The sequence below is a fragment of the Dunckerocampus dactyliophorus genome, chromosome 1 (assembly GCF_027744805.1).
Source record: "Dunckerocampus dactyliophorus isolate RoL2022-P2 chromosome 1, RoL_Ddac_1.1, whole genome shotgun sequence".
NCBI classification, from domain to species: domain Eukaryota; kingdom Metazoa; phylum Chordata; class Actinopteri; order Syngnathiformes; family Syngnathidae; genus Dunckerocampus; species Dunckerocampus dactyliophorus.
The window spans coordinates 3,840,690-3,912,778 of record NC_072819.1 but is presented as its reverse complement, the minus strand read 5'-3'; the positions used below and the strand labels follow the sequence as shown (position 1 = coordinate 3,912,778).

The 72,089-nt window shown below is 38.4% G+C and overlaps 4 protein-coding genes across 6 annotated transcripts in view; all 4 read left to right on the top strand.

Annotated features, from left to right (window-relative positions):
- The window catches only part of LOC129176632 (gastrula zinc finger protein XlCGF57.1-like), a 3,288-nt gene extending 1,095 nt beyond the window's left edge, over nt 1-2,193 (top strand). For both annotated transcript variants that reach the window (XM_054766873.1, XM_054766882.1), the window contains one exon: nt 637-2,193. In XM_054766873.1, the coding sequence (XP_054622848.1) occupies nt 675-2,123 (1,449 nt within the window). In that variant the 5' untranslated portion in view covers nt 637-674 and the 3' untranslated portion in view covers nt 2,124-2,193. The remainder of the gene's footprint in view (nt 1-636) is intronic.
- Nucleotides 2,194-3,329: 1,136 nt separating this feature from the next.
- Nucleotides 3,330-8,522, top strand: LOC129175204 (gastrula zinc finger protein XlCGF26.1-like). The gene is made up of 2 exons (XM_054766545.1): nt 3,330-3,785; nt 6,104-8,522. Exon 2 carries the CDS (start codon nt 6,155-6,157, stop codon nt 7,952-7,954), a length of 1,800 nt encoding a protein of 599 aa, XP_054622520.1. The 5' UTR covers nt 3,330-3,785; nt 6,104-6,154; the 3' UTR covers nt 7,955-8,522.
- Nucleotides 8,523-8,786: 264 nt separating this feature from the next.
- LOC129194194 (zinc finger protein 665-like) lies at nt 8,787-18,004 on the top strand. The gene is made up of 5 exons (XM_054799229.1): nt 8,787-9,263; nt 9,708-9,776; nt 10,949-12,033; nt 14,378-14,552; nt 16,075-18,004. Exons 1-5 carry the CDS (start codon nt 9,068-9,070, stop codon nt 17,685-17,687), a joined length of 3,138 nt encoding a protein of 1,045 aa, XP_054655204.1. The 5' UTR covers nt 8,787-9,067; the 3' UTR covers nt 17,688-18,004.
- Nucleotides 18,005-23,776: 5,772 nt separating this feature from the next.
- LOC129174165 (fidgetin-like) lies at nt 23,777-53,454 on the top strand. 2 transcript variants are annotated; one of them, XM_054765956.1, is made up of 3 exons: nt 23,777-24,004; nt 24,313-24,340; nt 50,361-53,454. In XM_054765956.1, the coding sequence occupies exon 3, from the start codon at nt 50,369-50,371 to the stop codon at nt 52,610-52,612; it is 2,244 nt and encodes a 747-aa protein (XP_054621931.1). In that variant the 5' UTR covers nt 23,777-24,004; nt 24,313-24,340; nt 50,361-50,368; the 3' UTR covers nt 52,613-53,454. The 2 variants fall into 2 exon arrangements, with proteins under 2 accessions (XP_054621931.1, XP_054621851.1); XM_054765876.1 differs by having other exon boundaries at nt 23,777-24,091.
- Nucleotides 53,455-72,089: the final 18,635 nt, after the last annotated feature.

The window sequence follows — 72,089 nt, the reverse complement described above, 5'->3', positions numbered from 1 at the left end:
GCAGCCCTGCTGCGTGATACGTGGAAGTCCTGCTAGAGCTCCATCAGATAGTTTCCATCAGAACTTTCCTTAAAGACGACATCTCATCCTCTGTACGTTTCGCCAGTGATATATGTTCTCTTGAAAAAGTAAGTACACCTGTTTTTGACTAAATTCAGGTGATTTTATGGTTCTGCCAGGATGTTTGGGCCTTCTGGCAGTCAGGGAACCTTGGAATTGTTCTCCTTGTATCGACAGATTTCACTCATCAATGATCAAATTACTTTTTTTGTTTGTTGAATTAATTTCGTTTAAAACCTCTTGATATTTCAATTACAATGTTAAGTACTCTTGAAAAATTAAATTGTATTGCTTTTGATGCCATATACTCGCATTGTTATCACACATAATTACATTAATGAAAAAAATGGTCTCGATAATGTTGACAATAATATCGTTTATCTACAATAATTTGTAGGGCACTTATTGTCCTGCAAAACAGACCTAATTATGCACAAGCGCAAATATGTTGCATTACTTATCCAAAACAGAGTGGAATATATTCCATTCCTAACAGTCTACATTAAAAAGAATTGGCCTCACTGTTCCCAAGCCGGACTTTACTAAAGCATGTATTTGTCTTCTTGTGTCCTGCAGTCATCTTCCCCCTCGAGGAGCAGGATTGGAACTCTAGGATGGAGCAGGTGGGCCCACAACCTCCCCACATTAAAGAGGAAGAAGAGGAGTCACAGCCCTCCCGCATTAAAGAGGAAAAGGAGGAGCCACAGCATCTCCACTTTAAAGAGGAAGAGGAGGATCACAGCATCAGTCAGGAGGGAGATCATCTTGAAGGACTGGAGGAGTTCAAAGTGATTGGTGTCACTGTGAAGAGTGAAGATGATGAAGGTCAAAGTGAGGAGGATAGCGAGGTGGAGCCTCCAAGCAGCAGCTCAACTCAACACATGACAACAGAAGCTGATGGAGACCACTGTGGAGGATCACAAGCACACAACCTCTTAGCTCCACTATCAGATAGTGACGACACAACGTCACACTCTCCTGACACTAATGATGAAGACTCTGAAGCTGATATGACATGTCACACTGACAACACACACTTTAAATGCTCTCACTGTGACAAAACTTTTGTTAACAAGGGAAATCGGAAACTGCACATGAGACATCACGCAGGCGAGAAACCTTTCACCTGCTCGGTTTGTGGTAAAAGATTCTCCCAGCAGTCGTATTTGAAAGTGCACAGAAGAAGACACACCGAAGAGAAAGCTTTTCCTTGCACGGTGTGTGGTAAAAGATTCAACCAAAAAGCTGATTTAAATAGGCACACAAAAGTACACAGTGGAGAGAAGCCTTTTTCCTGCTCAGTTTGTGGGAAAGGCTTCATTGATAAGTCACATTTGAAAATACACACAAGGATACACACTGGAGAGAAGCCTTTTCCTTGCACGGTGTGCGGTAAAAGATTCTCTCAAAAAGGTAAATTAAAAACACACACAGTACTGCACACTGAAGAGAAACCTTTTCTTTGCTCAGTTTGTGGTCAAGGGTTTCTTTACAAGTCACATTTGGAACTACACACAAGAATACACACTGGAGAGAAACCTTTTCCATGTACAGTGTGTGGTACAACATTCTCCAGAAAGAGTTATTTAGTCAGACACACAAGAATACACCTTGGAGAGAAAACTTTTCTTTGCTCAGTTTGTGGTAAAGGGTTTCTTTATAAGTCACATTTGGAAGTACACACAAGAATACACACTGGCGAGAAACCTTTTACGTGTACAGTGTGTGGCACAACATTCTCGAGAAAGAGTTATTTAGTCAGACACACAAGAATACACCTTGGGGAGAAACCTTTTTCCTGCTCAGTTTGTGGTAAAGTATTCCTAAAGAAGTCACATTTGGTTGTACACACAAGAATACACACAGGAGAGAAACCTTGTCCTTGCTTGGTGTGTGGTAAAAGATTCTCCAAAAAAAGTGACTTAGACAGACACACAAGAATACACACTGGAGAGAAACCGTTTCCTTGTACAGTGTGTGGTACAACATTCTCGATAAAAAGTCATTTAGACAGACATGCAAGAGTACACAGTGGGGAGAAGCCCATTCCTTGCTCAGTTTGAGGTGTGGGGTTAATTGATAAGTGGAGAGAAACCTTTTCCTTGCACGATATGCGGCAAACAATTCTGTAAATAAATCATTTTAAAAGTCTACATTCTGTATGAATGAGTGATTATGACTTTATAAAGTATTGGGTGTTATGCTGATAAGTGAGGTTGTGATGCTCAACGAGCATTATTTTTTTGTATAATTTAACAAGAAAAATTTATAAAACAAAAATGGAAAAATCTGTAATTTTACAAGAATAAAGTCAAAACATTAAGAGGAAAAAGTTGTAATCTAATGAGAAGAAGTCGTAACTAAGAAAAAAATAACATTTTAGTAGCATAACATTGAAATATATATTTTAAAATACATTATTTTTTAAAAGCTGTAATATGAGAAACAAGTAAAACAACAAATGAAGTTGTAATTTTTGGAAAATTAGGTTGGGGAAAACAATATGTTTGAACAGGTATATCCAAAGTGTGCCAGGGGGCCCCATTGGTGGCCTGTGGCTGTTTTGTATTGGCCCGTAGCACATTCTAAAAATATAATCAACAACAAAAATAAAAAAAAGTCATAATTTTACAAGAATAAACTCATAACATTATGAGGAAAAATAATGTCAGTTTAGTATCATAAAGTTGAAACATTAAATAAAAAAGATGGGTTTTTTTCCAAGTTGTAAAATTATAGAAAGCAACTAAATGAATAAAGTTGTATTTTTTGTAAAATTAGATTGTGTAAAAAGTTATAATGTTACAAGAACAAAGTCAAAACATGATGGGAATAATTATGAGAAGAAAATCGAAATAGTTGGAAAATGTAAAAACCCTCACACTACGTTTGGGCCTGCCGGGTCTGACCGCCATCCTCCCCCACCATCGGAGCCCACTCACCATCAGGTGGTGAGCGGTTGACAAGCTTTGCCCCTCGCTTCACTCGAGTGTCCAAATCATGTGGCCGCTGACGACACGACCACAAAGTCGATCATCGAACTGCGGCTCAGGATCCTGGTGCCAAGTGCTCATGTCGACACCCTTATTGACAAAGCCTTTTGCTCAGGGCCCCCACAAGGTAGAAACGAGGCCCTGCAAGGAACCTTCATGGACAAAAAGCAACTGTCTCATACAATCTGAATCTTTAAAAAACAACTTATTTCAACCTGGATTTTTTTTTTTAATTTGATACTTACGTCACTGATGGCATAGCACAGCGCATGCGCACAATGGTTGCCACATGGGAAAAAATGTCGGGTAGCCTTCGGAGGAAAACACAATGGATACTTGTTAAAGTATTCAATGTGAACGACGCAGAGATTATGTGACACCGAGATACAGTTTTATTGATTCATTTTGTTTATTAATTCTTCAGTCAGGATAAACTTAACTTAGTTAACTACCGAGGCTTCTTTGGCTAGCTTAGCTTAGTAGTTGCTAACAATGAGACCAGGAAGTTAGCAACACATCGCTAAGCAGAGCTCAAGTGTGAGTGTAAAGTGTTGTGATTGTGTGAAAGTACAAATGCTGAGAGCGTTGGTGAATCGGCCACTAACTGCGGCTGTTGAAGAAATGGTTGTAGTGTGAGAAAGAACGATAGCAGAGTACGAGGAGGAACTTTCTCGAACAAAAGAGGAGAACGAGCGACAACGTCAAGAATCCTAGAGTTGTGTTACACAGCAGGTTAGTTTCATTCCTACTCTCACGTGTTTGTAAGCGGTCTATTTGTTCATTAACACTATTCATAAAAAGCTTTTCTCAGTGAAGGTCCATTTGCTTCATGTGTTCCACATATATACTGAGTGTAAAAACAGCGTAGTGATGCGTAGTGTCGTCATCATTCGTGATTGGTCACATGTTGAAACATGGTAATGAATCCGGAAGCGGCTGGGCGCTCTAAGGTTGGCTAAATGTTGGCTATGTTGGCGAAAGATGAATAGAAGCCGAGCTTGGGTGAGAAAGTTGAAATAAGGGACGCTGATTGGTCCATAGCACCCGAATATTAAACATTTTGACGGACTATGAGCACTCAGGTGACGCCGCTAGTACTACTGATCAGCCTATTGACAGTACCTCAACATTGCCTGTATATTGCAGTTTATCTGCAAACTTTTCACATTTGGAATTTGATTTGTTTAGATAAATTAAGAACATAAATGAATATATCCGTTAATTATGACAGTATCATACCATACCACCATCAACTGGGTTTAATACTACAATTTAAGAAAAAGAAGATATAAAATGGAAAGGAATACATTAATTTATCTTTAATTGCGGACACACTGAATTTTCCAGGGACCCACTCAATTCAACACCTGTGGGTGCCGGGGACTCACTACATTGAAAACCTGTCAACATCACAGTTTATTCTCCTAAAATTACAGCTGTTTTTTTTTCATTCCTGCTGTTGTTGTTTTTTTTAATTTTCCAACTGTCTCAACTGTCTTCTTGTAGTTTCTCTTTTAACTCTTTTAATGATGACTTTAATCCCATAATATTTAGACTTTATTCTTGTACCTTTCTCCAACCTAATTTTCCCAAACTTTATTTGTTGTTTCTCATAATATTACGACTTTTACATATTTTTCAAACATATTTCTTTCTTTATGCTACTAAAACGATGTTACGTTTCCTTGTAATAATACAAAGTAATTCTCATTAAAGTTATGACTTTTTCTTATTAGATTACAACTTTTTTCTCTTTCTTTAATATTTTGGCTGTATTATTGTCTTTTTTAAGTTTTCTTGTCAAATTATATTTTTAAAATGTGCCGCGGGCGGATTAAAAAAAATCTGTCGTGGCTCGCAAATGGCACCAGCGCCGCACTTTGGACACGCCTGGCCTAGGGCCTAAACCGGTGGTATCAAACTCATTCGCACAGGGGGCCAAAACTCAAAGCTGACTTTGGGTCGCGGGCCGAACAGGACAGTCTCTCCTCCTCATTCCTGTACAGACAGCCCAATGTCATAGCGACAGTTTTAAAGTGGTGTCGTTTCTAATCGTGTACAGTTAAACTATTCTTACTTTTAGTCTGAATCTGGCACCCTTAGCAACAGTGGTTGTGCAGTTAGTGCTACATGTAGCACTGTGGCCCCGTCTAGGTCTTCATTGCCGTAGGAATAGTTGAAACAGGAAGAATGACTTAATTGTGCGGATCGTCGTAAGCACTTTGTTTGCTGAGGTGGGCGATGTGCTGTTATCATGCTACTTTCCAAACACTTCTGCGTGCCAGATGAAACGGGCTTGAGTTTGACACATACGGCCTAACCGATGACTCGAAACAACAACTACTTCAGTTACTTCAGTTTCCGTCTTGTTTGGTTCGGCCCTTTTAGCAGGGCAGGAACCACCCACCCGGGTTGTTTAATTCTTCCAACTGTGAAATAACTGAGTCAAAAAGTCAGTTGAGCCGTTTATTCTATTCGGAGTGAACACAAGCAATTGCCAGTCAAGACCCAGTCATGGTGCGGTGTCCAAGCGGTCTCTTAAGTCAAACTAAGCTCTCTAGAGTCAAACTGAGCTCCTCTTCCTCATAAGACTTCTGTGGAGGTGGCTCCATTGATCAGTAAGCTTCCCGTTAACTCTTTGTTGGTGTATGGGTCTGATCTGGTTCCGACCAGTCTGGGCCAGGTGGCTGAGCGTCCAAGCCAAGAGACAGGAAGGTGACTCATATTGAAACTGTGTGTGTGTGTGTGTGTGTGTGTGTGTGAGAGAGAGAGAGAGAGAGAGATAATTGAAAAGAAGAAGGTGTAGTTGTTCCAAGTGAAAGGTCTTGTGATTGAGTGTTATCGCTCTGTTATGCACAAGCACAAATATGTTGCATTACTTATCTAAAACAGAGTGGAAAATATTCCATGCCTAACAGTTTACAGTAAAAGTAAAGAAGTTGACCTCACTGTTCCAGCACTTCTGGGAGACATCGTATGCTGGTGCTCTCACATAACAAAACAAAGCTGGACTTTTCTAAAGCATGTCTTTGTCGATTTGTGTCCTGCAGACGTCAGTGTCGAACATCTTCCCCCTCGAGCAGCAGGATTGGAACTCCAGGATGGAGCAGGAGGAGCCACAGCCCCCGCACATGAAAGAAGAGGAGGAGGCACAGCCCCTCGACATGGAAGACAAAGAGGAGGAGCCACAATGCCTCAGCGTGAAAGAGGAAGAAGAAGAGCCCCCTCACATTAAAGAGGAAACGGAGGAGCCACAGCTCCTCCACATTAAAGAAGAAAAGGAGGAGCCACAGCCTCTCAGCATTAAGGAAGAATGGGAGGATCACAGCATCAGTCCGGAGACAGGGCATCTTGAAGGACTGGAGGAGTTCAAAGTGATTTGTGTCCCTGTGAAGAGTGAAGATGATGAAGGTCAAAGTGAGGAGGATAGCGAGGTGGAGCCTCCAAGCAGCAGCTCAACTCAACACATGACAACAGAAGCTGATGGAGACCACTGTGGAGGATCACAAGCACACAACCTCTTAGCTCCACTATCAGATAGTGACGACACAACGTCACACTCTCCTGACACTGATGATGAAGACTCTGAAGCTGATATGACATGTCACACTGACAACACACGCTGGAAATGCTCTCAATGTGACAAAACTTTTGTTAAAAAGGGAAATCTAAAAATGCACATGAGACAGCACCAAGACGAGAAACCTTTCACCTGCTCGGTCTGTGGTAAAAGATTCTCCCAGCAGTCGTATTTGAAAGTGCACACAAGAAGACACACCGGAGAGAAAGCATTTCCTTGCACGGTGTGTGGTAAAAGATTCAACCAAAAAGCTGATTTAAATAGGCACACAAAAGTACACACTGGAGAGAAGCCTTTTTCCTGCTCAGTTTGTGGGAAAGACTTCATTGATAAGTCACGTTTGAAAATACACACAAGGATACACACCGGAGAGAAACCTTTTTCCTGCTCAGTTTGTGGTAAAGACTTCATAGATAAGTCGCATTTGAAAATACACGCAACGATACACACTGGAGAGAAACCTTTTCCTTGCACGGTGTGCGGTAGAACATTCTCCCAGCAGTCATATTTGAAAGTGCACACAAGAAGACACACTCAAGAAAAAGCTTTTCCTTGCACGGTGTGTGGTAAAAGATTCAATCAAAACGTTGATTTAAATAGGCACACAAAAATACACACTGGAGAGAAGCCTTTCACTTGCACGGTGTGTGGGAAAAGATTCTATCATAAAGCTGATTTAAAAAGACACGCACGAATACACACTGAAGAAAACCCTTTTTCCTGCTCACTTTGCGGTAAAGGCTTCATTGATAAGTCACATTTGAAAATACACACAAAAATACACACTGGAGAGAACCTTTTTCCCTGTGCGGTGTGTGGTACAACTTTCTCAACAAAAAGTTATTTAGTCAGACATACGAGAATGCACCTTGGAGAGAAACCTTTTTCCTGCTCAGTGTGCGGTAAAGGATTTGTGAAGAAGTCACATTTTGTTGTACACACGAGAATACACACTGGAGAGAAACCTTGTCCTTGCTTGGTCTGCGGTAAAAGATTCTCCAAAAAAAGTGATTTAGACAGACATGCAAAAATACACACTGGGGAGAAACCTTTTCCTTGTACAGTGTGTGGTAAAAGATTCTCCAGAAAAAGTTATTTCGTCAGACACACAAGAATACACCTTGGAGAGAAACCTTTTTCATGCTCAGTTTGTGGTAAAGTATTTGTGAACAAGTCACATTTAGATGTACACACAAGAATACACACTGGAGAGAAACCCTTTCCCTGCTTGGTGTGTGGTAAAAGATTCTCCAAAAAAAGTCATTTAGACCGACACACAAAAGTACACGCTGGGGAGAAACCCTTTCCATGCCCAGTTTGAGGTGTGGAGTTAATTGATAAGTCACAGTTGAAAGAGCAAACAAGCGTAGACACTGGAGAGAAACCTTATTCTTGCTCAGTTTGCGGTAAAGGATTCAGTTGAGAAGTCACATTTGAAAGTACCACAAAGGAATCCGCCTTGTGTTCCAATTGCTGTGTTGTTGCCCTGGTTTTTGTCCACACTAATCCTTTGTGAGTGAGTGGTGGAGCCACACAGTGCACCGCCCCTGTCTGACACTGTTCAGATGCCCTATGAAGACAGAGCTCTCACTCCTCACGTGCTTGTGGGATCAGAAGGACTTTGAAAATCTTTATTTTCCCTTTTAGTACAACTGGTTTAGCTTTGGTTTTGTGTGTCTCCGTGTATTTGTTCTGTCTTACTGTGCATGAATTGTTTTGAATGTTAATTTGTTTTGTGTCATGCCAGAAAACACACGTCCAACATGCGGTGACGGTTTATGCGGCTTTTGTCTGATTTTGTTGAATGACTTAATCAACCATTATGTCCTGATGTTTTCATGTTTCATGTTCAACATTTTAGCAGTTGTGATCAAATAAAGTTGATATAGTTATACTGGCAGTCTCTCTGGCTTTGGTGTCTAGACCAGATCCCTTTTTTGTCTTTGCAGGTAGATTTTTGCTTGTTTTTTGCTCATAACTTTGGTTGTTTTACTCCATATAGCATTATTTTTCCTCAGATGTTTTTTTTCATGGAAAATTGGAAAAGATCCGTTGTTTTTGTCTACTTTTGTTTAAACGAAATGTACAAAAGCCGTTCAAGAAGGTAAGCAACTGAAGACGCGGCATTACGCATGCGCACACCAGCAGCCATCTTGGAAATGTATTCCGTGTAACCTGGGAGAAAAACACAATTGATAATTTAGACGAACATTTAATGTGAACGACGCAGATATTAAGTGACAATGCGAGGTAGTTTTATTCTTTGATTCATTTTATTCATTCGTTCTTTAGTCAGGATAAACTAATATCGGTGAACTTTGAAGCTTATCAGGCTAGCTTCGCTTGCTAGCTGCTAACAAAGAAACGCGGAAGTTATCAACACATCGCTAAGCAGAGATCAAGTGTGAGTGTAAAGTGTTGTGATTGAGTGAAAATGTGTAAAGTACAAACGCTGAGAGCGTTGGTGAATCGGCGACTCTCTGTGGCTGTTGAAGAAATATTTGTAGTGTTGGAAAGAACGATAGCAGAGTACGAGGAGGAACTTTCTCGAACAAAAGAGGAGAACGAGCGACAACGTCAACTCCTGGACACTGTTTTTAAGAAGCCTCAAGTTGTGTTACACAAAGCAGGTTAGTTTCATTCTTACTCTCACGTGTTTGTAATCGTTCTATTTGTTCAATAACACTACTCATAAAAAGCTTTTCTCCGTGAAGGTCAATTTTCTTGGTGTACTCCATATAGCCATAATGTGCAGAAGACGTGTTGGTTCCAATATAAGCCATTGTATAATTTGCACAGTGGTGTACAGGCAGGGCCAGCAAGGTGTCTCTTGGCTGCACAGCTTCCAGTATCTTAGGCATATATCAGATGTGTTTTGTCCAATCAGAAGTGTTGCCATGCCAATCTAATTTGCCGAGGGCCTTCAGAGTCAGGTGTGCTGGTGGAAGTCACTTTAACCTCTATGAACAATGGGGCTGTTTCTTGAACCAGTCAGGTTTCAGATTCACCTAAGGAGGCCAGCTAACTAGCCACAATAACGTCAGCCTTTTCCTGTCCTTTGATTGGTTGATCAGAGCAAAACTATTCAGCAATCCAAGCTGGGCCCACCACGGCTGACGGAGGAGGAGAAATTGACATCTCTGGTGAGTAGGTGTATTTTACTTAAAAGTTGTATGTTTTTGTTATGTTATTAGATAAATATTGATTCGGAGGTTTGGAGTTGTCTGAACACGTTATCACAGGGCTGTCGGTGACGTCATCCTTCTCGTATTGCCTGTCTACCTGTCAACGACAAGCTGGCGTTGCTGTTTTGACTCGTGGATAGCCCCTTAGTGTCCGCCGTGGATTTGGTTAATTTCTTTTGCCAAGAAAGTGAGACGACAAAGAAGAGGAAGTTTTTGTACGTCTTCGCAAATGAGGATTACGCACGCCTCAACCTGGGATTTTGGACAAGCTGACCCGAGTCAGGAATTATTAAATTAAATAAATTATTCAATTTTGCGGCTTCACTCGATCATGTAAAAAAAAAAAAAAAGATTTATTAATAAATCATGCTTTTAGTAAAAAAAAAAAAAAAAAGCATATTTAAGCAAATGTTATGTATATATTTTGCCTCATTTAATAATTTCCAAGCATAAAAATGGCTAAATGAAATAAAATACAAATATAGAAGGCATTCAGAAGACTCATTTGAAGATGTGATGATGTGTAGTGTTGTACACTGGTTACTAGGTGTCTTTAATGTCCAAATAATAATAACATAACAATAGTAACAAAAATAATCATAATAATAACACAGGCTACTGTTGCGGCTGTAACCCATGTCAAGCTAAAATAATGTTAAAAAGTGTATTTGTAGAAGGTTGTGAACAGGTTTTCTATGCTCTAACTACCAAAATATTTCATTTATAAATAAGGAATCTTACTTTGCAGAAATTCATTTATTTGGATCAGGTCTCAAACCAATGAACCGTGATAAACGAGGGATTACTGTGTGTATAGATTTTTTTTTCTGTCTGTATTTTAACTACAGTATTTGATCTTGACAGCGACTGCTGAGAAAAATCCTGGCCCTTGGACAAATGTAATTGGACCCCTTCTATAAAGTGTGTTTTATCCGATTATGCCATTAATCAAATACAATAATTTGACTACTCAAGACTACTCAATTACTAAAGCAATCTATAGCTGGTAGTCCTCGTTTGCAGTCTCCAGCAAAAATAAATTGGCCTCACTGTTTCAATACTTGTGGAGAGCACTGTATGGTGGCACCCTCACATGATGAAGCATGTTTTTGTCTTCTTGTGTCCTGCAGACATCAGTGAAGAACATCTTCCCCCTGAGCAGCAGGAGTGGAGCTCCAGGTTCGAACATGAGGAGTCACAGCCCTCCCATATTAAAGAGGAAGAGGAGGAGCACAGCATCAGTCAGGGGGGAGAGCATCTTGAAGGACTGGAGGAGTTCCCAGTGATTGGTGTCACTGTGAAGAGTGAAGATGATGAAGGTGAAAGTGAGGAGAAGAGAGAGGTGGAGCCTCCAAGCAGCAGCTCAACTCAACACATGACAACAGAAGCTGATGGAGACCACTGTGGAGGATCACAAGCACACAACCTCTTAGCTCCACTATCAGATAGTGACGACACAAGGTCACACTCTCCTGACACTGATGATGAAGACTCTGAAGCTGATATGACATGTCACACTGACAACACACGCTGGAAATGCTCTCAATGTGACAAAACGTTTGCTCACAAGAGAAATTTGAGAAAACACATAAAACAGCACACAGGAGAGAGACCTTTTTCCTGCTCGGTGTGTGGTAGAGGGTTCATTCAAAAGTCAGATTTGGAAGTACACGCAAGAATACACACTGGAGAGAAACCTTTTCCTTGCACAGAGTGTTGTAGAAGATTCTTTAGTAACAGTCATTTAATCAGACACAGAAGAATACACACTGGAATGAAACCATATTCCTACTCAGTTTGTGGGAAAAGATTCCTTGAGAAGTCACATTTGAAACAACACACAAAAATACATAATGGAGAGAAACATTTTCCTTGCTCTGTGTGTGGCAAACAATTCTCTAAAAACAGGGATTTAAAAAGACACACAAAAGTACACACTGGAGAGAAAACCTTTTCCTGCTCAGTTTGTGGTAGAGAATTCATTTGGAAGTCAAATTTGAAACAACACATAAAAATACACAATGGAGAGAAAGCTTTTTCTTGCTCGGTGTGTGGTAAAGGTTTCTTTCACAGAGGTGATTTCAATAGGCACATGACAATACACACTGGAGAAAAACCTTTTCTTTGCGCCGTGTGTGGCAAAACGTTCTCCAACAAGAGTTATTTGAACAGACACACAAGAGTACACATTGGAGAGAAACCCTTTCCATGCCCAGTTTGAGGCCTGGGGTTAATTGATGGCACAGTTGAAAGAGCAAAAAAAAAAACACACTGGAGAGAAACCTTTTCCTTGCACGGTATTGCGGCATAGGATTCTCTAAATGAAGTGATTGGCTGGGTTGGTGCCCTGGTTTGTGTCCCCAATAATCCTTTCTGAGTCGGTGGTGGAGCCACGCAGTGTCTGTCTGACTTGGGCGGTGCGTTCAGGTGCCCTATGAAGACAGAGCACTAACTCCAGACATTTGTTGTGTCTTGCTTTGCATGACTTGTCAAGTGTGTCACGCCAGAAAACAGAAGTCCAACATGTCATGACGGTGCTTGATGATTTATTTTGCTTTTGTGTGATTTTGTTGAATGACTTAATAAACCATTATGTCCTAATATTAAATGTATTTTTTTTGTATTTTCGATAGCATTTTAACAGCTGTGAGCAAGTAAAATTGATATAGTTATACTGCCAATCTCACTGTCTTTGTTTGGTGTCCAGAACTGATGCAGCTTTACTGTAAGTTTGTTATCCCCCCCCCATTGGCGTTGTCTGTGTTTTTCCTAACGGAGTTTAATTGCTAAATGAAGCTGCTGTTGCCACATTTATTACTTTGTTATTAGGACTTTGATAACAATCAGGTGTTACGCTGATAAGTGTGAGGCTATGATGCCAAATGAGCATTACAGTATATGCAATATAATGTAACAAGAAAACTAGAAACACATCAGCAAAAATGTAAAAATCTGCAGTAATTTTACTAGAATAATGTCAAAATATTAAGAAAAAGTCGTAACTACGAGAATAATGTAACATGAGGAAAAAATAATGTAATTTTAGTAGCATAAAATGTCAATATATATATTATTTTTGCTATTTTTAGGTATTTTTAATTTTGTAAAAAGGATTAAACAAATATTTATATTATATTTAAAGACAAAGCTTTGTTTTATTGTCAGTTATTAGTATCAACATTTTAGCTTCTCCTTACATTTTGCCTTTTTACTCTATTTTACCCATTTTTGCTGGGTTTTTTGGTTTAATTTTATTCCTACAATATGCTTTGGACCAATAAAAAAAAACTGCGCTTTGTAATTTTTGGAAAATTAGTTTGGGGAAAAGTTACATTACAACGGAGGTGTCCAAAGTGCGGCCCGAGGGCCATTGGCCGTTTTTTACCAGCGCACAGCACATTCTAAAATATAATCAACAACACAAATGAAAAAAAATCAGCAATAATTTTACATGAAGTCAAAATATCAAGAGAAAAAACTTTTAATCTACCAAGAAGAAATGTTGCACAATTTTAAAATTTTACAAAAATAATATAGATAGATAGATAGATAGATAGATAGATAGATAGATAGATAGATAGATAGATAGATAGATAGATAGATAGATAGATAGATAGAATGTTTGTATTGTAATTTCATATTTTCAGGAAAAATAATGTAATTTTAGTAGCATAGAGTTGAAATATTAATGAAAAATATGTTATTATTTGAAAACTCATAACATTATGCGAAACCAACACAAAATAAACTTGTAATTTTTGCAAAATTAGGTTGGGGAAAGGTTTTCTACGGTAGTAAAGTTATAATATTACGCAAACAAAGTTTACAAAGATTATTTAAGAAGAAAGTTGAGATGTTTGGAAAATTTAAAAAAAAAAGTTTGGACACCTGATTTCAAGTTAACATATTCCTAACACTCAAAATATGTTTTATTTTTTGACGTATAGATTATTTTCCTTGTATTATTATTATTATTTTTAATCAGTGGAAGTGGCTTAACTTCAGATGTTTATTGGAAATGCAGCCTGTTTTGCTCATGAAGGGTAACAGATTGTGTCATCTCCGTGGACCATCTCAGGGTTATAAGAGTGTCATCGTAGCCTCTTGCTTGGGGTCCCCACAAAGTTTTGTAGCTTTGTGCAAATAACTTTCATGGACAAAACGCAACTGTCTCATACAATCTGAATTTTCTTAAAAAAAAAAAAAAACTGGTTAGTTTTACTTGTCAATCGATATACAAAAGCCGTTCCAAATGTCATGTCACTGATGACGTCTCAAGCGCATGCGCACACCAGCCGCCACCTTCGGAAATATATTCCGGGTAGCCTTGGAGAAAAACACAAAGGATGATTATTCTAACTATTTAATGTGAACTATGTTTAGATTAAGTAACAGTGAGAGACGGTTTTATTCATTCATTCATTTTATTCATTTATTAGAAACTTATCTTAGTGAACTTCTAAGCTTCCTAGTCTAGCTTAGCTTGCTAGCTGCTAACAAAGACACCCGGAAGTCATCAACACGTCTCTAAGCAGCTCGAGTGTGTAGTGTTGTGATTTTGTGACAATGTGTCGAGTACAAATGCTGAGAGCGCTGAAGAAATATTTGTTGTGGTGGAAAGAACGATAGCGGAGCACGAGGAGGAACTTTCTCGAGCGAAAGAGGAGAACGAGCGACAACGTCAACTACTGGACTCTGTTTTCAAGAAGCCTCAAGTTGTGTTACACAGAACAGGTTAGTTTCATTCTTACTCTCACGTGTTTAGAAGCCTTATATTTGTTCATTAATAATACTCATAAAAAGCGTTTCTCCGTCAAGGTCTATTTTCTTTATGAACTCCGCATATCCATCCTATCGATATCAAGGGGTCGTGTCAGTGTACCGAACACGCGTTGGTTACAATATAAGCCGGTACTGAGGAACTGTGTTCACGTCACACTCCTCAGCCTTCCTGGCAAGGTCTATTCAGGGGCTCTGGAGAGGAGGATCCGTCGGATAGTTGAATCTCGGATTCGGGAGGAGCAGTGTGGTTTTCATCCTGGTCGTGGAACTGTGGACCAACTCTATGCTCTCGACGGGGTCCTCGAGGGTCCATGGGAATTTGCCCAACCGGTCTACACGTGTTTTGTGGACTTCTAGAAGGCATTCGACCGTGTTCTTCAAAGAATCCTGTGGGGAGTACTCTGGGTGTATGGGGTACCGGACCTCCTAATTCAGGCTGTTCGCTCTGTGGGCTCTCCCTTTGAGATAAGGTGAGAAGCACCGTCAGTACCTTTTTTTCTTGTAATATGTCTTTATTCTCATAGGATTTGGACGTTGTCGTTGCAGTATCATAACTTGTACCCAACCAAAATTTTCCAAAATTGTAACGATATTCATTGTTTTGTTTTGTTTCTCATGATATTACAACTTTAAAAAATATGATGTATTTTAGTCTTTAATATTTTAACTGCTATTTTTTAATCGTAATACTATGACTTTATTTTCCGAATGTTTTGTCCCCATTCTTCTAAATCTGCTGCTGATTTTTCCCATTTTTGCTGTTGTTGTTTTTTCTTTTCTTTTCTTTCCAAATATTTCATTTTTCTTTTTGTAAATTTTCTTCTCGTAATATTACAACTTCATTCCCATATTATCACTTTTCCCCCAACCAAGTTTCCCAAAAATGACAACTTTGAGGCGGGGTACACCCTGGACTGGTCGTCAGCCAATCACAGGGCACATACTGTATGGACGCTGTCATAATATCACGACTTAAAAAGAGAACGTTTATTCTCGTAAAATTGCGACTTTTTTCTCGTTAGAATATGACATTTTTCTCTATTTAGACTTCCTTCTTGTAAATTTTAAAATATATTAATATAAAAATATTCTATTTATAAATAAGCAATCCTACTAGGCGGACATGTACATATCAGGGTCGGCTCTGGAACCAATTAACTACGATAAACGAGTTGTTTCTGTATATTTATGATTTGTTTCTGTTTTTTAAACGATACTATTTGGTTCTTACAGTCTGATGAGAATAATTCTGGCCCTTGGACAAATGTTGAAGACCCCTGCTATTAAGTGCATTTTATCTTAGGAGTCAAATAAAATAATGGATAGACTACTCGATTACTAAAATAATATATTTCTTTAGCCGTAGTTTTCAGGCTACGGCAAAAACTATTCAATTGGTGCCCTCACATGACGAAACAAATCTAGACTTCATCACATGATGAAGCATGTCTTTTTTTCTTCTTGTGTCCTGCAGACATCAGTGAAGAGCATCTTTTCTCTCAGATGCAGGAGTGCAACTCCAGGATGGAACACGAGGAGCCACCGCCCTCCCACATTAAAGAGGAGGCGGAGGAGCCGCAGCCCCCCTACATTAAAGAGGAAAAAGAGGAGCCACAGCCCCCCCACGTGAAAAAGGAGGAGGAGGATCACAGCATCAATCAGGAGGGAGAGCATCTTGGAGGACTGGAGGAGTTCCCAGTGATTGGTGTCGCTGTGAAGAGTGAAGATGATGAAGGTGAAAGTGAGGAGAAGAGAGAGGTGGAGCCTCCAAGCAGCAGCTCAACTCAACACATGACAACAGAAGCTGATGGAGACCACTGTGGAGGATCACAAGCACACAACCTCTTAGCTCCACTATCAGATAGTGACGACACAACGTCACACTCTCCTGACACTGATGATGAAGACTCTGAAGCTGATATGACATGTCACACTGACAACACACGCTGGAAATGCTCTCAATGTGACAAAACTTTTTGTACCAAGGGAAATCTGAAAAGACACATCACAAGTCACACAGGAGAGAAACCTTTCGCCTGCTCAGTGTGTGGTAAAAGATTCTCCCAGCAGTCCAGTTGGACAGTACATGCAAGAATACACACAGGAGAAAAACCTTTTCCTTGCACCGTTTGTGGTAAAAGATTCTTCCAAAACGGTGACTTAAAAAAACACACAAGAATACACATTGGAGAGAAACCCTTTCCCTGCACGGTGTGCGGTAAAAGATTCAATCAAAAAAGTGATTTGAACAAACACACAAGGATACACACTGGAGAAAAACCTTTCGCCTGTGCAGTTTGTGGCAAAAGGTTCTCTCAGCGCTCAATTTTGAAAACACACGCAAGAATGCACACTGGAGAGAAACCTTTTTCTTGCATGGTGTGTGATAAAAGATTCTCTCAAAATGCAGATTTGAATAGACACTCAAGAATACACACTGGAGAGAAACCTTTCCCTTGCGTGGTGTGCGGTCAAAGATTCTCTCAAAAAGGTGGTTTAAAAACCCACATAAGAAAGCACACTGGAGAGAAACCGTTTTCCTGCTCAATTTGTGGTAAAGGGTGCATTAGTAAATCTTGTCTGAAAGAACACACAAAAATACACACTGGAGAGAAACCTTTTCCTTGCCCGGTGTGTGGTAAAAGATTCTCTAAAAAAAGTGGTTTAACCACACACAAGAGAATACACACTGGGGAGAAACCTTTTCCTTGCTCGGGGTGTGGCAAAAGATTCTACAGCCAAAATGATTTAGGAAGACACACAAAACTACACACTGGAGAGAAACCCTTTTCCTGCTCAGTTTGCGGCAAAGGCTTCATTGAGAAGTCACATTTGAAGAAACACACAAGAACGCACACTGGGGAGAAACCTTTTCCCTGCACGGTTTGCGGCAAAAGATTCTATCAAAAAGGTGATTTAAATCGACACACAAGAGTTCACACTGGAGAGAAACCTTTTTGCTGTGCAGTTTGTGGGAAAAGTTTCTCTCAGAAGAGGACAGGCCACACAAGAAAACACGCTAGCAGAAACAACTTTTCATGTTCAGCGTGCGGCCAGCGAGTTACAAACAGCACAAACTTGACATAAGAAACCACAACACGGTTTGCAGTATGCAAGACAATTGCAGCAATTCTTCACCCGCCTGATCTGTCTTTAAACAGAGAGCAGTATTGTTGGACTTTGTAATGACTTCACCCGCCCACCAGGGGGCATTGATATTCTATTCATAGACAGCTGTTGAAAGAATAGTGTGATTTAAAAGACATTAATCTAAGTACACAAGTAAATACGTATGAATGCATCAAATTAAGTTGGTTGGCTTCACAAAGTGCCATGGTTGACGATGGTTACACTATGTTATTCATATCTTAATGGACAATGTGGGTGCTCTCTATGTGCAAATTACATTCATAGTGGCGGTAACTTCCATTTCTTATTTTTAAAAATAAATAATTGAAAAACATTTGTGGTCTTTTCTAAATGTGGTGTAATAATCGTATTAGTTAGCAAAGAACTACATAGTCACCCAGCAATGACGTCATACAGGGGCAACACTGGCGGGAAAAGACTTCTGGGTAAAGCAGGGGGTGTCCAAAGTTCGGCCCGGGGGTCATTTGCGGCGTGAGGCTGTTTTTTCATTGGCATGCAGCACATTCTGAATATATAATTTAAGAAGAAAATATAACAGCAAAAATTGGGGAAAAAACAGTCGTAGTTTTACAAGAATACATTTAAAAAACAATGAGTAAAATTGTCATTTTTGGAAAATTAGGTTGGGGAAAATTTGTCATATAGGAATAAAGTCAAAATATGATGAGAAGAAAGTTGAAATAGTTAGAAAATTAAAAAACAAATAAACATCACCAGAGATGGAAAAACAGCTGTCATTTTATGACAATAAAGTCAAAATATGAAGAGAAAAGAGTTGTAATTTAAAGAAAAAAAGTCACAATTTTACGAGAATAAACTTGTAATATTATGAGGAAAAATAATGTAATTTTTTAAAAGTCATAATATAAGAAACAAACAACACTAAATAAAGTTGTGATTTTTGGAAAATTAGGTTGGGGAAAAGTTAAAATATTATATATTTACAAAGCTTATTAATGGGGAAACTACAGTTTTAATTCCCATTTCTCCAGGAAAAACCTCCATTTCTAAGTGTTAAGATGGTCTGGCTCTCTTCCATTGTTAATTCCCTTTTTATTTTTATTATTATTATTATTATTAAAATTACTTTTGGCAGTGCAATGCCGTTTAACTGATGTTCACGAGGGTATACTACCACAACGTGTTCCAAACACTGTTTTTATTCAGACAGAGGAGGTGGTAAGTACTCCAGAGCTTAGAGCACCTGTAGGAATGAGTTGCACCAACTTCCAAGGCTTGATCAACCTCCGTTTCTGCAGAACAGCTTTAAATTCTTGTCCCATTTTGTGGTCCCTTTTGTATCATTCTGAAATACACATTATTTTTTAGTTTTGGGTAACCTTACCTTTTTTTTTAACCTCTGGCACTTCACCACTTACCTTTTGTACCATTCCAAGCTATTCATTGGACTTGAACCACTTGAATTTCAATAAATAACTGGAAAAAGTTGTTCTAAAAAAAAAAAAAACGTTTTTTAAATTTTAGACTGGTAGTGTAGTTGGAAAAAAAACCCCAAAAAACAGCAAAAGTGGGAAAAATCAGAAGGAATTTTTCAAGAGTAAATATTAATATAAAATATTTTTTAAAAGTAAAAAACAAGCAAAACAACAAATAATTTTTGAAAAATTTGTTTGCGGAAAAAGTTATAATGTTGCAAGAATAAAGTCAAAATATTATGAGAGAAAAGTCCGAATTACGAGAAGAACATTTACGAGAAGAAAGCTGAAATAGTAGAAATAATAGGTAAATAGTTGAAACATTGAAGCAGAAATGGAAAAAAAACGCTGTCATTTTATGAAAATAAATTCAAAATACTAAGTAAAAAACGTTGTATTTTCACGAGAATAAACTTGTAAATAATAAAATGAATAATAAAAATAATAAAAGTAAAATAATAAAAATAATAAAAATTACAATTTTAGGAGCATAGACTTGAAATATTAAAGAAAAATGTGTTATTTTTTTAAAAGGCAGAATATGAGAAACAATTTTGGGAAATTAGGGTTGGACGAAAAGTGCTACTATTACGGGAATAAAGTCATAATATTACAAGAAGAAAATTTACAAGAAGAAAGCTGAATTATTTGGAAAATATAAAAAACACCAGCAAAAAGGTGTAAAAAAGAGCAAAGGGTGAAGCTGATATGAATAATATTGTTATATTATATATGACCTATATGACAAAGCTGAGACGCACTTCTTTCTTGAAATATGTAACACTTATCGCGCATATTTTACTAAATATGAAAGTGGCAAGGTTACAAGGTCATCCCTGACAGCTATCTTACCCATGATTTCTTTATTTTCCTTTGCTCACTGACTTCAGTCCCTCCTGCGTCTTCATCCATTGCTGTTGTTTTAAGTTGAAGGGCTGCAAAGAAGACAAGTATTCAAGATGTCGCCTTTTGAGGATGTTGATCGGTGCCAGGTTCTGCTAATTTTACCAAAGCGTGGCGCGCCGCCAGCAAGCACGCGAAGGACAACGACGCATTCAAAGGTCCTTTTTTTTTCCCATCCCTCGTCGTGCGTGCGCTGCCTGTCGAGCTATTAGCATTCAGAAGTTTTCATGGACATCACACGGAAACGTTTCATAAAAGCCTTTTCAGCACGTTTATTTTCATGACCGGAGGTTAGTTAAAAAATAACGTTTTTTTTTTCTCTTTTCTTTCTGGTAAATGAAGTATGTCCAAGGTGGATATTTGTCAGTGGTGGGACTCAAACTGCATCACTGGTATGCCTCTCCTTTCTCTGCGGAAAAAAAAGATGAATCAGGACGGTCGCCGTCACCTTGCACAATACAAACAATCAGACTCCACTCCAAATAATACATAAAGTTGGGGAAATTGCAGTACAGTTGGTACCATGACCCAAGAACACAAGAATACGTTAAAGCAGGGGGTGTCCACAGGTTTCCCAGCGAGGGCTACATGGTAAAAAAGGAAAGGATGCAACTTTGCCGCTTTCATATTTTGTAAAATATGCGAAGAAGTGACATATATTTCAAGAAGTAACTGCATCTCAGCTTTGCCATATCGATGAAAAATGATTTCTATCAACGTCACTCTTTTTACCCATTTTTGATGTTGGTTTTATGTAAATTTGCTTCTCGTAATATTATGACTTTATTCCCATCAAATTATAACTTTTTCCGCAACCAAATTTTTCAAAACTTACAACTTGATTTTGTTTTTGTTAGTTTGTCATAATATTCTTCCTCTTGGCTGGGCTTTGCACACAAAGATTTAAGGGTGTTGACCCGCGACAGGCACACTTGGCCACAGCGGGTGCGGGGGAATGACGAAGCCGGGGTTTGTGCTGTGGCAACACGGTTGTTCCTACGGTTGCCCTCCGAAGAGGACACTGACTGGTGAACGGCGTGCTGTTGTGTGTGTTTTTAAGAATATTATGACTTTAAAAATAATCTTTTTTCTTTAATATTAAAATGTTATGCTACTAAAATTACATTATTTTTCCTCACAATATTACGACATTATTCTCATAAAATTCATACTGTTTCTCGTTAAATTGCGACTTTTTTCTCTTAATATTTTGACTTTATTCTTGTCAAATTGCCACGGAATTTTCAATTTTTGCCGTTGTTTTTTTAGTTAATTTTCTTGTTAAATCATATTTTTGGAATGTGCCAGGGGCCACAAATGACCCGCGGGCCGCATTTTGAACACCCCTGCTTCAATCCATCCGTGTGCTTGCTGTTTGATGTACCAGGAAATGGAGATTCTTACTCGACAGTTTCTCTGGTCTGGAATTCCATGTCGCTCCCAGTCTTCTCATATTCTTCCCCTGTTTGCCTTAACATTTCAAAACAATGTTGTTTCCTCAGGTATTTCAATACACGCCATCGGTCAAACTTTTTTCCGGTCCTCAGACGACAAGGGCACCTTTTCTTCCATGTGTGGTCCAAACATGGCCAAAGGCGTTTCTCCCAATATGCGACCTAAGCGGCCGATTAGAATCCCAAACACTACCATCAATTCTTCGTTAACTTGCGAGGCCCTCTAGGTAAAATCCCGCATCGGGCCCCCAGATGCCTAGAACCGCGACTGTACATGGCACGGAGTTGAGGATCTTACATTTTCAAATTTCTAATCGTGTACGTATCTCAGGGTCGTGTTCGCGAGCGAGGGAAGGCTGCAACACAAGATTGACAGGCTGATTGCTGCGGCGTCTGCAGTGATGTGGACTCTGTATCGAAGAGGGAGCTCAGCTGAAAGACAAAGTTCTCGGTTTACTAGTGGATGTACCTTGCTATCCTCACCTGCGATCATGAACTTTGGGTAGTGACCGAAAGGACAATATGGCGGGTACAAGCGGCTAAAATGAGTTTTCCCAGTAGGGTGGCTGGGCTCTCCCTTAGAGGTAAGGTGAGAAGCACTGTCATCCACGAGAAACTCAGAGTACAACCGCTGCTCCTCCGCATTGAGAGGAGCCAGATGAGATGTTCGGGCATCTGGTCAGGATGCCTCCAGGACGCCTCCCTGAGGTCCGGTAGGAGGCCTCAGGGAAGACCCAGGACACGTTGGAGAGACTATGTCTCTCAACTGATCTGCTGGGAGGAGCTGGACGAAGTGTCTGGGGAGAGGGATGTCTGGGCTTCCCTGCTTAGGCTGCTGCCCCCACGACCCGATGGATGGATGGGCATCTAATAGAGACTGTTTTGTCTCCTGAAGTATAATTAACCTCTGTAGAACTTGCTTATGTTCTTGTTATGTTGAAGCATGGGTGATAATGAAGGACTTTTGGACATACGTCAGTTCATCCATCCTCCAGGTTTCCCAGCTGCTCTGGAACCACCAGTGGGATCCTAGGCGCTAAACTAACTAGCTGTGGAATAGCGCCGAAGGAGTGCTTCAGCGGTACGGTAGACTTTACCGAGGAGTCTGTCTGAGAGAGTAACAAGCTACAAACAAAGAATTAGCACAGCGGCAGAGCGGCATGGCTCAGGGGGTGAGTCTCCCAAGTCTGAAGGTCCACGATGTTCTTGGGCAGGATGCTCTGCCCCCAGTTGCTCCTGTTGCTGCGTCATCAGTAGGTAAACATGCTTTCAGTACCTTGAAGGTAGAAAAGCGCTATACAAGTTCATCATCATGTTCCATTTAATGGAGTATCATAAAACTGCTGGATGCTGTTCTTCCCAATCACGCTCCTCCAGGTTACACCGTCCCCGGACCGGATGCTCTCTGGCACCTAACCGGAGGGATTCCAAAATGGATGTGTGTACTTTTATTCCCAAAATATGAATATCCCCAGAATTCCCACGTTTTCTGCGACAAACTTCACATTGAAAAGGAACGGACCATTTTTTTCCCGCATTTGTCCGCAACCAATTCCCACCACTCCCACTTCAAAACACGTAGCTCATTCAAAACATTCCGGATATCGACTGTATTCAGTGCGTCCCCAAAAACTCCCACTTTTTCCCGTAATCCCACCTTTCCCCTACGGCCATCCAGTTCCGCTTCAGCATTCACCCGCAATTTCTACAGGAGTTGCCTTCTCTGGCTGATGTAGTGACGATTTTGTGACATTTTCAGTGTTTGAACAATATTCATTTGTTCAATGTCAAGCATTGATTGATGATTCATTTCTAACAAGTCACTGCTTCATCTTTATCCTGCATTTATTTATGAATCGAACGTTTCTGTCAGATTTTCTTTTACCCCATCATACATTCATCTTGAATTTCTTTCTTTATCTGAACTTACAGTATTATTCATTTATTCTTATCGTATTATTTACTTATTTTTAAACCCCCCCTTGAAACGTAGTATTTTATTTATCACTGCCCAAACTATATTCTTGTGTTTTTGCTTATTTTCTATGTTTTGCTTCCTTTTTTCCCTCTTTATACTAATGTAGCTTTATTTTGTTTACATTATAAATTACTAACATAACTGAACCATAATCACTTTTAATCAGAAATAAAAAGCAACATTTCACTTACATGGAAAAACACACAGGCATTTGCACATGCGCAGTGGGCCTGTGGCACTCCGGGGTGAGAGAGAGAAGCAGCAGCATGATGGAATGACGCCGACATTCCAACATGGAAACGAAGGCTGTGCTCGCGTTCGTCTTCAGAGTCCGCACTGCGTTATGCTTTCCACGTCGGGCCTGACTGGCAAGAACTCTCCTGCTTCTGCTGCGATCCAAAAAACGGCACCGCCTCCCCAAGACCGCCAGAACGCGCCGCGCGCTGGTTTGAGGGTCGGGTCGACCTGTGGATAAAATAGCAGGTAGGACCATAACGTGTCGAGACGACGACCAACGAGGATTGTGTGGATGGTTTGGATCGAACTGCGTAGGATTTGCTGACTCGACATGTGCGTGGATTTATTATTATTATTATTATTTTTTACATTTGATTTTATTCGCAATTCCACCTGTCGTGTCACGTGGATTTACACTTTAATGAAGACAAGTTGACTTAATTGTCATTCTTTTCTATGTAATGGCGTTTAAGTCGATCCCAACTGAATATGAGTGGAGCAAATAATAAATCCTAACAATAGATTTCATCTGTCCTCGTCTTCATGTCTTTCAGATCGATAGGATCAGCAGCGGCGTACATGGTAGGTTATTTACATGTTGTATTCCTGTTTGTTGGGAGGATTTTTTCCTGGCCATAAAAAGTACGAACACCACGACTCCGAGAATGACACCCTGGCGGTTTTAAACGTTATTTTTGATAAGATTAGATTTTTAGATATGCAAATGAGGCACGCCAATGTCAATTTGTCGGGTTAAAAAATCAAAAGTAGCAATTACCATGAACATTTATGTCCCTTTTTCACACCGGTTTGTTTGTTTATTTATTCTTTGATCTGATCGAACATATTTTAGTCGTTTTTATATGCATTGATTTTTATGATTTACTCTGATCCATTTTTATTTTATTTTTTTTACATTTTTGCATGCATTTTCTCTTTATCAATGCACAAACGATATTCAGTCCATTTTTATACTACCCCCTATTTATTTATCCATTTATCTGTCATCTCTTCATTTCCTTCAACTTATTTCATTTTCTGTTTATCGATGCATTTGTATTTTCCATTTCTATTTTCATTTCTATCTTTTACTTCCCAACGCTTTTTCTTGTCCTTCTGTCAGGTTTATTTGAACTCCCATTTTGTTGTTGTTGTTGGTTTATTTGTTTGTCTTGAATTTTTTTATTTACTTCATTTTCGAATGATTGATTTGCATTTATACTCATTTTAATTACTCTCATTAGTCACGTATCCATTTTTATGTCTAAATTGTTTTGAAACCCTTTCTTTTTTTTATTTTTCCTTCATCACTACACAGGCTATATTGTGCTTTTTTTACTCCTATTTTCCTTCCTTAATCATTTAATTTCTTTAATTCATTCATTTAAAATCTGTATTTCATATATATATATGATATATATGATTGTTTATATTATATATCACATTATATTAATATCGTAATTATGTAGTATAATATATTACATATTATATATATATATATGTATTATTTTTTATTAATTTATTATCTGTTCATCTCAAAATTATTATCATTTAAAAAAACATCATTAATATATATTTTCTCAGATTATGCTGAAATCATACATTTTTTAGATTTTTTATCTGCATATTGATGATTCCCATTGCAAACAATTGTCACAGCTTGTGCTGGCTTTTTTTCGGTCATTCATGAAAATGAACAAATCATTCTAATATAATCTCTCATCGGCTAGTCTTATTTGGAATAACATTTTGTTGAATGAAATAGGCTATACCTCTCGACCTCTGAGCTGTTAATCGTGATTAATCACACTTTGCACAGTTAACACCACGATTAATCCCATGTTGGGCTTTACTTCAAGCGATCTTTTCCGCATGATAACGCAGGCGCAGATAAGTATGCGTGCATGATGTTTCATCGGATGAAATGACCCACAAGAGGACGACAAATGTTTGCCGGAATGTTCACCGCACTTCAAGCGGTCGCCCTGTGTTGTTGTGTTGCGCGTTTAGTACACTGAAAAAATACGATAGCGTATGAGTATAATTTGACGTTTATGCCAGAGAACACCCCCATAAATATGGGTGTCACTAAAGCCTGGACATATAATATGCATGCACATAAAATATACATACAGTATACAAAAAAATTAAATGTATAAATAATCTATAAATAAAAAATACATTAAATGTTTTTAAAAATATTTTAAAAAATAATACGTAATATATTTAATAATATGAATACATGAATGGAAGAAATTGAACTAAAAAAACATGTATTTCATTTCAATTAATTATTAAAATATGATTTAATATTATTTTTAAAAATAATTTTATAATGTATGCATTCTCTGATGAGTCCAAATCATTTTAAACAGGGAGCTTCTCCTGTGCTTTCTAGGTCCAATGTCCCTATTTTCCCTTCCGAGTAAAAGGTGGTTGAGCGACTCCCAGCGGGGTCATATAAATAAAAAATGATCCAGACACTTTCTTTCTTCTTTAGCAGTCTGTTTGCCGTGAAAAGCTCCTCTCCCGTGTCGGATTCTGCCTACGGGGCTGATACGGCTTTTTTGCGTGAAGTAGAATGAGGCATCTTTGTTTGTTTTTTTCTCTACATATAGCGCCACATGACAACACAAGTAACGTAAGGATACTTTCATCGAGAACATACCTTGTACTTTTATTCAACCAACCAAATACTGTAGCCTTGCTTCTTTTAGTAGATGCTAAGAAGTTATGCAGTGGTGTGAAAACGTGGTTGCCCCCTTCCTGATTTTTTTTTTATTTTTTTGCATGTTTGCCACACCTAAATCTTTAAAATTTAATAATAATATTAGTCAATGACAACACAACTGAACACAAAATGCAGTTTTTACATGAAACTTTTTATTATTAAGGGAGGAAAAAAAATCCTAAACCTAATAACTGGTTGGGCCACCCTTAGCAGCAACAACTGCAATCAAGTGTTTGCTATAGCTTGCAGTGAGTCTCTTACAGCGCTGGGGAGGAATTTTGGCCCACTCATCTTTGCAGAATTGTTGTCATTCAGCCACATTGGAGGGTTGTCCAGCATGAAGCCCCTTTTTAAGGTCATGCCACAGCATCTTAATAGGATTCAGGTCAGGACTTTGACTAGGCCACTCCAGTGTCTTCATTTTGTTTTTCTTCATCCATTCAGAGGTGGACTTGCTGGTGTGTTTTGGATCATTGTCCTGCTGAAGAACCCAAGTTGGTTTCATCTTGAGGTCATGAACATTCTCCTTCAGGATTGTTTGGTAGACAGCAGAATTCATGGTTCCATTTATCACAGCAAGTCTTCCAGGTCCTGAAGCAGCAAAAGAGCCCCAGACCATCACACTACCACCACCATATTTTACTGTTGGTACGATGGTCTTTTTCTGAAATGTGGCGTTACTTTTACGCCAGATGTAATGGGACACACACCTTCCAAAAAGTTCAACTTTTGTCTTGTCAGACCACAGAGTATTTTCCCAAAGGTCTTAGGGATCATCAAGATGTTTTCTGGCAAAATGTAAACGAGCCTTAGTGTTCTTTTTGTTCAGCAGTGTTTTTTTTGTCTTGGAACTCTGCCATGCAGGTCGTTTTTGCCCAGTGTCTTTCTTATGGTGGAGGCATCAACACTGACCTTAACTGAGGCAAACTGAGGTTGTGGTATTTTTTGTGACCTCTTGGATGAGCCGTCGCTGCGCTCTTGGGGTCATTTTGGTTGGCCGGTCACTCCTGGGAAGGTTCACCACTGCTCCATGTTTTCACCATTTGGGGGTAATGGCTCTCAATGTGGTTTGCTAGAGTCCCAAAGCTTTAGAAATGGCTTTATAACCTTTTCCACACTGATAGATTTCAATTAATCTCTGCAAATTTAAATTTGTTTGATGATCTGAAACATTTAAGTGTGACAAACATACAAAAAAAGAAATCAGGAAGGGGGCAAACACTCTTTCACACCACTGTATTTTTTCTTCAATATTAAATATCAACTCTATGCTACTAAAATGACATTATTTTCCATATTTTTTTTCTAGGGATGTCAGATAATATCGGTACACAGCTACTATCAGCCCGATATTGCATATAAATGTGATATCACTATAGACATCGGTATGAGATGTTTTCCTGATAATGAAAATCGGAATTAAAAAAATGCTGTATCGATGGACATTTTAGTGATCACATGGCCAGGATGACACCGCAGTTTTTTCACATACAGTGCAAGCCCACTTCTTTTGCGCTTTCCACAGGCTCTTGTGTTCCTGGCTGCTCTGACTGTACTGAAGTCGGCCAGCTCATCACATTAGCCTCTTCGACGCTAGCTCTTAGCTACTTGGTGAAGCACAAATTTGAAGGTCTTGACGTTCTTGCCAGCTTGTTGATCTTGCTTGGTCGTGAATTCACATTTCCCATGATAATAGAAGCCACCCAAGGCTTGAATCCCCACTTCCTTGCTTGGCACTTGACTTTCACCTTAGCTACGGCGTGGCCGCCTCGATATCAATGAGTAGACAGGAAATCACACCGATGCCAGACGTTGCCCTCATGGCACGTAAAAATGTGCTTGAATAAACAAACAGAGCTGCTTGAAAGGCAGCATTCGTGGCGGCGGTGTTAATTCCACAACATACATACATCCATACATACTGTACATACATACATACATACATACATACTGTACATACATACATACATACATATATACTGTACATGCATCCATCCATCCATCCATCCATCCATCCATCCATCCATCCATACATCCATCCATACATACTGTACATAGATACATACATACTGTACATACATACATACATACATACATACTGTACATCCAGCCATCCATCCATCCATCCATCCATCCATCCATACATACATACTGTACATACATACATACATACATACTGTACATACATACATACATACATACATACATACATACTGTACATACATACATACATACATACTGTACATCCATCCATCCATCCATCCATCCATACATACATACTGTACATACATACATACATACATACATACACACATACATACATACATACATACATACATACATACATACATACATACATACATACATCCAGCCATCCATCCATACATACATACATACATACATACATACAGAGATAGAGAGATACAGTAGATAGATACATTATTACTCTCCAAAAGAAATTCACATTTCCACCAGCTCTGCAAAAATGGGCTCCCGTATTTGCCGGCGCACAAAAGATGACCTCCTCAAACCGCCTCTCAAGCGTGTAAACAAACGTGGGTGGCTAGTAGCAAACTAGCTTGCGCCTTCCATCCATCCATTTTCTAGATATGCCGCCTTTCCTCAGTAGGAATGTAACAATTCACGGAAGTACGTGACGGTAAAATCTGACGCAATTTGTAGTGTGACGTAGAAACCAATACAGCGTGCTGCTGCACAGTGGCGGAGCTCCTAGCAACTTATTGCCACCCCTATGTGAGTAATGGTCTTACCTTGGCCGCCCCAATTAAAAATTTCTGTCTCTGCCGTTGCTGCTGCACTGAGAGTGCTAGGCCGACATGAAAATGATGACACTTGATTTTCTTCCCTGGGCTTTTTGATGATCAAAAAAATGTAAATGGATACTCTGTTGACTTTTAAAGCAAATGTCACAGCCTAAGCTTAATGGCAAGCATTTCTCAGATGTTTTACAATGTTGTTTACAGCCGCGTTGACAAGCTAATTGCTGATGATGTATCCATTAGCTTCACAACAGATATGTGTTAATTCCACCACAGGAGATATGTCACGTTACACATATCGGTATCAGTGTCGGTATCAGCTGATATCGGTATTGGACATTGAGAGGTGGACAATATTGGCATATTGTTTATATCGGACATGCCTAATTTTTTCCCATTTCTGAGATTTTAGACATTTTTTTCCATCTATTTCAACTTTCTTCTGGAAAATTTTCTTCTCGTAATTATGAATTTATACCCATAATATTTTGATATGATTCTCATAACATTATAACTTTTGCTGCAACCTAATTTTCCAAAAAATACAACTTTATTTTGTTTTGTTTGTTTCTAATAACTTGAGTCTCTTTTGAGTACCTGTGAGTCAGTGAAACACGAGTCCTAACTGAGTAACCGTGAGGCAGTCAAACTTGAGTCTTCGTTAACCTGTGACTCAGTGAAACTGGATGTGTTGTTGCGCACACCGTGAGTCAGTGAAACTTGATTCTTCGTCAACCTGTGAGTCGGTGAAACTCGAGACATCGTTGAGCACCCCGTGAGTCTGTGAAACTTGATTCTTTGTCAACCTGTGAGTTAGTGAAACATGAGTCTTTGTCAAGCGTCCGTGAGTAAGTGAAACTTGAGTCTTTGTCAACCGGTGAGTCAGTGGAAAAACGAGTCCTCATAACCTGAAGCAACCCGAGCCAGTCAAACTTGAGTCTTTGTCAACACTTGAGTCAGTGAAACTTGAGTTTTTGTCAAGCACACGTGAGACAGTGAAACTTGAGTCTTTGTCCACCCTTGAGTCAGTAAAACTCAGTCTTCAACTACCATTGAGTCAGTGTAAATCAAGTCTTCTTCAAGTACCCATGAGTCAGTGAAATCCAAGTTGTTGTTGAGTACCCGTGAGTCATTAAAACTCGAGTCTTGAAACTTCAGTCTTCGTCAGCTTGTGAGTTAGTGAAGCTCTCCAGCTGATTTTTTTTATTGCATTTGTACAAATATTATGAAATAATACATTTATACATATGCGGTTAGAGTAACATTTGCACAATGATGCTTTCCTTTTTTAATTTCACTGGGGGCAGCACGGGTGAGTCCGTGAACGAGTTAACCGAAACAAGTACCATTGAATCCCGTTTCAGTAAAAACACAGAAGTTTTCTATCTCTTGTGGCTGTAGACTATCATATATATATTTATTCTCTTCTTGCCAAATTCCTCAAGGACGCTTAAGTCCCCCCTCCCGCCCCAGGAGTGTGGATGACACGCTCACTAATGTGTGCTCAGTAAAGTGCTCGTTCATTGTGGTAAAGCACTGGATGATTTTGTCCCATTGTGGATAAATTGCATTACATTGGAGAGCGGCTTAGCGCTTCGAGAGCCTTCAAGGCACGCCGCCGAGCTGGGGTGGGGGTGCCGGGGAAGTGGCAAGGCGTTGAATATTGTTTGGAAAGGGGGGTGTTTGAAAGGGTGACAGCTGCCAAGCGTCTCCTTTGAGCTGCGTGAATGGGCCATTCATATTTTTGGAGAATCGAGCAGATGCCATATTGTTTAAAGATCCTTCAACAAGGACGAGATTGTCGAAGATTCTTGAATTGTGCCAGCGCGGAGAAGAGGGGACGTCTTGTGTGCTCCCTTTGATAGGCTAGTGTACAAATCCCTTTCATATTTTCAAATATTTAGATATTGCCAACTCGAAACAACCAGCAAGCATTCCGACCCCCCCAGAGCGGTTATGTGTCCATGAAACACACAAATTAGTCCTGTAACTTTAAGAAAGAAAGGTCTTAGGAAGAAGCACATTAAGATCTTTGAGTGGCTCTGCGGAGAGAGTTGAAACGTGGAGTTGCCAAGTGACAGCCTCAAAACCCTAGGGATTTAGAGGTTATCCACAAAGGTGTGTGGACTTGTGTTTTGTTTTTTGTTTTTTTACCATAAAAGCTAATTTTAAATTAAATAATTCACATCGAATAAATAAAAATTAATACAATAATTCATACCCTATTGAAGTATTAGCTTAAATTTAATGTAATTTAATTAAACTTAATTTATGCTTTGTATTGGGAATTGCATCTGAAGTTGCATTCTAACCTTTATCATGGAAGGTCATTTAAAATAAATAAGAATTTAATTTAATTTAATTTAATTTAATTTAATTTAATTTAATTTAATTTAATTTAATTTAATTTAATTTAATTTTAAATGAGCTTCCATGATAAAGGTTAGAATGCAACTTCAGATGCAATTCCCAATAAATTAAATTAAATTAAATTAAATTAAATTAAATTAAATTAAACCATATTGATGGAAAATCATTGAAAAAGTGAAATTGAGTGCGTGACTTTTTAAAAAGTTGCATCTTAATTAAATTAAATTAAATTAAATTGTTAATACACACAATAAATGTCACTCTTTCAATGTTTTTCGAACCAATATATGCTGTTTGTTCAATTTAAAGTACATTTGTACTACACAAAAAAGTGCCAAGAATACATTTATCGTGAAGAATGTAACTTTAATCTTTCACATTAATTAGTATGTTATGTAATTATTATTATTATTGTTATTAGTATAGGCCGACCTATTTGGGGGATGTTTTTTTCTGCCGATTTGATGAAATCCAGGGGCATCCAAGCAGCTATTAGCGCGTCAAACCTCCACTGTCTTGAAAGTGTGTCCCCCTTCATGGGGTTGAATCTGGACCTCCTGCCGAGAATGTAGGACATTTTCTCAGAAAAGTGTCCTGAGCGCTTTCTTGTGGGGGACTGCGGTTCTTTGTGCGTACGTCAAATGAATGCAGCCTTTTCCGCACCGGCTCAAGTCGCTCCGGCGGCTTTGTAGCGCAGAAGCGGGCTTTGCAAAGTGACAATAAAAGTGACATTGTCCCGTGAACGGTTCCTTTTTTGTGGTCGATGAATTGATTTTCATGCTTATCAAGAAGGAGAACTGTGGAGAATGTGGAATTATGTGTGTGTGGTCTTCTGTTGGTTTGGCAGGAATTTCTTTTTCCTCTCCTTTTTGATTTGTAATTTATGGTCTTTTAATTAATCATTATCATTACATTATTATTATTATTATCACTGGTTTAATGGATAGCCTGCATTTATTTATGCATTATGCAAAGTTTCTGTCAGTTTTTTACTCCTGTATTTATTTTTTTAAACCAACGGGGTTCAAGGTGGGACTCGGGGGCTACTTGCGGCCCGTGGCTGTTTCATTATTGGCTTGTGGCACAAAATACACACGTTCTAAAAATCATTTAACAAAAGCATGTTTTGCAAAAGAACAACAGCAAAAATGGAAGAATCAGCAGTAATTTTATAACAATGAAGTCAAAATATTACACCTAAATGTCACCTATGTCATATGTCACCTAAAAGTCATGATTTTACGAGAACATCATAGTATTATAAGGAAAAATAACGTCATTTTAGTAGCATAAAGTTGAAATATTCAAGAACGACGTTATTTTTTAAAGTCCTAATATTATGAAAAACAAAACAAGAATTTAACTGTAATTTTTAGTAAGTTAGGTTGCGGAAAAAATTCAAATTTCCGAGAATAAAGCCATAATTATGAGAAGAAAATTTACATGAAGAAAGTTGAAATAGTTGTAAAATAAAAACAGAACAAAATGCAGAAATGGAAGAAAACAGATGTAATTTTATGAAAATAAATCCAAATATTATGACAGTGTTTTTCCCAGAATAAACTCGTAATATTATGAGGAAAAATAATGTCATTTTAGCAGCTTAAAGTTGACATATTAAAGGGAAACAAACTAAACAAAATAAAGTTGTCATGTTTGAACAATTAGGTTGTGGAAAAAATTATAATGTCACAAGAATAAAGTCAAAATATTATAGGAATACTGTCATAATTACAAGGAATTACAATTTTATGAGAATAAACTGGTAATATTACAAGGAAATATGTCATTTTAGTTATTATATTATGAGAAAGAAACTAAACAAAATAAAGCTGTAATTTTTGGAAAATAAGTTTGCAATAATAAGTTATCATTTTATAGGAATAAAGTCAAAATATTATGGGTATAATGTCATAATATTATGAGAAGAAAATTTACAAGAAGAAAGTGGAAATAGTTGGAAAAAAAAACAACAGGAGAAATGGAAAAAAACAGCTGTAATTATACAAGAATGAAGTTAAAATATTAGCAGACAAAAGTCGTATTCTAATACAGAAAAAGTAGCAATTTTACGAGAATAAACTGGTTATATTACGAGGAAAAATGATGTCATTTTAGTAGTACAGAAAAAACACGTTTTTCTTTTCAGTCAATATTATGGGAAACAGAAAAAATAAAGTTGTAATTCTTGGAAAATTAAGTTGTAATAATAAGTTATAATCTTATGGGAATAAAGTCAAAATATAATGGCAATAAAGTCAGAATATTATGAGGAAAAATGCCTCAATTACAAGGAAATGTAATGTAATTTTAGTCGATTAGCTGGAATATTTAAGAAAAATTGTTATTCTTTTGAATTTGTAATAGTATGAGAAACAAACTCACCAAAATAAAATTGTAATTTTGGGAAAATTATGTTGCAATAAAAAGTTATAATATTATTGGAGTAAAGTCAAAATATGATGGGAATAAAGTCATAATATTACGAGAAGAATATTTTCAAGAGAAAAGTTAAGATAGTTGGAAAATTGTAAAACAACAACAGCAGCAGAAATGGAAAAACTGCTGTAATTTAACCAGAAGTCAAAATCCATCCATCCATCCATCCATCCATCCATCCATCCATCCATCCATCCATCTTCTACCACTTATCCGAGGTCGGGTCGCAGGGCAGCAGCCTAAGCAGAGAAGCCAAGACTTCCCTCTCCCCGGCCACTTCATCCAGCTCCCCCCGGGAGATCCCAAGGCGTTCCCATGCTAGTTGAGAGACATAGTCTCTCCAAAGTGTCCTGGGTCTTTGCCGAGGCCTACTACCTGTCGGACGTGCCCTGAACACCTCCCCAGGGAGGGGTGTAGATGCCTTAACCACCTTACCCGGCTCCTCTTATTGCGGAGGAGCAGCGGTTCTACTCTGAGTTTCTCCCGAATGACGGAGATAAGATAACAGATAAAATTAGATGATGATGAGATAAGATAAGATGACAAGAAAACTAATTTGGGCCGCTTGTACCTGCCATCTTGTCTTTTCAGTCACTACCCAAAGCTTACGACCATAGGTGAGGGTAGGAATGGAGATTGACTGGTAAATTGAGAGCTTTGCCTTTCGGCTCAGTTCCCTCTTCACCACAACGGACCGATGCAGAGTCCGCATGACTGCAGACGCCGCATTAATTTGCCTGTCGATCTCATGTTCCATCCTTCCCTCACTCGTGAACAAGACCCCGAAGTACTTAAACACCTCCACTTGGGGCAGGATCTTATCCATGAACCGGAGATGGCACTCCACCCTTTTCCGGCCGAGAACCATGAACTCGGACTTGAAGGTACTTGTTCTCATTCCAGTCGTTTCACACTCAACTGCGAACCGATCCGGTCAGAGCTGAAGATCACGGCCCGATGAAGCCAGCAGGACCACATCATCTGCAAAAAGCAGAGCCCCAATCCTGCAGCCACCAAACTGGATCCCCTAAATGTCTTGGCTGCGCGTAGAAATTCTGACCATAAAAGTAATGAAAAGAATTTGGTGACAAAGGGCAGCCCTGGCGGAGTCCAACCCCTGTGGAAATGGGTCCGACATATTGCCAGTAATGTGAACCAAACTCTGACACCAGTCATACAGGGAATGAACAGCCTGAATTAGGTGGTCCGATACCCCATATTCCTGGAGTACTCCTCACAGAATTCCTTGAGGAACACAGTCAAATGCCTTCTCCAAGTCCACAAAACGCATGTAGACTGGTTGGGCAAAGTCCCATGCACTCTCAAGGACCCTGCCGAGAGTGTAGAGTTGGTCCACAGTTCCACGACCAGGACAAAAACCACACTGCTCCTCCTGAATCTGAGATTAAACTACCTGGCGGATTCTCCTCTCCAAAACCCCTGAATGGACCTTACCAGGAAGACTGAGAAGTGTGATCCCATGATTATTAGAACACACCCTCCGGTCCCCCTTCTTAAAAAAGGGGACCACCACCCCGGTCGGCCAATCCAGAGGAACCGCCCCCGATGTCCATGCGATGCTGCAGAGGCGTGTCAACTACTGCCTTTGGCATTTGCTTAGGCAAAAACTCGGACATGGGAGGAATTCGGAGAAGCCATGGACTTCCGGACAGCTTTGAAGAGATTCTGGACCACCATCGGCCGTCAGGAAGCAGTGCACAGTCAACACCGTGTATGGTGGGGATGGTGTGCTGCTGACCTCGACTGGAGATGTTGTGGACCGGTGGAAGGAATACTTGGCAGACCTCCTCAATTAAGTCAAAATATTAAAAGAAAAAAGTCGCTTTCTATCGAAAATTAGGTTGAGGAAAATCTTACTGTATAATATTATGGGGATGATGTCAAAATATTATGGGAATAAAGTCATAATATTACAAGAAGTAAATTTGAAGAATGTTGCGATATTTGGGGGGAAAAAAAGCAAAGAGTGAAGTTGATATGAATAATATGGTTTTTCACCTAAATGACAAAGCGAAGATGCACTTTTTACAAAATATCTTCTGGTGTACGTGATAATTCATGGTGGGAACAGTTGGTGAGATAAAAGCATGAAAGGCGGTATACGGCACATTAATCAGCTGTAGATGTGATTACAACGATCGATGCAAAGACAAAGACGCCATGTGTATGACTAACACCTGATGAGATTGTGTGTGCGCGTGTGTGTGTGTGTGTGTGTGTAATGCGATATCACACGTAGCCTATTAGCTGAAGCCTCACATCTGCTGTCAGCCACTTTGCTGTAACTCTGCTAAAGATGTTATTGATTGCTCATTACGGGCGTGTTCCCTGAAAGACGAGCGTCGGCTTTGATCACGTTAAACCCCCCCGCCCGTCCCGCCCCTCCTGAGACACCTTCTGCTCATCTGCTCCCATCAAGTTTCTCCTCGGAGATCTGACACGAAGCCGTCTGACATCCTTTTCATTGCCGCCTGTTTTGACTCAAAATAACTGCGCTTTTTGTCTCGGCGCATAAACCAACTGATGTCTGTTAGGGAAACTAGTCGGCACGAAGGAGCAACGCTTTCAGTTAGCGCACCTTTTATTTCTATTTGCACGCCGTTTCATGTTGGCTTTGTGATCTGTGATTTGTTCACTTAGAAACAAACAAAGAGAAGCTGAAGCGTAATTACGCCGCATGTCCGTACGCGCGCGTGATAGCCAGCGCTTACGTTCAGAAACACTCGTTGAACCTCACCAAACTTACACCAGCCGTGGCCTTTTTACACCGTGGGGCACTGGTGCGAAAAAGTGTTTGCCCCCTTCCTGATTTGTTATTGTTTTGCACGTTTGTCACACTTAAATGTTTCAGATCATCAAACAATTTTAAATATTAGTCAGTGACAACACAACTGATCACAGAATGCAGTTTTTAAATGAAACTTTTTATTATTAAGGGAAAAAAAAATCCAAACCTACATGGCCCTGTGTGAAAAAGTGATTGCTGGCCAACCAAAATGACCCCAAGAGCGCAGCAACAACTCATCCGAGAGGTCACAAAAGACCCCGCAATAACATGCAAAAAAACTGCTGGCTTCACTTGCCTCAGTTAAGGTCAGTGTTCATGACTCCACCATAACACTGGGCCAAAACGGCCTGCATGGCAGAGTTCCAAGACCAAAGCCATTGCTGAACAAAAAAACATTAAGGCTTGTCTCAATTTCGCCAGAAAACATCTTGATGATCCCCAAGGCCTTTGGGAATATACTCTGTGGTCTGACGAGACAAAAGTTGAAGTTTTTGGAAGGTGTGTGTCTCATTACGTCTGGCGTAAAAGGAAAAAGAACATCATAGCAACTGTAAAATATGGTGGTGGTAGTGTGATGGTCTGGGGCTGGTCTGGGACTTGCTGTGATAAATGGAACCATGAATTCTGCTGTGTACCAAAAAATCCTCAAGGAGAATGTCCGGCCATCTGTTGGTGACCTCAAGCTGAAACCAACTTGGGTGCTGCAGAAGGACAATGATCCAAAACACACCAGCAAGTCCAACTCTGAATGGCTGAAGAAAAACAAAATGAAGACTCTGGAGTGGCCTAGTCAAAGTCCTGACCTGAATCCTATTGAGATGCTGTGGCATGACCTTAAAAGGAGCTTCATGCTGGAAAACCCTCCAATGTGGCTGAATTACAACAATTCTGCAAAGATAAGTGGGCCAAAATTCCTCCCCAGCGCTGTAAGAGACTCGGAGTTGCGAGTTATCGCAAAGGCTTCATTGCAGTTGTTGCTGCTATGGGGGGCCCAACCATTTATTAGGTTTCGGGGGCAATCACTTTTTCACACAGGGACACATAGGTTTGGATTTTTTTTCTCCCTTAATAATAAAAAGTTTCACTTAAAAACTGCATTTTGTGTTCAGTTGTGTTGTCATTGACTAATATTTCAATTTGATGATCTGAAACATTTAAGTGTGACAAACATGCAAAAAAAATCTGTCAGGGGGGAAAACATACCACTGATAAATGAAAGGATGCAACTTGGCCACTTTCATATTTTGTAAAATATACAAAGAAGTTATATATACAGTGGTATTATGTAGTATTATGAGAAACAATCAAAATAATATGTCAAAAAAATAATAATACAAATGTAATTTCTGAAAAATGTTGTTTTAAAAAAAGTTATAATGTTCCGGGAATAAAGTCATAATTACAAGAATTTTTTTTTTTTTTTTACAAGTAGAAAGTAGAAATAGTTGCAATGTTACAAGAATAAACCATAATATTATGAGGATATTATGAGGAAAAATAAGAGACAGATAGACAGATAGACAGATAGATAGATAGATAGATAGATAGATAGATAGATAGATAGATAGATAGATAGATAGATAGATAGATAGATAGATAGATAGATAGATAGATAGATAGATAGATAGATAGATTAGAATTTTTTTTAAAGTTGTAATATTATGAGAAACAAACACAACAAAATACGGTTGTCATTTTTGGAAAATTAAAAATTTTAAAGTTAATTAAAAATAGTTAAAACAGCTGTAATTTAACAGATTAAACAAGAAAAAAGTGGTATTCTAAGGAGAAAAATGGTCGCATATTGGTAATATTATGAAGAAAAACAATAATAATAATAATATTAAAGAAAGAAAAGAAAAAATATATATATTTTTTTAAAGTTGTAATATTATGAGAAATAAAGAGAACAACATAAAAGTTGTAATTTCTGGAAAAAGTGACAGTATTTTGGAAATAAAGTCTACAAATGATGGGAATAAAGTAGTGCTGTCAAAGTTAATGGGGAAATTTCCTTTAACAGCACAACTTTTTTTGAGGCGTGTGTCGGCCCACACCGTAGTTAGAGGAAAGGCGGCGGTGTGGCAGTTGATGTGAAGCCGCAAGCGCGAACAAATATTGAGCAAAATGGAGAAAGAAAAGGGTATTTTGATTGGCAGATGGCTCTCCCCACAAGACCAAAGTTATTTGTATCGTACTGTTGCTGTGAATTGAGTTGTCACGGAGTACGTCGACTCTCAAATGCCAGAGAGAAGGTACTGGAGCTCTGCAGGAATTTTTTGTCATTCCTACAGTGGTACCTTGGCATACGAGTGTCCCAACTAACGAGTGTTTTTTTTTTAGATGTGAGCCGTCTCTCGGCTGATTTTTTTGCTTTGAACTGCGAGCTGGGTTACGAGGTGCTAGTTATTGACAGGCATAGCCGAGGACAGCTATTTGGGGGCTTGTGCCAATGTGACAAAGGCGGAAGTGAGCGAGCACACTCAGTGCTCAATGAGATGGCAGTAAAGGCTCACGAGGGAATTTATTAGCATCATTATTGTTATTTATTAGCAATTTGTTAGCGTTCGTGCTTGAACTTCTGTGTTGGTCAAAGATGACAGAACAAAAGTTGCATGTTGAAAGACCCGCGGTGTCATACTTCCACGTTGTTGAAAAGTGTAAGCTATAGCCTGACTGTACTACAGCATATGGGCGCAGTCGTACTTCTGTAAACTACTGACTCTTCTTCAGCAGTTTAGATTTTGTAAGTTGTCAATATTTATTTTTCTAACACCTTGTTTTCATTTCACTTAGTTGTTTTTTTTTTGCCAACATTTATTTGTAATGTTAGTCACAATGACATTTTGTGAGATGATTTGCTTGAAGAGAATGATATTATATTATATGATTACATGGACAGTTTACTTTACCAATGTCTGCTTGTTCAAGATTCAAGATTCAAGAGAGTTTTATTGTCATGTGCATAGTACAACAGCAGTTATACCATGCAATGAAAATCTTATTCTGTTCATTCTCCCAAGAAAAGAAAGAAAACAAATGAAAGAATAAGAACATAAGAAACATAAACACATAAACATATATACCAATAAATTAAGCAACAACAACAGAAGAGACATTAATACAGATAAATAATACAAATAAATAAATAAAGTGCTATGAGTGTGTGCGTGTGTTGTACATTGTGTGTGTTATTTATACAGTGAGCTCCATTTTGTGTGAAGCAGAATGTAAAAAAAAAAACCTAACAAAAAACACAAAGTTTAATAAACAAAAATTTGCATAAAGCAAACATATTATCCAGTCTCATGTTGATTGGTGTACTAAATAACTAAAATGATCTGTCGAAGGTACACTTATTATCGTTAAAAACTTCTATCTGCGATTAATTAGAAGTGAACTATTGGCAAAATGCAATTAATCATGATTAAATATTTTAATCGACTGACAGCCCTAGAATAAACTCATAGTATTGCAAAAAAATTTTGTACGAAGATGATAAAAGAAGAAAGTTGAAATATATGGAAAATTTTAAAAAAACAACAGCAAAAATGGAAAAAACGAACAAAGTTCGCAAATCTGAGGCAGGCTCTTCTAAAGAAAAGGAAAGTAAAAGTGAAAAGCCAAGTGAAAATCAGACGGAGTAAAATGTACAGAAAGAGGAGTAATTGACATCAACACTCAAACGAAGCAACCATCATGAAGGATAAAGATGTTGCATTGTGGAAGGATCTGCTCCCCCTATGAAATGGACAGTGATAACTAAGCAGTGTAGTGCTGTCATTATTAATAAAACCACTAGTGTCCAGTGGTTAAGTCAATTATACAAGTGTGCGGCAGTAATCGCCCACTCGGAGCCGCGGCACAACCGTTCACGGTGCACTTCTGAGATTTAAATAACAAGGGAGGGGAGGTGAGGGGGGGCACCGCATGACCTACTCAATGCTTGTTTGGGATTAGGCCCGTCCAAGTCTTCCCTCCGAGTGGTCGATAGATTGGTACTTCCAGAAATGAGTCACTCGAGAGAGAGAGAGAGAGAAAAAAAAAAACCCAATCGGGCCGCTGTCGCCGTGTAAGATAATGGCCGTCCATTTCACTCCATTCCACACACAAACACACACGCGGCCACTTTAAATACGACGTGTTTAGCAAGCACTTAATGTCCGCAAGCCGTGCTGGAGTTGAGATTTACAAGCGTGCCGACAGGAAGGTGGCGTCGTTGAAGGTGGAGGCGAGGTGAGCTGTGACGGCACCTCAATTATCTCATTTTATTTCCTCAGATGGACGGCTTTAGATGAGGTTACAGGCGTCCTCTCCATGATGCCCCTCCCCGCCATCATGTCCCGTGCTCTCATTGACAGTATGTTATCATCTGTCCCTGGATGGATGCGATATGGCTTTCAAATGCTGCTAAGTTTGTTACACTTGTGTTTTTGTGTTATGAAATGAGTCACGACATACTGTATGCCGCTCTCTGACCGCTTGCTTTTTTCCACAATTGTGGGAATTAGTGCTGGGTGGTACCAGAATTTTTCCTTCACTACGATACAGTGATACAGCAAGGGTGTCCCAAGTGTGGCCGTTTTTAAAGAAAACTCATTCAAAAAAAACAGTAACTTAACAGTAACAGTAACAGTAACTTAACTTAACAGTAACAGTAACAGTAACAGTAACTTAACTTAACAGTAAAATCTTAATTTTATGACAAAAAAAATATCATTTTAGTAACATAACGTTGATATATTAAAGGAAAATTGTGAGAAACAAGCAAAACAAAATAATGTTGTAATTTTGGGAAACTTCGGTTGGGGATGAAGTTATAATATTATGTGAATAAAGTCAAAATATTACGTGAACAAAGTCACAATATTACGAAAACAAAATTTTGAAATGGAAAAAACAGCTGCAATTTTACGAGAATAAAGTCTAAATATTAAGAGAAAAAGCCGTATTCTAATGAGAAAAAAAGTCGCAAATTTATGAGCTTAAACTTGTAATATGAGGATTTTAGTAGCATAAAGTTAAAAAAAAATTTTTTTTTTTCCAAAGTCCTAATATATGACAACCAAAAAAATTTAGGGGGGAAAATTAGATTGTGAAAAAGCTATAATATTATGAGAATATAGTCAAAATATTATGGAAATAAAGTCATAAAAAATGGAAAAAAATGGCAGAAGTGGAAAAAAACAGCTGTAATTTTAGGAGAATAAAGCCAAAATATTAAAAAAAAAAAAAGTTGTATTCTAACAAGAAAAAAAGTCGCAATTTTACGAGAATAAACTCGGAATGTTATGAGGAAAAATAATGTCCTTTTAGTAGCATCAAGTTGAAATATTAATGAAAAAAGAGGGTTTTTTTTATAATATTATGAGAAACAAATGAAATATAAACTTGTAATTTTTTAAAAATAAGGTGTGAAAAAAGTTATAATATTATAAGAGTAAAGACAAAATATGGCAATAAAGTCATAATTATGGCAGAAATGGAAAAATCAGCTGTAATGTAATAGAATAAAGTCAAAATATTAAGAGAAAAAGTATTCTAATGAGAAATTTTTTTTACGAGAATAAACTCTTAATATTATGAGGAAAAATAACATCATTTTAATAGCATTAAGTTTAAATATTAAAGAAAAAAGACGTTATTTTTCCAAAAGTAATAATATTATGAGAAATCCAAAAAATTTGGGGGGTAAAATTAGGTTGTGAAAAAAGCTATAGTATCACGAGAATAAAGTCAAATATTACGGGAATAAAGTCATAAACATGAGGAAAAAAATTGCAGAAATTGAAAAAAAACAGCTGTAATTTTACAAGAATAAAGTCCAAAATATTTTGAAAAAAAAAAACGTAATTTTAGTAGCATAGAGTTGAAATATTGAAGGTAAAATACATTATTTTTTTAAAGCTATTTTATGATGAGAAACAAACAAAACAAAATCAAGTTGTAATTTTTGGAAAATTAGGTTGTGAATAAAGTCATAACATTATGGGAATAAGGTCATAATAAAGACATAATATTTGAAGAAGAAAATGTACAAGAAGAAAGGTGAAATAGTTGGAAAATTAAAAAATAAAACAACAGCAGAAATGGGAAAAAACAGCCGTAATTTTAGGAGAATAAAGTTCAAATATTAAGAGAAAATTGTTGTATTGCAACATATATCATATATTTATATTTTGTTTATCGTGCATTTATATTTTATGTTGTAATGTTATGCAATGTTTTAATTGAAATATATATAACTTCTTTTATAAAATATCCAAGTGGCAAAGTTGAAGCCTTTCATTTTTCACTATGTTGCACTCACTGGGAAAATGTTTGGACAGGGACTCTTTAAGGGCTTTTTGTTTTTATTTTCACCTTTAGCTGTAGCAATATGAGGTAATCCTCATGATATCTAACTAAACTCAACTAAAGGCCATGAATATTGTAGTGGTTCCAGCGACAGCCTGACAGGGGTTTTGATGGTCGTAGCTACGCAGACATCAAAATGTCAAAGAGCATCGATTACCATGAATATTTTTTTATAAAAAGCTAGCACGTGTCAAGTATCTTTAGGTTGGCGCTGCAATCTGTCACCGTTTCTGTCTTTCCGTCACTGACAGCTCATTTCTTGCGGTCGCTGCTCAGGCGTCCCAGACTTTGAACTCGCACTGTTTACTTCCCGCATCTGTTGTTGTTGTTGTTTTTTGACAGACTGCTTGTCTCCGCGGTGAGCCCAGGCGGAGCGAAAATTGACTTCAAAGTGGATTTGGATGTGTCTTGTGTAACATTTGATTTATTGTCTATTTAATCGTCGATAAAAACATGGGGCTTTCATATTTCATTACGGCAACTTGGTGGAATTTTGGATAAACGCGTTGTCCAGACAAAAAAACCCTTTTGCATATCAGCATGCCGAGTCAAATTATGGCACGGCTTGGGAAAGGTATTCGGCGAAAGTGGCTCAACAGACCCATGCAACTCGACAAAACTTAACATCCGCATTCAGAATCCATTGGTCCCGAACGGTGGTTATCAACTTACTTTGTCAAGTCTGGTTTTCAGCTTTGTGCTAAGTGCGCATTCACTTGAAAGGGGGCATTTGACGACATATTATTCTACTTCCTCTGAAAAGTGAAGTGATCCCAGCCAGTGTATTTGACAAAAAATGAGTACGTCATTATTATGGAGCGTTATGAGGCGTTCCCAAAGGATTATGACTGCTAAAAGCAACCCTGTCATCGCCAATACAGCGAGGGAGGACTGCTGGCATGCCAGCATGCAGCGTGTGAATGCGCAAGTTAACACTGATTATTATAAAAACTATACCATGCTAGTCTTTTCATTTATCAGCGCGCAACATTAACACTTATCCATTTAAAAAATAAATACATTGGAGCAACAACTTTAGTTTTTGATGTTCTAAGTTCATGAAATATTTTAATCTGCTGTATCACAAACTAACAGGCTCAGTACTCACACAAGGACTACATTAATTATTAATATTTCATATTGGATTTTATTTCTGGCGTTCGCCTGAGCATATCTAGCGTATTCCCTCGGCTGAAAATCTATCTCACTTATAGATGGATAATATCATGAGGGAAAGCTCTTTAAAAACATTTTTTTTTCCATGTCCCCACGGGAACCTCATGGGTTCTAAATAAATGGTGACGCCATTTCCAAATTAGTTAAACAGTGAAACAGCTGCGCTTTCATAGCTGATTTTAAGATGACAGCCTGGACATAACCTGGTCCCGACCAGGCTATGAGCTTAGTCTAAGTTGCCATGGCGATACGGCTGCTTTAAAAGAGCGCTACCTTCGCTGAACATGCAAGTCTGGCTTTCCACTCAACACAGCTCCCTAATCCACTAAACGCGCTTTGCAGAATACCCCTTAATGTGAACCTCTTTAAGAAACACGACAACATAACACAATTTCAAAGATACATGGAAGACAATCAATGCTGAAAAGCATAGTGGCCGGTATCGTGTCTTCCTGATTTCATTCATTTATTATTGTTAAATGAATACCACAGTGTCTGATATCATTGATCCTGAATGCATTTTTTTTATCATTATCTAATGAACACCACAGTGTCTGATATCATTTATCCTGAATTCATTTATGTATTTTATTTTAATGAATATCAGTGTCTGATATCATTTATCCTGAATTCATTTATGTATTTTAGTTGAATGAATATCAGTGTCTGATATCATTTATCTTGAATTCATTCATTTATTTTTGTTTCATGAATATCAGTGTCTGATATCATTTATCCTGCATTCATGTATTATTATCTAATGAATACCAAAGGGTTTGATATCATTTATCTTGAATTCATTCATTTATTATTATCTGATTAATACCGCTAGGTTTGATATCATTTATCCTGCATTCATTCATTTATTATTATCTACATACTAAAGGGTTTGGTGATACATGGAAGAAGACCAATGCTGAAATACCATTTATTCTTGAATTCATTCTTTTATTATTATCTAATGAATACCACAGTGTCTGATATCATTTATCCTGCATTCATTCATTTATTATTGTTTAATGAAGACCACTGTCTGATATAATTGATCCTGAATGAATTCATTATGGTTTAATGAATAGCTGTGTCTTATTATTTATTCCTGAATTATTATCGTTCAACAAATTCCACACTGTCTGATATCATGCATCCTGAATTAATTCAATTATTTGTGTTTAACAAATACCACAGTGTCTGATATCATTTATACTGCATTCATTCATTTATTTTTTAATGAATACCACAGTGTTTGATATCATTAATCCTGACTCCATTCATTTATTATTGTTCAACAAATTCTACAGTGTCTGATATAATTTATCCTGCATTCATTCATGTATTATCATCTAATGAATACCAAAGAGTTGGATATCATTTTTCCTAAATTCATTCATTTTTTTAAGAATACCACAGTGTCTGATATCATTCATCCTCAATCCATTCATTTATTTTTATTTAACAAATACCACAGTGTCTGATATATTTTATCCTACATTCATTAATTTATTATTGTTCAATGAATTCCATATTGTCTGATATCATTTATCCTGAATCCATTCATTTATTATTGTTTAACAAATACTTCAGTGTCTGATATCATTTATTCTGCATTTGTTCATTCATTATTATCTAATGTATACCGAATGGTTTGATATCATTTATCCTGAATTCATTCATGTTTTTTGGTTTAATGACTACCACAGTATCTGATATCATTTATCCTGAATCCATTCATTTATTGTTGTTTAACAAATACTACAGTGTCTGATATCATTTATTCTGCATTTGTTCATTTATTATTATCTAATGAATACCAAATGGTTTGATATCATTTATCCTGAATTCATTCATGTTTTTTGGTTTAATGACTACCACAGTATCTGATATCATTTATGCCACATTAATTCATGTATTATTATCTAATGAATAACAAAGTTGTCGACAAAACACTGTGGTGTGTCCATTTTCACACAGTTTCTTTACAACTCGACAACGGGCCGTGTTGCTGCGGCACCCAGCTGGTACAATGGTAGCGTTTTGCTCATTAGGGCCTCTGTTTAGGAGATGTTGACTGCGCATGCACACTAACAGCACGCTGATGCATGGATGCCGGGATTAATGAGAATGATTTCATGTTGGCTCACCCACAGGCCCCTGCAAAGATATTTTTTGTGACGGCGGCCATGATTATTCAACCAGTCCTGCTCAAATTGTGCTCGTTAGTCTCCTAAAGATGTGTCTTAATGTCATAATAAAAAAAAATCAATAATAACATCAAATAAATACATTTTTGGTGTTATTACAATCAGACTCTCCTCAGTGATCTCCTCATGCTGAAGGGATGGGGACGTGCATAAGCTGCAAGGTGCTTGTCGCTGCCGTCTTTCCATAGAGAGGAAAAGCCAGCATTGCTTAAATAATCTTTGTAAATGTTCTTCTCGAAATATTATGACTTTATTCCCAGAATATTTAGCCTTTTTCCCCAACCTAAATTTCCACACTTGACAACTTTATTTAATTTTGTTTGTTTCTCATAATACATATATAATAACTTTTAAAAAATTATGTGTTTACCTTTAATATTTCAACTCTTAAAAATTTCTACAAAGACATTATTTTTCCTCCTAATATTACAAGTTTTAACTCGTAAAATTGAGCGTTTTTTCTCGTTAGAATATCCCTTTTTTCTCGTAATATTTTTACTTTATTCTCATAATATTACAGCCCTTGTGATTATGACTTATATATTTTGTATTAATATACCCATAATATTTTGACTTTATTCTTGTAATATTATAGCTTTTTCACAACCTAATTTTCCCCCAAAATGTTTTTTTTGGTTTCTCATAATATTATGACTTTGAAAAAAAGAACATATTTTTTCTTTAATATTTTAACTTTATGCTACTAAAGTGACATAATTTTTCCTCATAATTTAGTAATAATAAGTTTATTCTCGTAAAATTAGAAAAGAAGAAAAGAATACAACTTTTTTCTTTTAATAGTTTGATTTAATTCTCATAAAATTACAGCTTTTTTTCCATTTCTGCCATTTTTTGTCATAATTATGACTTTATTCCCCTATTATTTTGACTGTATTCTCATAATATTATAATTTTTTTTCAAATATTACAACTTTATTTGTTGTTTTCTTTTGTTTTGAATACTAATATGACTTGAAAAAAATAACATCTTTCATTAATATTTCAACTTTATGCAACTAAAATGACGTTTTTTGTCTTAATATTACAATGCTATTCTCGTAAAATTACGACTTTTTCTCTTTTGATTATTACTTTTTTCCTTAATATTTGGACTGTATTCTTGTAAAATGACTGCTGATTTTTCAATTTTTGCTCCTGCGATTTATTTATATTTATATATATTTATATTTATAATATAATTATTATTTAATTATATTTTTAGAATGCGCCATGGGCCAATAAAAAAACAGCCGCAGTGCGCAAATGGCCTCTGAGCCGCACTTTGGAGACCCTGCAGTAAGTGAACACAGTGTAACTGCTGGCACCATAAACCAAATAATAAATAAATATGACATTTTTTACTTTTATGCAATTATTATTTGTTGTGAATGAACGATCATCGACAATGACCTCTACATACCGATACTCAACAAACCGGTAACATGACGAAACCAAATCATTTTATTATATCCATATTTGAAAAAGCCCTTGGAATTTAATGGAATGAATGTGCGCCGTTCAAATGTAATTTTTTTTTGTGGATTAACATTCCTCTAAATGCATCAGAATTCATGTGGGCTGACCCATGTCATGTGCTTTTTGAAAAGAGAAAAATTATTTATCACTTTACTTTTCAAGGTCTTTCAAAAACAACTTCACCCTTTTTTATTTTAGTCCGTTTGTATCCACCACAGTGGCTTGAAAATAAAACACACCTAAATTTTGTATGACACGGATGTCCAAAGTGCAGCCCGCAGCTGTATTGTTATTGGCCCATAGCACATTCTAAAAATATCATTTTACAAGAAATAAAAACAAAAAAACCCAGCAAAAATTGAAAAATCAGCAGTAAGCAAAAATAAAAATTATTTTGATAAAAAAGTTAATTTAATAACAAGAAAAAGTTTTAATTTTTTAAATGAATAATGTCATGATATTACTGTATGAGGAAAAATAACGGCATTTTAGTAGCATAAAGACAGTTGAAATGTTAAATAAAAAAGACAAAAAACAAATTGCGGAAAAGTAATAAAGTCAAAATATAATGCGAATGAAGTCATAATATTAGATCATCTTCATACGTTCTCTTCTTGTATTATTATGGCGTTGTTCACATAATATTTTTTTTACTTTACTCCTATAATATAACTTTTCCCCCAACCTAATTTTACAAAAATTACAACTTTGTTTTGTTTCTCATAATATTACAACTTTTAAACATATTTTTCTTTAATATTTCCACTCCATGCTACTTAAATGGCATTATTTTTCTTGTAATATTGCACCTTTTTTTCTTGTTAGAACATGACGTTTTTCTCTGAATATTTTTACTTTGTTCTCATAAACGTCCAGCTGTTTTTTCCCATTTGTGCATTTTTTTCTCATAATTATGACTTTTTTCCCATCATGTTTTGACTTTATTTTCACTTTTTTCGCAGCATAATTTTCCAAGAATTACAACTTTATTTGTTGTTTTCTTTTGTTTTGAATAATAATATGACTTGAAAAAAATAACAGCTTTCTTTAATATTTCAACTTTATGCAACTAAAATGACATTATTTTTCCTCATAATATTACTACGTTATTCTCGTAAAATTGGGACTTTTTCTTGTTAGATTTCAACTTTTTTCTACTAATATTTTGTTTTTCTCCTTGTAAAATGATTTCTGTTTTTTCCATTTTTGCTGTTGTTGTTTTTGTTGGGTTTTTTTTTGTGGTTTTCTTGTTAAGTTATATTTTTAGAATGTGCCATGGGCTGCAAATGGCCCCCTGGCTGCACTTTGGATTATTTTTTATTGCCTTTGTTGTTATTGTCTTATGTGGCTTGTGCAGCACTTTGTTCGACCCAGGTGGTTTTAAATGTACTAAAAAAATTTATTTTGATTTGACTTTGACTTTAAGGGGCTATCCACACGGAAATGGCAAAGTATTTTATTGTTTCAGCCTTTCATCCACACAGAAACGGCGTTCTGGGTGACCTGAAACTCGGAAAACGCCGGCTTGTCATATCCGTGTAGACAAGCAACCCAAATTCTTTTTAAAATGATGATGTCACTGACCCATCACGTCACGTGACCAGAAGTGAGTTTTGACGACAAGCCAACATAATATCTGAATAGTTCGACTGGCATGACTCACCCTAGTCAACATTCTCCTGATAAAGTATCAGGAGAATGTTGTCTCAAACTCCAAAATGACTCCCAGAAGTAATTCCACTTAGTCGTAAGTATAGACGAGCCTTGGAAAGCGGAAGACGGCAGACTTATGCACATACGTTCTTTCTTCTTCTATGGTTTGGTGTGTCACGTGGTTCCGTCTGTGTGTCTGTTCAATGCCACACATATTAGGTGTGCCTTGTGTATTACATCGTTTTCACACAGGGATCCGTTCCTGTCTAGATGCAAATAACCCGGCACCGTGTGGATGCAACTTTAGAATATCTCAGGAGCATTCCCGTGTGGACAGACCCTTTCCAGGTTGGCAAACGGGTTTGGTTTATCTTCTTTTGTTTTAACGGTGTAATTTAATCGTGTGCTGCACCGTCCATAAGCGCATCAATTATATCTGATAATACTGTAACTTTAACTTCTTTAAAATGGCATAATAGTTTGAATAACTGCTGGCAATTCCTCATACTGTATACTCGGTAGTTGATGGACTGTCAGAGAGTTAGTGTGACCATCTAAGAAAGAAGTGTCTGGATGCTAAGTCCTAATGTTTGGTATATCTTTCTCTCAGGCTTGAAGATGCAGTGGCACCCTGAGCAAAGCCAGTGGGCTGAACAGCATTTTGACATTTCTTCCACCACGCGCTCCCCAGGCCACAAGGCCGAGGCCTACCGTCTAGTACCCGGCCTCCTGCAGTGCTCTGCCAGCGATCAGTATGCCTGGGCCAACGATGACATCTCTGCCCTCACAGCCTCCAACCTGCTCAAGAAGTATGCAGAGAAATATTCTGGTATTCTGGAGATGCCTGTCTCCTGTTCTGATGCTCCCAGTGTTCCGGGAGGGATAAACGGACGCAAGGGTGAATCGGACCCCTGGCAGGATGGCGTCTACCCCATGAGTTGCATCCCTGAGGGGGTTCCGATCCGCAAGGGAGGCGTCGCAGCCGCCTCTGAGGTGGTGACTGGCTTGTGCAGCTCTCCTGGTCTTGCCTGCAGCAATCTGAGCGAGCCGAGCTACTCGAGCAGCAGCTGTGGAAGCCACATTACCACTGCACTCCACTCAGCCTCATTGCCCTCTCAGGAATATGCTGCATCTTACACTGGGTCCTACTTGCACAGTAGTTACAATTCCCAGTCTGTCCCTGCCCCTGCGCCCTCCTCTGGTCTCCTGCAACCACCCCCACCATCCTCTCACCCTACATTCGTCCCACCTTACAAGGGGGGCTCGCCAAACCTATCTGGTTATAACTACCCTGCGGCAGGATACCCTGTCCAGAGCTCAGTTAGGCCTGGATACAGCCCCGGGGGAGCTTCCTTGCCATCGTCATACCTTCCCTCAAGCATTGCCACACTGACACCTCTTCCCCCTTCATCAACCTTACCTGGTTATCCGTACCATAACCACAGCTTGACCCCAATCACCCCAAGTCCTCTCAACAGTTGCTCCTCCAATACTCTGAAGAGGGCAGCCTTCTACATAACTGGTCAAGGAAATATTGACTCCTCTTATGCTAACTTTGGATTTGACCAGCCTCGAAGCTCAGCTGAAAGCCCCATGTACGGAGTGGCAGACAGCAGCAGCACAAATGGGAGCTCTAATGGTACCAGTGGCAGTGGCTTTGATAGGAGTGCTGAAAAGTCACTGCAACACTTTCATCCACAAAAGCAGTACACAAAGCCTTCAGAGCAGCAGCAGCAGAAGAAGTACAACAGCCAGGAAAGCAACGGCCCACTATCTCCATCACCCTACGTCTCCTCCACACTCAGGGGATCCCGCTCTGCAGACTCGCTCTCCAGCTTCAGTGAGCCAAGGGCTGAAGGTCATCACATACACTTCTCCCACTCAGGGGCTCCCTCCTCCCGATCTGCTCAAGAGCAACTAAAAACTTGTGACCCTCACCTCTTGGACATGGTTACCTCTGAAATTGTTCAGCAGGGGCCTCCCGTGGACTGGAGTGACATTGCAGGCTTAGATATGGCCAAAGTGACCCTGAAAGAGGAGGTCCTCTGGCCCATCCTGCGTCCTGACATATTCAGCAGCTTAGGACCCACGCCACGTTGTGTGCTGCTCTTTGGCCCAAGAGGCAGTGGCAGGACGTTGCTAAGCCACTGCCTGGCCAGCCAGCTTGGGACACCGCTACTTCAACTCAGTGGGTCTACTTTGGTCACCAAGTGGCTGACAGACGGTGAGGGAATTATCCGAGCCACCTTCCTGGTGGCGCGCTGCCGTCAACCCTCTGTACTGTTCATCAGCGAGGTGGACATGCTGCTTTCATCGCAACTCACTGAAGAAAGCCCCGTTAACAGACTGAAACGGGAGCTACTTTCTCAACTAGACTCACTTCTAATGGGCTCGGGTGAAGATGGAAGCAACCACGTCTTAGTGGTTTGCTCCACAAGCCAACCCCAGGACATGGATGAAGGGTTGCATAGATACTTTGCTCTAAGGGTTCTGGTACCTTTGCCTGATAGTGCAGCTCGACACCAGATTGTGAGACAGCTCCTCACACAATCCCAGCAGAAATACTGCATGAGCGAGGAGGACCTGGCACTGCTGGTACAGCGCACGGAAGGCTTCTCGGGACTTGACCTGGGCAGACTCTGGCAAGAAGCCCATGTGCGTGTGTCACGCGTATCCGCACAACAGGGCATAGACAGCATGATGCCTCGGGGACACATCCGGCCCCTGACCTACCAGGACTTTGAGAGCGTCTTTTGCAAATTCCAGGCCAGTACATCAGGGAAAGAGATTGATATGTACACCGAGTGGAACAAAATGTTCGGCTGCAGCCCCGAAAAGGACAGACTTGCTTCCTCGATGTAAGACAGGCGTTTTGCAGTTGCTTTTCCTCAGGGTGGACACGTTGTGCTGGAGGAAAAGCCAACACAAGACTGCAAAGGTTTCACTGCGAATGCATTAAATTGGAATGGTTTCAATGATGTTTACATTGCAAGACGGATACAGGAAAGACAACCCAGTACCTGCGCCAATATAAATACATTCTTGATATTAAGTTGGTTATCCAAGTGCCTGAAGTGGTGCTTTATGCTTTGGTTTGCCTCGCAATCAACATTATTTGAATCAACAACATTGAGAGCTTTAAACCGTTTGGAGCAAAAACTTGAGATTCCGGGTTACTCGTGCTTTTCCAGGGCAAAAGGTTGTTCGGGCGCTGACTCCACAAATCAAACAAAAACTCAGGAAAGCAGTTGTGAAACACACCATAAGCTCAAGATATTTCACATCTATATACAATGGATCCCCGCAGTCACGATTCAGCATTTTTGACCCAGCAAATTTGGGGATTTTTGATCAAAACATTATTTTTTTTTTTACTAGTAAGAAGAACCACACTTTTGTGCTTATAATCTCCATAATTAGGCCGTTATTTGGCAGAAAACCCATCTCATTTACCCTAGCTTGATCAGTCAGCATGATATGTCTGTGTTGATCATCCAGGTCATGGTAAGCCATAAACCAGGGGTGTCCAAAGGTTTTCCCAGCGAGGACTATTTCAACTTTCTTCAGGGAAATTTTCTTCTTGTAATATTATTACTTTATTCCCATAATATTATAACTTTTTCCCCAACCTAGTTTTCCAACTTCATTTTGTTTTGTTTGTTTTTCATGTTCCGACTTCAAAAAAGAAGGTAGTTTTTCTTCAATATTTCAACTCTATGCTACTAAAATTATTTTTCTTCGTTATATTGCGTGTTTATTCTCGTAAAATTTAGACTTTTTTTGTCGCTAGAATGAAATTAAAAAATATATATTTTACCATTATTCTCGTAAAATTAAAGCTGTTTTTTCCATTTCTGCTGTTGTTGTTGAAATATTTTTACTAACATTATATAACTTTTTCCGCAACCTAATTTTTCTGAAATTAAAACTTTATTGTTTGTTTTCCATAATATTATGACTTTCTAAAAAATGACATCTTTTTTCTTTAATATTTTAACTCTAGGCTACTAAAATTATGTTATTTTTCTTGATAATGTTATGCCGATATTCTCATAAAACGATGACTTTTTCTCGTTTTTTTCCATGATAATTTGACTTTATTCTTGTAAAGGGACTGCTGATTTGCCCCCGGGCCGCACTTTGAACACCCCAGGTTTACGGAGAATCATTTTTCCGCCCTTGCTCACAAACCCACAGAAGCTTATCAAGCCAAACATCTACCTCGCTCCAAAATACTACCAAAAAATAAGGCATTAGTGTGTAAGAGTTGATTTCTATACCTGCTTGGTCCGTGTGGTGTGGTTGCATTGTGTGCCCCAGACTATTTTTGGTTGCACCATGAGTGAGGTAGGTATTTGGGTTGATGACTTCCTGTTGGTTTATGTTGTGTCAGTTAGGGTGTAGGCTTCATGCAGTGTCAAAAATAGACATCTTTACGTGCGTTTTTTGGCCATTCGCGGGGATGTCCTGCACACAGTCAGTTGTTAAGATACAGTAAGTCTCTATCCACAGCAGTGGTTCTAGTGGATCCACACGTAGTCAGCCTTATACCCAAGCCCTGAGCCGGATCCCGAACAATGACAACAATGTCCAAACAAGAAAGAACTCTGCTTTTCGTGTCTACAAGGCTTGCAACGTCAAATAGCTTTATTTCCATAATATTGAACATTCCAATAAATTCATCTAATCAGAATTTGGTATTTTTTTCTTTCATTTCATGTGCTGTATTTTCCACCATTCATTTACATTAATTACACAAGCTAGTGAATGAATTGCAGATTATTGGCAAATGACAAGTGACAAATGACAGTTCTGCCAGTATTATTTTATTTATTTTTGAAGGTTTTCTCTTGTCCTTGGTGTTGCACAAGTGTGTTTCCTCTTTCTGCTCCGTCAATCACTGTCAATGTTTTCTTTTTGTTGCCAGCAGTCGGTTCTATTTTCACCACTGATGATCAAAAGTTGCCCATTAAGGGGAAAAAACAAAACCGGTGGGAGAGGAGTTACATGTTTGTTCCTTTTACGTGTGGCAGGGTTGCAGTTGTGTCAGCACGTTAGATGGCAAGCAAAGACAAGTAGGCCCAGTGCAGCGGTCCGTCAGACTCAAAAACAAAACGCAATCTTTTCTCAGAATTTCTCTGCCAGCGTATCCAGAGACAAATCTGTTTATTGTTGTTGGACTGTCTTCTTTAAGGCTGGATATACAGTGCTGTTGTGGTACTTTTTTTTTTTTAAGTTAGGGGTGTCCAAACGTTTTCCTGCGGGGGCCACACAGTGAAAAATGAAAGGATGCAAGTTTGCCACTTTGATATTTTGTAAAATATGAAATATGAAGTGATATATATTCCAAGAAAAAAAAGTGCATCCCAGCTTTGTCATATCGGTGAAAAAGCCTATAATTAATATCAACTTCACTCTTTGCTCTTTTTTCCCCATTTTTGCTGTTTTTTTAATTTTCCAAATAAATAATATTAGTAAATTTTTTTGTAATATTATGATTTATTATTACTTTTCCTCAACCTACTTTTCCAAAAATTACAATTTATTTGTTTGATTTGTTTCTCATAATATTATGATTTTAGAAAATACCTTATTTTTGCTTTAAAGGGATAGTTCGGATTTTTTGACATGAAGTTGTATGACATCATCAGCATTGTAGTCCAGTAACAGCGACTTACCCCCCACTTGGTCTCCTAAGTCCAGTTCTTCTCAGATTTCTGTGATGAAGAACGTAGCTTTGCTTAGTTGCTGGGGACAATTAAGTAAAGAGTTTGGCTTCTAAAAACAATATGCGTTCAAAAGATTAAAACATTTGCATCACAAAAGTGCCTTCTCAAAAACTCAAACCTCACAAAACGGTCGGCGTTATATCTGTCTCCCGCCGTATCCCTGCGCTCTGTCACTGTCACGCATCTTCTTCCGCTGTGGAACACACGTAAACAAGGTGGCCGCGACGCTCGGTCGCAGAAGTACATGCGAGCGTCTTCGTCACATACATAGAACGCACAGGCGACAGTGCGAGTGCGCAGAAGGACGGCGGGAGGCAAATATATAACGGCAAGCGTGTTTTGAGAAGGCATTTTTGTGATGCTAATGTTTTAACCTTTTGAAAGCATATTGTTTTGAGAAGCCAAAGTCCTTGCTTAATTGTCCCCAGCAACTAAGTGGAACTCCGTTCTTCATCACGGAAATCTGACTAGAACTGGACTTAGGAGACCAAGTGGGGGGTAAGTCGCTGTTATTGTTACTACAATGCTGATGGGGATGGCATACAACTTCATGTCAAAACATCTCAACTATCCCTTTAATATTTAAACTCTATGCTACTAAAATGATGTTATTTTTATGTAAAATTGGGTCATTTTTCTTGCTTTCTCTTAATATTTCGATTTTATTCTCGTAAAATTAGTTTTTTCCATTTGTGCTGTTGTTTTTTTTAATTTTTCAACTATTTCAACTTTCTTCTTGGAAATTTTCAGCTCGTAATATTATGACTTTATTCCCATAATATTTTGACTTTATTCCCATAATATAACTTTTTCCCCAACCAAATTTTCTCAAAATTACAGTTTTATTTTGTTTTGTTTGTTTTGCATAATATTACAATTTTAGAAATAACATATTTTTTCTTCAATATTTCAACTCTATGACGTTATTTTACACTGCATGGAGTCAGCCATGGTATATCTGACATGATAGAAAAGTTCTCCCATTCAGTGTGGAAGTGGTAAGTTTTTTGTTTTTTTTTTGTCCTTCATCCCCACTCCATTTTAAACCCTGTCGTGAGTTTAGAATACAGTAAATATATTGGAGGCTCACGCTCGCTAGCTTGCTAATGGTTAAAGCCATGTCCATCTCGTGTATCACTGCCGTGATCCTGTATCCTGCGCACTACCGTTGAGTAATGTGGCATAAACAAAGAATAATAGGAATGTAAAAGTGACTACGGGGTGTTATTTCATTTCTACATGGCTCAAATAATGTTAAAAAAAAACATATTTAAAAAGTCATAAACAGGTTTTCTATGCTCTCACTACGAAAATATTCAATTTGTTAATATTGAATCCCACTTGAATTCATTTATCGCGGTCAGGTCTGGAACCAATTAACTGCCATAAACGAGGGATGACTGTAGATCAATTTTTTTTTTTACTTTCACTTTATCGAATCTCTTCAACAACTTCAGTCTTATCAATCATGTTTAAAAATATATATATTATTTAAAAATATATATATATTTTATGTTTTTATTTTTTAATTTTTTTACAAAAATACGCAGTATTTTCAAAAAATCCTGGGTCACTCATTGACTCCGATGCATTACTATTTTGCGCGCAGCATTTTTAGATTTTTTTTTTTTACTTTAAAAAAAGCGCTTAAAATTGGAGCCCATGGGACCAAATCGGTCCAGAGTAATAGACAGATAGATATTTACAAATGTGTGCAAGGTGCCTCACCGGTTAAAAATAAAATATTGCACTTTTTCGAGAGCTTGTATGATTTTGCACAAACAATGTTTATTTGTGAACTGGACAATATCGGTACGAAAGAAAATTGCGGCTTTAAAATGAGCTTTAATGGCCAAAAAAAAAAATGTTTAAAGTGTCAGTTAAATGCCGCAAGTGTTTGCAATAATCGGACGGCCCCCATCGACAGTTATCTTCCTTTATACATTTGACATTTCCAGCAGTTATTTGTGTTGTTTGGGCAGACGTGGGTGTCGGAGGATATCTGCTTCCATTCCATCCTGATGCGCGTATGAATTGTACCACTTGACCCGTCGTGTAAATCCAGCCTCAGCATTTCTACCTCATAGTTGGAACCCGCCCCCCACTCAAAAACGCATAAAAAAAACCAACATGAGCTGAAGCGGTTGCATGTATAATCCCACACATTTGCTTTTGTGTCTGTTGTGTGCTACCTCGGTGAATGTGGATATACAGTAATTGGGCACCTTTTATATTGTTTGTCTACACTGCATTTATACATGTACAGTTTATTTATTTATTTTTTTGTTTTGTGTGGCCAATTTTCTAGAACATTACTAACACGCTTGCACAACTTTGAACCAGCGTGTTCCTGTTGTAAATACGTGTCAAGGAAACGTGTTCATAACTGCTAGCATGCTTGTTGCCACTTCATGTATTTTAATGTGAGTAAAGACAGCAAACATGTCGTTCATTTAAAAGTGACTCTCTTCTTGGGGTTTCAATCTTGTTTGGTTGTTTGTTTGTTTTGTTTTTAAATGGTCAGGACTCATAAATGCACTTGTAAATCTCTGAATAAAATACAGTTGATTAAGAGTGTGTTTTGTCATGGGATTAAAAGATGACTTTCTGAATATATATATATATATATATATATATATATATATATAGAAAGAACGGGAAAAAAGAACATTAATTTTTCAAGCATACAGTCATAATATTACAAGAATAAAATTCTGATATTATGAAGAATTATTACGAATAAAGTTGAATTTATGAGAAGCAAACAAAATTTCTTTGGGAAAAAGTTAGAATATGAGAATAAAGTCAAAATATTATGGGAATAAAAGTAACAACATTCAGAAAAAAAGTGTACAAGAATAAAATTGAAATATTTGCAAATTTCCAACAAAAAAAATCATTTTTTTTAGCTATACAGTAGGATTTAATATTAATAAATAGAATATTTTGGTAGTTAGAGCACCTTCTAAATACGCTTTTTAACATTATTAGAGCCCTGTAGACCTTTCCACTCCTATTCTTCTTTTTTCCCCACCACATTACGCAACTATAACGAGCAGGCAATGGAATTACTGCAGGGCCACAAGAGACTACAGTTTATTTATTCTAAACTTAAGAAAGGGTTTCAAACGGAGGAACAAAGAAAGATGCCAAAAACATACCACTTCTACGTGGAATGGGAGGAGAACTTTTTTCACTCTATCATGTCGGACATGCAGTGTTAAGGTAATGGAATGTAAGGTAATGTCTCATCAGTGTAACATTACTGGTACCTAGTGACCAGAACACTACATATACTTTTGTCTTTCAATATTTTTTGACTAATAGTAATAGGCCATAGTCAACCACGAAACAGCAATAATTTATTTTTTATCTTTTATTTTTGAAAAATTGCGATAGAATGAGGGAATGATGTTCAAAATGTTGCAAGAAAAGACTGGATATAACCTCTATTTTTATGCAAAATGTAAAATATTAGTGCCCAACCACCCCACCCCCATCCTTCGATTTTTTTTCATTATGTCGCCCTTGCTGGAAAATGTTTGGACACTCCTGGTCCATTGTGTGTTAAAATGGATAAAAATGATTAAAAAAATAAGCTTTTGGAAATGAGCTAGCTTACCTGACAAGCTGCCATTTTGGGGACACAGCATGGCTTCTGATGGGCTAAGGCTATAAAAGCTAGCTGGTTTCTGTAGCTTGTCTTTTATGAATTAATTGAAGAAATATCGTAAAAAGAATTAAATTGTAATATTTGACACATGATTAAAGCATTACAGTTGTTAAATGGATCTAACTGAGCTTTCATTAAAAAAAAAAAAGCTTTTGGCAATGAGCTACCTTACCTGACACGTCGCCATCTTGGGGACAAACCATGGCTTCATATGGGTGAAGGCTATAAAAGCTAGCTAATTTTTATAGCTTGTTTTCTATGAATTCATTGAATAAATATAGTAAAAATAGTTGAATTGTAATATTTGAAACACTATTAAAGCGTTGCATTTGTTAAATTGACCTAAAAGGAGCTTTCATGGTTAAAAAAAAATAAGCTTTTGGAAATGAGCTAGCTTACCTGACAAGGTACTATTTTGGGGACACACCATGGCTTGTGATGGGCTAAAACTATAAACGCTAGCTGGTAAAAATAATTAAATTGTAATATTTGACACATGATTAAAGCATTACAGTTGTTAAATGGATCTAAACTGAACTTTCATTGCAAAAAAAAAAAAACCTTACCTGACATGCCGCCATTTTGGGGACACATCATGGCTTCATATGGGTGAAGGCTATGGAAGCTAGATAGTTTCTGCAGCTTGTTTTCTATGAATTTATTGAAGAAATATAGTAAAAAGAGTTTATTCTAATATCTGACACACTATTAAAGCATTGCAGTTGTTAAACGGCTCTAAAACGAGCTTTCATGGTTAAGGCTATACAAGCTAACTGGTTTCTGTAGCTTGTTTTCCATGAACATAGTAAGAAGAGGTGAATTGTAATATTTGAAATATTTGATAGTATTACAGTTGTTAAATAGACCTAAAACGAACTTTCATGGCAAAAAAAAAAGCTTTTGGAAATGAGCTGCCTTACCTGACACGCCGCCATTTTGGGGAAGCCATACACACCCTGTGTTAGTCACATGACTGTCATAGACAACCACTGCTAACTGTTTCCCATACATCACTTAGGGACTCCATGAGTTCAAGGGGAAAAGGGGAAATGGAAATCAGCCCAATGGAAGGAAATGAGAGAAGCATCTTCACCTTCAGAACCCTCCAGAAGACAAGTTAGCTGTCATGTCAGTCGTCCTAACGTGACAGCCCCTTCCACAGAGCCTGTGAACACTGTGGCAAGCGTCACCATCCTGACAACACACAACACACACACACACGTAAACAAGAGTGTGCGTGATGATCTCCTCCTGTGACAAGACGGCTTGTTTCTTCTCCACTGATGGATGGAGGTGTCTTGTCACGCTGAAACACTTCAATGAACTTCACTCTTATCATACATCTCAGGAAGAACCCTATTTATTTTGAGATTCACAGTGTGGAAGCTGCTACCCGACCGTGAAAAAAACCCCCAAAACAGTAGAGCCCCGCTTCCTCTCTGGGACCACCAGACAATGCCGAAATCAGCGAGGAATTGATATGCCACACGCCACATGGCTCACTCCTCCCCTTCCCAAACCCTCCTGCTAGCTCGATGTTGACATTCGCCTCCAATTTTGGACCAATAAAAGTGACTGTTGTAATAATTAGATTAGATTCCAGAACCCTCCCCTTTGCTCTTCAATTGCCATTGTTCACTGGCAACACGATCCAGGTTTAAGCACTAAATATGCCTCACACCCTAAAACACATTTAAAGTATAAAATGTATAGCAGGGGTGTCCAAAGGTTTCCCAGTGAGAGCCACATAGTAAAAGGTGAAAAAGCCAATTAATTCATATTACTTATTCATATCATTAGTTTAATATTAGCTTAATATTTATTCATTTTACGAGTAGGAACTTTGCTCTGTTTTCCGCATTTTTGCAATTTGTTTGAATTTCACAAATCTTTCAACTTTCTTCATGAATAATTTTCGTAAACTGTCTTTTCGTAATAGTATGACTTTATCCTCATGGTATTTTCACGTTATTCCCATTATATTGTAACTTTTTGCCCAATCAAATTTTCCCAAAATTACGGCTTCATTCGTTGTTTTGTTTGTTTCTCATAATATTAAGATTTTAATATTAGTATTTGTTTCAATATTTCAACTGTATGCTACTAAAATGCTATTATTTTGTCTCGTAATATTATAAGTTTATTCTCATAAAATTGTGACTTTTTTCTGAATTAAAAAAAAAAGTGTTTTAGTAAAATATCAGCTGTTTTCTCCATTTCTGCTGTTGTTTGTTTGTTTATTTTTCAGCTATTTCAACTTTCTTCTGGTCAATTTTCTTCTTGTCATTATGACTTCATACCCAGAATATTTTGACTTCATTCACATAATATTATAACTTTTTCTCCAACCTAATTTTCCAAAAAGTACAACTATTGTTTTAATGTAACATAATTAATTTAAAACTATATTGGTTATTTTGATTGTTTTTTCATGAAATTATGACTTGAAAAAATAAAGTCTATTTTCTTTCATATTTCAATTTTACGCTACTAAAATGATGTTTTCTCCATAACATTACAGTTATTCTCCTAAAATTACGAATTTACTCATTAGATTACAACTTTTTCTCTTAATAGCCATCCATCCATTCATCCATCCATCCATCCATCCATCCATCTTTTTCCACTGGTCCACAACTTCTCGAGTCAAAGGCCGAAGCACATCATTCCCGCCATACACGGTGTTCTTCTCTTAATATTTTGACTTTATTCTTGTCAAATTTGATGTGAGTCAAACAATGTGCCCAGCCCTCTTCTATTTTCAGCAGATGTTTTCACACTAAAGACAAGAAATCTTGTAAGTAACTGGTTCTTTCTGGCCGTATAATTCCAGAGTTCCTCTGTCAATCTTCATGATTTCATGTGAACACACACACACACACGTACAGACACACGTATCCAGGGGTCTTGACAAAGGAAGATCTGTCTGCATGGTGATTGGATGGCCTGGAGGAGCCTGACGGGAGTGCCATCACATGCCAACACACACACACACACACACACACACACACACACAAATATGGACACACATGCACAAATCAATAGACTCACACACACTGAAACAAATACTCACTACTTCTGTTCCTGGCATGCTTTCCCATTCGCCTTAGCACCCCCGACCCCCCACCCCACTCCCCCGCCCCATCCCAACCCCCACTACCTCCCCCTTGCTAACGCGCATGAACTCTGCCACCTGTCAGGTAGAATTGGAAAAACGTGATCTTGAAGGAGGCGAGCGCCAGGATTGGCAAACCCCTTCCACCTCGGCACACAGCGCACTCCGGTGACCTTCCGCGGAGGGTGCGCGGGGAGCGCTGGAGAACCTCCAGCAGTCAGGCGAGGACGAGGGATGAAACATGAGGAAGAGATGCCGACGAAGGAAAGTTCTTGTAAATCAATAAGGCAGAAGCGGCCCCGCGGGCCATCAAATTCAACAAGCCTCTGTTTGTTCTTATCCGTTTCGGTGCAACGAGTCAGCAGCTGCCCTGCGGACCAAGAAACGAAAACGACTACAAGACCAAAACTTGTAGAGTTTGGGATCATGCGAAGTTGATTGTGCTCTAACTTGATTCTGTTCCTTATCATTAAACAAATAACCATTGTAAGCTTGCTTGTTGTAAAATAATCTTACATTTCTGGTAATACACATATTGAACCTAAAATAAAAGAAAATAATTTGATGGTAAAGTCCCTCCTCGGCCTTCCTGGTAAGGTCTATTCAGGGGTTCTGCAGAGGAGGATCCGCCGGATAGTTGAATCTCAGATTCAGGAGGAGCAGTGTGGTTTTCGTCCTGGTCGTGGAACTGTGGAGCAGCTCTATACTCTCAGCAGGGTCCTTGAGGCTGCATGGGAGTTTCGCCAACCAGTCTACATGTGTTGTGGACTTCGAGAAGGCATTCCTCGAGGAATTCTGAGGGGAGTTCTCCGAGAGTATTGTGGTGAAGAGAGAGCTAAGCCAAAAGGCAAAGCTCTCAATTTACCGGTCCATCTACATTCCTACCCTCACTTATGGTAATGAGCTTTGGGTAGTGACCGAATGGACAAGATCGTGGGTACAAACGACCGAAATTTGTTTTCTCCGCAGGGTGGCTGGGCTCTCCCTTAGAGATAAGGTGAGAAGCACTGTCATCCGGGAGAGACTCGAAGTAGAACCGCTACTCCTCCGCATTGAGAGGAGCCAGATGAGGTGGCTTTGGCATCTGGTCAGGATGGGGGAGGTGTTCAGGGCAAGTCCGACCAGTAGAAGGCCTTGGAGAAGACCCAGAACACCTTGGAGAGACTATGTTTCCCAACTGGCCTTGGAACGCCTCGGGATCCGCCGGGAGGAGCTGGACGAAGTGGCCGGGGAGAGGAAAATCTGGGCCTCCCTGCTTAGGCTGCTGCCCCCGCGACCCGATCTCGGATAAGCGGCAGAAGATGGATGGATGGATGGATGGTAAAGTGTCATTTTAGAAATCAAGAACAGGTAATAAGAGGGTGTAATGTGTTCGGGTAACAGAATTGAGTGAAACCCAGGGACACAACAAAAGGGTGAAATTACGAGAGTCCGAGTACAAAGTCGTAAAGTTGTGACTTTATGGGAAAAAACTCGTAATATTACAAGGATGGCAATGCCTGTTACGAGTGAGCATGAAAACAATCTGATATTTTGAGAATAAAGTTGTAAATGTACGAGAATAAAGTCGTAAATTTACGAGGAAAAACTCCTAACTTTATGGGCATTGCCTGCGACACAATGAAAAGAGGGGACTTACTGCATGTGACCTTTGGCCTCGGTCATGTGGAGGGGGCGGGGTAAGGACGGCGGAAATGAGAAGGGCTGGACATGCTAATCTGTTTGTGAGCAACTGCTGCGTTTTGCTGCCACGTTATAAATAAAAGCTTGCCTGAAGCAAGCGATGCTCCATTTTCCCTCTGACACCTAATATCACCTCTTTATTCTTCTAATATTAGGACTTCATTCTTGTAAATTTTATTCTTGTAATTATTACGACTTTTTTGGCTCGCAAATTTACAACTTTATTCTGGTAAATTTACGACTTTTTTCTCGTAAATGTACGACTTTATTGTAGTAAATTTATGACTTTTTTCTCTTAAATTTACGTCTTTTTCTCTTAAATCTCAGACTATTGTTTTTTTCAATGTGGCTTTAATGCTCGTAAATTTTTGTCATAAATTTCAACTAAATTGTTTATTTAAAAAAATGTAAAAAAAAAAAAATAATAAAATCAAATCAAGGTAAAGTCTAATTTTAGAAATTAGGGACAGGCAATATATAGAAAAATAAATAAGTGAACCTACTTTAGACCCTCCCATGGCCTGAATGATGCAGCTTTTTGTGGATCATGTGACTTGTAGACTATTCTACACTCTTCAGAGGGGATAACGTTCGGGTAGCAGGACTGACTGAAAACCCAGAGACACAATTGAAGTGTGAATTTGAACTACATGTTTAAAATAAAATAAAATAAAATCATTTCAATGTAAAACCAAATTTCGTAAATGGGGACAGGTAATATATAGAAAAACACATAAGTGGGCTTACTTTTGGGCTTCTCTTTTGGCCTGATGCAACGTCCTGGAACTATATGCTACTAAAATGACATTATTTGTCGTCATGATTTTGCAGTGTAAAATCCGTAAAGTTTTTTTCTCCTAATATATTGAGATTATTCTTTTGAAACTCCTGCTTATTTTTTTTGCTGATATATATTTTTTTACTTTTCTTGTTAAATGATATTTTTAGAATGTTCCGCAAGCCAATCAAAAAACAGCCGCGGGCCGCACTTTGAACAGCCCTGATGTACGTATAGTTTGGCTACAGTGATGACGGCTATTCATTATTATTAGTTTAACAGTTTATCCAGAGCTTGTTTGCACTGAAAATAATAAATATATTTCAAATCAAGGGGAAGAGGGCGAATGGGAGGTTGTGTCTTGGCGGGATTGTCTGCAACTAATGACTTAAGCCGTTGTCAAAGGTTTGAAAGCAGCTCTTGAATTCCAATGAACAAGCGGTGGTTTTTGCATATTTTATGAATATTTTAGCTTCCCCCTGTAACCTTGGTGTCGTTTAGGTGGATCACGGCTGGCACGGAGCCATTTAAAAGCTTCTCTAGTGGCATGCGGGGAGGGACGAGCTTTTACGCCTTATCAGTGCTTGACATTTGCAAGCATTTGTCATTCGTTCATATAGAAAAATGACGCTTTCTGTAAATGTCCGCTTTGTATCCGAGAGTGACAGATTTTCTTTCTGTCAAAGGACACCAAACGACATCAAAGTCCACAGAAAAACATCCAATTCTTTCCCCAAACTTTAGTATGTAGTAACAGCATGTCTGGCGTCGCCATGGCGACCATAGTCACAAAGGACCCGATTTCAATAGAATTTAGTATGTGCAGAATGTCATTGAAAATGTCTGCGTCGTACTGTTCAAGATTCAAGGTGAGAGCTGCTTTGAGGTGAGGGAGGTCAGAGACTGCGCATGAATAAAGATGAACATGCAGATCAGGGGTAGCCAACGCACGGCTCGCCAGCCCTGAAAATTAACCACTGAAAATTACTCTTCAGTAGAATAAAAGGTGACGGATTATTTTTCAAAGTTGTGTAATCTACTGCACAATATACAAGTAGAAAATTAATAAAATAATAAAAAATAAATGACATTTATTTAAAGGCATTTTTATTTAAACTGTTCTTGAATATAATAGTAAATGATGGATTAAATAAAATAACAAAATAATAAACATAAAATTAACAAATAATTTCTGCCTCATGTCATTTTTTTTATTGTCAATTGCAGGCATTTTTTTTTTAATTGTAATTTACTGCACAATATAAAAAACATAAAAATAATACAATCATTTAAAATATAAAAACAATAAATTAAAAAATAACAAAACAATTCTGCCTCATGTCATTTTTTCAATTTTTTATTTCAATTATTATTGAATATAATAGTACAAGATGTCTTATTTTTTAAAAGTTTTGTAGTCTGCTGCATATAACAATATTAAATAAATGAAATAATAAAAGTAATAAAATAATATAAATAAAGTGAAGAGCAAATTCAAAAAAATTATGGCTCCTGTCATTTTTTTGATAGTCACTGAAAGACATTTTTCATTAAATTGTTAAATTATTTTTTACGCCCCGGTACTTTTAAAATGTTTGTAATGTACTGTGCAACGCAATAAAATAAAATTCAAAATAAATAAATCAAATCAAATCAAATCATTTCTGGGTCATGTTATTTTTTTAATAGTCATTTAAAGGCATTTTAAATTTTAATTATTCTTGAATATAATAATAGATTATAGGTTACTGTAAAAATAATCTACTGTACAATATAGAAATATTAAATAACAACAATAATAAAATATTTTTTTAAATAAAAAAAACAAATAAACAATTTTTTGATAGTCAGTTAAAGGCGCTTTTCAATTTATTCTTAAATTCTTTATTCTTGAATATCCAAAACCAAGGTAAATAATAAAACAAACAAAAAAATCCTTAAAATATATATATATTTTTTACATACCAAAAAAAATGTCTTTCTTTTTAATTGTTTTCTTTTCAACCTTCCTTGGTAATGTTCTGAGGCAGGCCATTTTAAATGTCCACCCCTAGTGTGAGGATAGTTGTTAAATTGTGCAAAATATCGTTCTTGGTGGACGCGCACACATTGTCTTTCCGAGACAACATCATCTTGATTTCTTTTCTCAGACGATCAATTTTTAAACGTCTGCGCTACCTTTGTTTGCACTTTCAATTTGCATATCAAAGAAATAGCGGCGAGACCTGCTTTGCATATTTACATCTGATTAGCGGCATGAAATGAACACGTCAAAAAACAGTTGTTTGCATCCTTCCCGAGGTGCGAGGACCGCGTAGCTTGTATAATTAGCGGCGGAACATGTAACATTGCCAAAAGTACAAAAGAATCCCAATTCAAACAACAACCTTTCATAAGTTGCCTTTCATTAGACATACTCAAATATTCCCTCTTCACCTCCGGACCTCAGCGCTCGCAAAATGATAACCGCCTTTGAACGGCGAAGACAAAAATACGCGCCGTCGCTTTGCGCTAATGTGTGACACCGGGTCTGTTAAATTCCACCAGTGTTGCTTCAGAAGGGGGGGGGGGTGAATATTTTTAGACGCCGTCAAAAGGTTCGGGTTCAAGGTCAAGGTTTTTCTATTAATTTTATTTTTTTGTCTTGACAAAAACAATCTGTCTGCTTAACGTCGCGCAGTTGAAAGTGGCAACGCGGTAAAAAAGCAATCTGTCATTTTAGCTGACAGCCAAGCGTCTCACCTATGATATGTTTGAACACACACATTTAAACATTTTACTTTCTGGTGTCACATATTGACGGGGGGGGCAGGACTCTTGGGTCCGTCTTCTTCCCGCCATGTTTGACATGTTTGATGTGTATGTTTCTTAGCATGTCAAGAAATCTAACTTTTTTTTTTTAAACAGAAACTTCCACAAGGATTCATTTTGCTGCACAAGGAAGCCAAAAAATATGCTAATGATTTGGATTCATTTTGCATTCAGGGTTGCACACTGGTCCTCGGCGCGCGCGCGTGTGTGTGCGTGTGTGTGTGTGTATGTGTCGAGAGTGTCGCACACCAGTGAGCACAGATGCTGCTTGCTTTGGTGTTACCTGAGCCTCAAAAAGTCTCAACTGATCTTTTATTCTAATGTGGGCCGGTGTCAATCACCCACGCCGCAGAACGCCCAGCAATCTAAAAAAAAAAGAAAAAAGAAATGTGTGCATTTTGGTCGTTGCTGTGTAGAATCCGAGGTAATAATACGACGCTCTTATTCTGAAGCTTACTTACTTGAGTCTGGGTACTCCAGTCTTTGTGAGTTCATGAAACTCGAGTCTTCGTCGACAGCTCGTGAGTCAGTGAAACTCAAGTCTTTGTCGAGCACCCGTGAGTCAGTGAAACTCGAGCTTTTGTTGACCACCTGTGAAGACTCAAGTCTTTGTCGAGCACCTCTGAGTCAATGATCCCTGAGTATCTGTGAGTCAATGAAACTCGAGTCACAGACGGGCACCCGAGAGTTAGTGAAACTTGAACTCCATTGAGCACCCGTGAGTTGGTGAAACTTGAGTCTTTGGCCAGTACACTAGGTCCCCAACTTACAAACACAATTGGTTCCAGACAACCGTTCACAAGTCAATTTGTTCGTAAGTCCAAAAAAAGGTAATATTAGCAATGATATAGGTACTACATGTACATGTATACATATACAGTATATGTGTATGTATGTAAATATGAGTTTGGATGCAGTAGTAATATTAAACCAGGATAATTAATGAAAAAAACAATAATAAAAGTGATATAATAATACGTAATGATAAATGTTATTTACCTTTGAAGAGGAGTGGTCGAGCATACGTCGTTGTGGTGGAGGAGGAGGAGTTATTGAAAAAAAGGACAAATGGTCGTCATGGTTAGAGTCTTTCTAAAAGAGGTGGTGTTCTGTGGGTGGTGTAGAATTAAGCAGGCCTATTAACTCTTCATAAACGTTAATCACACGCTCTGTCCGGGTTGCATCGTACAGCTACAATTTAGCTTTTCTTCACTTGTCCTCCCCCCCAGTCTTCCTGTATCTGTTGCTCCCATTAGCAGTGTCACAGTGCCCTCTACTGGTCAAGCATGTAGCAGTATAAATATGGATACAAGGCAAAATACATGAAAATATAGACCAGTCAGCTTGCGTTCGTATCTCCAAATGTTCGCAAGTTGGATGTTCGTAAGTTGGGGACCTTGTGTACTTGTGTGTCGATGAAACTCACCCATGAGTCTGTGAATTCAAGTGTCTGTCGAGCACTTGTGAGTCAGTGAAACTTGAGTCTTCGTTGACCGTCCGTGAGTCAGTGAAACTTTAGTCGTTGTCAAGCACTCGTGAGTCAGTGAAACTCCAGTCTTCTTTGAGCATCTGTGAGTCAGTGAAACTCGAGTATTTGTCTTCGCCGGGTACCTGTGAGTCAGTGAAACTCGAGACTTTGTCAAGCACACATGAGTCAGTGAAACTCGCGTCTTTGTTGAGCACCTGCGAGTCAGTGATTGACGAACCCCTGTGAGTCAAATTTTTTTTTGGTCGAGTACCCGAGAGTCAGTCAAATTTGAGTCTTTGTCAAGCACCCGTGAGTCAGTGATTGCTGAGTACGTGAGACAGTGGAACTCAAATCTTTGCAGAGGACTTGTGAGGCAATGAAATTCGAGGCTTTGTCGAGCACCCATGAGTCAGGGAAACTTGAGTCTTCATTAATCACCCTTGAGTCAGTGAAACTCGAGTTTTCGCTGAGCACATGTGAGTCAATGAACGTCTAGTCTTCGCCAACCACCTTTGAGTAAGTCAAATGTGAGTCTTTGCCGAGCACTTGTGAGTCAATTAAGCTCAAATTTTCTCAGAGCACTCGCGGGTCAGTGAAACTTGAGTCTTTGCCGAGCACCTGTGAGTCAGTCATCACGCATCTTTGACATCGATTATTAGTATTTTTTTTTTTTAAATGACTTATGTCTGTTCTGTGTTACGTCATCATTTAACATCAACATCATTTAACTTGAAATGGACTGGAAACTGATTCTTAAGGGTTCATGTGTTTAATTGCGGAATCAAAGACATAAAGGCGAAGATTACAGAGGACACAGTGGAGACGGTTGCTCGTCATCATCATGTCGACCGTCAATTAGGGGCCACATAAAAGTGTCCCAGGCAGCTAATTAGGCGCGTTATTGTCTCGGCTTGATGGGCTTTCGTTGGATGAGTCAGAGTCCATTGTGGCGTCATGTGAAAAGATGGAGGTTTCAGTTTGTGCAAGTTTAGCAATCACCCTACGAAGAAGTGATGATTTAAGGCTGCGGCACCACAGGGGGTGGGGGCATGTTAACAACCTTGAATTATGGCTTTTGTCTGTGTTTTTATATATTCAGCTACGTTCATTTAAGACCCTTTTACAATTTATTGATTGTGATGATCTAATTGAGGACCCGACTGACACTAATTAAGCTTTTACCCACAAACACGTAAAATTTGGTTTGTTATTTTTAGGGCCCGAGCAAAGGCCTTCTTGAAAGTCCAATGTTTATTATGTCATTATTAACACAAATGTTATTATCCATCCACTTTCTGCAACAAAAAAATAATCTTGACATAATAAATAGAAAATAAATTTCATTTACAATAAATAAACATAATTAGATGTATTTAAAAATATATTGTATAATACTTATCACATTCAAACCTAGTGTACTGCAACTAAGGGTTATTGTGCCCCCTGTTGGTTAGATATCGACACTTCAATGTAATATTTATGGAAACCTTCCCAGCAATATTTGACAAACATTCATATTGAATTTGTTCTGTATTGTCAGATTGACATCACAAATACCATGTCACATTCTAAAATACATGCTTTTTGTCCACCTAAAAATATATAATATAATATTGTGGTGCACACTAGAGGGCAGGCCTCTCATCCATTCAGGGTGGATTGGGGGTGTGGTTTGTAGACTGTTTTGGGCGTGCAAGTATTGGCGTTTCCTTACTTGGTGTTCATTCTGTTGGATAATAAAGATCTGACTGAGACCAGCACTGCATGTTCCTTCCAACGGCCACATCGGTGACCCCGCCGAGCTGGTGCTCGGGCGGCCGCTCAGAGTCCCTCGTGAGTTTTTGCCCGAAAGTTTCCCGTCTTTTTGTTGAAGGGCCCCTTGTTCCCTAACCCGACTCACCACTGTTTTCCCCAGGCGTTCATGCCAGCTCGCTTCGTTTTTGTGCACCATGACGCCCATCGTGCGCCCCTCCCATCACCCTATGATGGCCCTTTTCGGGTCCTGGAGTGCGGTTCTAAGAGTTTTGTGCTTGACATGGGTGGGTGGAGGGAACACGTTACGTTCGATAGGTTCAAACCAGCGTATATGGTAGCCGGTGAGGAGTTATTCCTGGCCCAGGTCCCCCGCTGTGGTCGCCCCCATAGGTGCCTTCGCAGATCAGTATGGAGTGTTGTCCACCCTCTTGTTACCCTCTGGCTACACCCTCTACACAGCTGTTGGGGCAGAATGGTGAAGCCCCCTCGTGAGGTTCTCGCCATCTCCCTAGGATTCCCTTCTGGGTGTTAGGGGTGTGGGCTGTGTGGCGGACACAAGAGGGCAGGCCTCTCACCCGTTCAGGTTGGTTTAGGGGTGTGGTTTGTAGGCTGTTTTAAGCACTTAAGTATTTGCACCATATCGGAGTTTCCTTACTTGATGTTCATTCTGTTGTTGGCGTTTGGATCATAAAGACCTGCTTGAGACCAACACCGCGTGTTCCTTCCAAGTGCCATTTCAAAAGCACTGATTATAATAATATATAAATAATGTGGTCTTTGGACTTTCACTTGGGTAGCTTTGACACTGTTGGCACATTTTACCAACTGATGACGCCACTGGGGGGTCAGGATCTCGGCCAAGGATACTTCGACATGATCATGGATTGAACCAGCGACCTTCAGGTAGGGTGACGAGCCCCTGAGCCCTGCCAGCCCAACAATACACTACAAGTATACCCAACCCCAGCTGTTTCTTTGGCACATTGGAGGACTACAAAGAGTCCATGTTGACAGACAGATTTCTGAAAAAGGGGCATTTTTAATACCAACTCTACCCTTCAGTGTACAACTCTTTGGCTTTATCATCACTTCCGCCATCATTTGTAGGCACAGACAAAAGGCCTCTGCTCACATCTGGTGTTCACCGTGGTTGTGTACTGGTCTCTTCAGCGCTTACCTCGTTTATCTGTCACTTTTTCCTACCCCTCACACTTGGTGCCCTTCTTAGCTCCCGATTTGCCCCACATGTTCTCCGGCTTTCCAAAAGACCCCTCGCTAAACGCGTTCCTGAACTCCCCCCGCCCCTCACCCCACACCCAACCTGCAT

Excerpts from the sequence above, each read along its gene's own strand:
- LOC129175204 (XM_054766545.1), top strand. The coding sequence starts at position 6,155 with ATGGAGCAGGAGGAGCCACAGCCCCCGCACATGAAAGAAGAGGAGGAG.
- LOC129194194 (XM_054799229.1), top strand. The coding sequence starts at position 9,068 with ATGTGTAAAGTACAAACGCTGAGAGCGTTGGTGAATCGGCGACTCTCT. Across the intron at positions 12,034-14,377 it reads AGAAACCCTTTCCATGCCCA|TGTGACAATGTGTCGAGTAC; the intron begins GTTTGAGGCCTG and ends GTGTTGTGATTT. Across the intron at positions 14,553-16,074 it reads AGTTGTGTTACACAGAACAG|ACATCAGTGAAGAGCATCTT; the intron begins GTTAGTTTCATT and ends TGTGTCCTGCAG.
- LOC129174165 (XM_054765956.1), top strand. The coding sequence starts at position 50,369 with ATGCAGTGGCACCCTGAGCAAAGCCAGTGGGCTGAACAGCATTTTGAC.